At 36.4% G+C, this 72089-nt stretch overlaps 1 protein-coding gene, 1 long non-coding RNA gene and 1 pseudogene across 2 annotated transcripts; 2 read left to right on the top strand and 1 right to left on the bottom strand.

Moving 5' to 3' along the window:
• Nucleotides 1-15968: 15968 nt before the first annotated feature.
• LOC132601271 (uncharacterized) lies at nucleotides 15969-17347 on the bottom strand. Its single transcript, XM_060314371.1, has 4 exons — nucleotides 17273-17347; nucleotides 17053-17165; nucleotides 16619-16909; nucleotides 15969-16503 (listed from the first exon to the last, which is right to left on the bottom strand). The coding sequence occupies exons 1-4, from the start codon at nucleotides 17345-17347 to the stop codon at nucleotides 15969-15971; spliced, it is 1014 nt and encodes a 337-aa protein (XP_060170354.1).
• A 28417-nt stretch (nucleotides 17348-45764) lies between these two features.
• Nucleotides 45765-47908, top strand: LOC132602123 (uncharacterized). Its single transcript, XR_009567607.1, has 3 exons — nucleotides 45765-46082; nucleotides 46715-46763; nucleotides 47593-47908. It is a non-coding gene; the product is annotated as an uncharacterized LOC132602123 (long non-coding RNA).
• Nucleotides 47909-55606: 7698 nt separating this feature from the next.
• On the top strand, nucleotides 55607-61041 carry LOC132601270 (uncharacterized; annotated as a pseudogene).
• Nucleotides 61042-72089: the final 11048 nt, after the last annotated feature.

The following is a 72089-nucleotide window of genomic DNA, read 5'->3' as shown; positions in this document are numbered from 1 at the left end:
TGTTGCTTGAATATTTATTTTTAAGTTCAAAAGAATGATATAAACTTTGGGAATTGGGGTAAGGGTTGTTATTTCCTAAACATTCCATGTTTTGATTCTATCTATTTTGTCCTTTGTCTGTGTCTGTGAAGACTGTTGATGTAATGTGGCATGAACATGATTTTTACTGTGAACTTTGGTATTTTAGTGTAATTAAGAGATTGTTGTATCTGTTTGAGATCACCATATGAAAGTTAGCGTTGCTAGCTTATTTCATAGCTAACAGGTTCTATTATTAAGCCTGAATATTGGCATAAGTTTAATGTGAACTAAGAGTGCCTATTTTGACTATGTGATGAACTTGTGTAGTCTCTGTACTCATGTAGTGTCTTCCCTGAGAGAAGTTCAGTAGATAGTAGTTGTTATGTAATCCACAATGTCTTGTTCCACTTAGTTTCTAACTACAAAATGATTTACATGCACTTTGAATACTTTTTATGTTCCACACCTGAGCATGATTGTTAGTATTGGACCCTTAGGAGCAGTTCATGTATCTAAATGAGTATGTATGCTTGTGTAAGACATTGTGATGCCTGTCCAGAGTAAAATGGCTACTTAAATGTTCATTATAGCTCATACTTTGCAACTGTACATTTCACTTTGCCTCTTTGATAGCATGATTGTGAAATAAGGACCATGCCCCTTTGCTAAACATGTCTATGATCAGTTATGACCATGTATGTCCCAAATGATTCTTCAGTGAGTTTATCTAGCATGTTTGCCTGTTTATTTGATTTGAAAAAATGACAATCTTAGTTGGCCTCAACCTGAATCTTGCATAAGGCCATGTATAGATCCCAACTCAACTATACTATAGCACTTGCCCTTTTTTCATACTTGTCTGTACAATTGTATTGACACAGTCTTTTTGAGTAAAACATGTTGACCGCGGATTTTTCTTTGAAGTAATGGTCATATTGAAGTTGATTTACTGAGGGTATTGGTTGAATGATGTTTGTTTTCGAGCCTGAACCCTTGTATATCCTATCCCTTCAGTCCTTTTCGATTTTGTGTGTTGTCTATGAGAATTCAAATAGTACATGATATGAGTTAACTGCCTTTAAACAAATTCTAATACGTGTTTCCTACCTTGACATTTAACTATCTATCCCCAGAATTGAAGTCTGAATTGTTATTTGTTCTATTGCTATGATGTTGGGGCAAACTGTGCCAAGGATTAATTTAATCCTTGACATGTACAAGACTAGTTACTGCTTGTTTCTCCTTCTCTTCTCTGTCAATGTAAAAAAAAAAAAAAAAAGCCTGAACAGTTGTGTTTAAATGGAATCTGCGCATATTGGTTTGGTATTTTTGGCATAAATTAGTATACTGGCTCTTTTTTTTTTTTTTTTTTGAATAAGATGTTGCATCTTTCCTTTATCTTGCTTCAAAGTTGTGCTTCTACCCTTTGTTAATTTTGTCTTTTGAAATCACTATATATGAGATATATAGACATGTATATTGAATATATGCAGCCTTTATGCCTTGGCATATATCTGTTGGTATATCAGGTATACCCTTGGTGTATCTCACTATGACTTTGGAATAAAAGTGCTATATTGATTAAGATTGGGCTTAACTCTTGGATGTTTTCCTTAGCTACTACATTAAGCCCTTATATATATATATATATATATGTGGGGACTAAATTATATCTGATACATGTATGTATATGCCTATATATGTGATTATGTTTCTTTTTAAGTTCTTGTTAGTTTATTTACCAAGTCTAGGTGCTCTCTAACCGTCTTTCCCCTTTTCCCCTCTTTGTGTTGCATGGGAATCCATACGGGCTACTTGGCCATTTCTACATGAACCAATGTTGAGCCAAAGGCCCAACAACATACTTTCATTCCATCGAGTCCGGAAAATGATAAATTGATTGAAGCCCCAACCATGAGTGAAAATGGTAACTAGTGGGTTTCGGTAGGTCCACTAGCTTAACTCTTCTCCTTTTATATATATATATATATATATGCTTGTAATTTTTGAAACTCGAATGCTTGTAATTACACACACACAAACACACGATATACGGGATATATAAGGAAGAAAAACTGTTTTGGGCCTTTATTCCTTTGGATAAAAATGGGACTGTTTTGAGCTTTAATTTTTACCTAAAATCGAAAACTCTAAATTTCCTACAGTTGGACTGTTTTGGATAATGAATAAAAGACTGATTTTCCAGAAAAAATGCAAAGTGTTGCAAAAAACTGATTTCCAAAAACTTCAAAACTTAAGGTCTTTTAAAACTTTTTGGGCCCGAGCCCAAACCTTAAGGCATTGAAACAAGAGGAAATGCACTTAAACTTTATTTTGGGGTAAAGGTTTAAAAGTAGGATATGGTTGGCCTAAAATTGTACAAACCATAAACAAAAAATGCAAAACCTTTTCATACTTGTGTAAACCTATGGCATATTTATAAAAGAAATACACTTAAACTTTTTTCTATAGAATTATAAAGAATTAAAAGCATAAACATTTGATTAAGTTGGACTCTACTTTAAGAGGAATCCTAACCGTGTCTTGGTCCGCAAATGGAATGATTTCAATACTTTATACACATTTTAAGATCCCACTCCTTTTGTCTTCAAATAAATGAATTTTTGCCAAAAAATGAGTTATGATATGCCATGACAATTTATACAAGGAAATAAACCATTTTTAGCAAATAATTACAATAATCACACATTGAATCTCGTAGGTCAACCGTATTCTACGGACCCTTAATACTAGGGTGCTTAAAAGCTTCCCTAGGGGATCACTAACACCTTTACCTCAAACTCTGGTTTAAAAGGATTTTTCTCTTGTTTGATAAATCCTTTTCTACTTGGTTTTCCTAATTTCCTTTATAATTTAGGTGGCGACTCTAAAAATTACAAAAATCCAAATAGAGTCCACAACCTCGAGGTAGCTTTTATGTCTCGCGTAAAAGTGAACCGTAACAATTTCAACCCCAAATTTAAGATATGGATTCCTCGCATCGATTTATTGTTTATGTATAAATTTCATCGAATTTATCGGCGAAATCATGAGATTTAAGAGACTTGAATTGGGAAATTTTATCCTAATCTTAAAAATGAAAAATCATTGATTTGACCTAGAAATTGATATCAAAATAAGATCTTGATTATTGTACTGAATTCCTTAGCTTATGGGTAACACGTCCGTTTATTCAATTTTAAATGTCGGACCATTGACTCAAGGGTCGAGGTTAAGTTGACCAAGAGTTGACTTATACCCAAGAGCCTCCTAAAATTATAGGAATAGTTCTCGTAGACTAATTTTAACCCGTTATTGATGAATTTGAATTGATTGAAGCTATCAGAGCTCGTTTGGGTGGACTAGTACATTTTAAGTAAATTTTTTATTGTCGGATTTCAAGCAGAGACTTTAACTTTTAGTTTGTTTGGTTTTCCCAAAAAGTATGTTATATGTGATGTTTATGTACATTTAACACATAAAGTTCGTGTGAGTGAGAAAGATTAGGTCGGTTGGGTAAATTTGAAGTATCAAGTTAGACCATGAGGGTTGCATTTTTACAATGTTGTGATAGGTTATTATTCATTATCACTTGTTTGAGCATGCATTGATAATGCTGGGTTAGAGGCTAGTTAGTTGGTATTGAGGATGCCAGGTAAGACGAAATTTCGTTGCATTGCTAAAGATAGGTAAGACATGCACTTATGCTCTGAATATGGATAAGACATGCACCTACGCTCTAAATATAGGTAAGACATGAGGTTGATGCACCACCTGAGACGAGTCAAACAGGTAAACTATGTCTCGTAGCAGTTAGACCATGAGGATTGCATTATGCGTTTTTGCACTGTTTGATACTTTTTATTGATTTGAGCATGATATGGTAGTTAATTAATTAGTTATGTAAAACTCATTAATTATCACTTTATTGAGCACACATTGATTGCCGGATGAGAGGCCAGTTAGCTGGTGTTGATAATGTCGGGTAAGACGGGAGGTCGCTGCATTGCTAAAAAGAGGTAAGACATGCAACTACGCTCCGAACATGGGTAAGACATGAGGTTGGCCGAGGTGGGTTAGATAGGCAACCTATTCCATATAGCATTTTATTACAGTTAACATGTTGTGGTTGCAGTTGTTATTTGTATTAGTTGTTACAAATTAGTTGTTTTACTTGTATATCATTATTATACATGTTTTGTTTATGCATGTATGTATTACCAGCGATTTCTAAAGGTAGGTGTAAGCTAAGAGGTGAGTTGATGATCTTGTTGGGACTTTAGAATCACTCTTTATATGTGTGTGTGCAGGGGTAGCAGGTGGTGACCCGGTAGCCGATTAGTGATTCCAACATCCTTAATCCACTCAAGTTGAGGTGAGCAACCATCAAATCATGGCGCCTACTTTTTCTTTAGTGGACTGAGTATTTTGTTATCGAGCTGCGTCTCGTATTTTGTGTTTCGGGTATTAATAGATCCCATGACCTGGTGAGTTTGGATTGTACAGATTATTATTGACTTCTGCACTTCTCTCTCTCTCTCTCTCGCTCTTTATATATATATATATATATATTTCTTTATCACTTTCTTGTATTTCAGTTAAAATTTTATCAAAATTGTCTGATTTCTTTTGTCAAATACTTTCTACTCTGTATCCCCAATTATCTGTTCTAAGTTCACATTTTTTAAATCGTTCTGTAGTTTCTTCTAATGTTAAGTTTCCTAATTTGCATCCTTTACATTTGAAGTTCTTTATATATATATATATATATATATATATATATATATATATATATATATATATATATATATATATCTTAGAGGGTTTGCCTTAGTAGCTCATCAAGTGCCTTATTGCGACCTAAGTGCTAAATTTAGATCACAATTTAGCACTTGAAAGGGGCAGAGAAGACAAGTTATCCTCCTCAGTAAAATACTAAAGGAAATAATTGTTTTATCCTCTTTGTACCATTTGATAAGAATATTGGTTCGAAAAAGAAACATTGGTGGGAAATAAAATGTTTTTAGTTTTATTTTATTCTTAATATGTTTAAATTTTAAAATATAATGATTTTTATGAAGTGTGGAATGACTTATGGTTAAGTCAGCTTTTTACGTACATGTGTCCTAATTAACAAATTAATTAACGACATATACAATCAGAATTCCCTTATCTTCACAATACTCTAAAATATTCACTTTGTGTTCTTAGCTAGGCTTTGTAAATTCGGAAAGAATTTGGCCGCAAACAAAATAGTACATGGGAGTAAGCCATGCATAAATGTCGCTTATTATTTTCTTTTTCCTATGAAATAATTTGATAAATTCATTAAGTTCTTCCAAATAGTTGAGCAAAGTCATCCTTCTTCTTTTCAACCTAGACTCCCCTCCACTGTTGAAGTGTGTGACCGTCTCATCTAAAAGCTTAAGTTGTTACATAGAGCACACTTTTAATATTTAATTATATTCTCAACACCCACCCCCTCCCCCCACCCCCACTCCTCCCTCTCTCTCTCTCTCTCTCTCTCTCTCTCTCTCTCTCTCTCTCTATATATATATATATATATATATATATATATATATATATATAAAAGAAGGGCTTGCATGAAAGAGAAGAGCTTATCAAGTTAGCAAGGATAACCGGCCTGAAACCAAGAAAGAAAGGACATCATTAGCATATGACCCTTCCAAGTGGTGCAGGCAAGTCATCCTTGGCTACTAAATAAGACTCCTCTTATCATTCTACACCTCTCTTCTATCTTGTTCTTCTCTATTGATGATGTTACACCCCGAACTTTCAGAGTATGAGCATGTCACGTACATCACCGTAGTAATGGAGTATCGGAGAAGTCCCATGATGTTTTGGAAGGTACAAGTCATGGGAAGTATGTAACAATGAAGTAAAGGATGAATTACGATCTCGTAAGTCGTAATCGGGAAAGACTATTTTGAAACACAAGAACATGGCCATTATCAAGTATAATAAATGATAAATATCATGTATGGAGAGTTTCGGAAGATTTCGAGATCAAGCAAATTGAAGAAAATAAGTTTGACGAAAATTTGAGAAATGTTGGACAGAATTTTTGTAGTCAACTTTGGAGGGGCATATCTCCTAGTATATTAGGAGTTTTAAGGTGTTTCAATAGCCTAAAATGAAGTTCGCCGAGTCTAGTTTCTAACGCAACAAACCGCTCATTGATAGGACATCGGAGTAGAGAATTATGAATGTTACAAACTGAGCTGTCAACGCAGAAACAGTACCGCTACAGTACCGCTACAGTACTGCCGACCCAACTCACTATAAAAGGGCTAAAACCCCCCTTTTTCATCATCATAATTCTCCAAATTGTTCCAGAATTTTCAGCAAACAAGAGGGCCTTTTATGCCACATGAAAGTGAGGATTTTGAGCAAAATTTCAAGCTACGGAGTGCTAATCGAAGTCCGAACAACGTGTAGGCGCGATTATAATTTCAATTTGTGTGGAGTTAGCTTGGGAAAAAGCAGATATGGAAGATCTTGCTACCTTAGTAGAAATAAGGTATGAATCATTGAATCTCTCTTTTTATCAACTTTGATTAAGGAATATTTGCAAGAATAGAGGTTATAGTTTGTTGTGTTGATGTTGTTGATTTATGGATTGAGTTTAAAGAGAATTTTGGATGAAAATACATATAATTATCTTGTAGAATGTTGAGGATATTATTGTTGATGTTGTTGGTTGCTGAATTGGAATTTCGGGCTAGGCATATAAACAGGGGAGATGCTGCCCGAATTTCGACAGAATCTAAAAGGGATTTTAATTAAGGGCTTATGACGAGCGTATGATGATGATTCTAACAATAGCATGAATGGTTGTATATGTAGATTACGAGTCCACGAATAATCTTAAGTGAATTGCAAGACAAGAAGTAAGTTGGAAGTCGAGAAATTATCTTTCATGTATGTTAAGGCTAGTCCATTTCTTTCTAAAGGCATGATCTTTTCGTTATAAACCTTTGTGTCATACCCATAATATCATTGGTTTCACAAATGCTAGAAGTCCACGAATTTCGCGATCCTTATGATGTTATTGAGCTTCTAAAGGCATGATTCTTTTCCTACCAAACCATACATAAATTCCATAAAAAATTTCATTTCCAAGAATGTTAGAGATTCATGACTCTTAAAGTTTTTATGATGGTAAAGATGAATAATTTTTTTTATGATAACCATGATGATGATTATGAGGGATTTATTTATCCAAGCTCCAAGGCATACGGATTTCATGTTATTATGAGATAATTTTTATTCATAGAGATTTCCATGTACATGAGTTTTATATTATTATGATGACTATGATGAGAACGGTTTTATGTTCAAAGGTTCCAAGTTTATGATTTCAATGACGATATGAGAATATTGAGCCATCTTTTGACCTTTCTTAATTTCATTCATTGTTGTTGGTCTCACCTTATAATAATTGTTCCTTCAAGGTGAGACAAAGCAACAATGATTATTCCATAATATAATCGGAGGTTGCCGACCTTACGTCACTCCGATGTACTCATAGCTTTTATTTGGCTCTCATGCATGCTTTATATATATATATATATATATATATATATATATATATATATATATATATATATATATATATATATATGTATTTTCTCACACCGCGCCGCGCTATAGTCGGTCGGGCATGGCACGTAGATGTGCACACCACTGCAGTGGGCATGTTATGATATTGCCCCGGACGCGGGCTAATGACGATAACACCGAGCCTTAATGGCCGGGCATGATACTATATATATATGACACCGAGCCTTAATGGCCGGGCATGGTACTATGTATATGTACATAAATGTTTTTTTAAAGGCTAAGCATGCATGACATCCGCCTTATGAGGCATTCAGATGTACAGGTTATCTCTCTTATTCCATGTTCCCTTTTATATTTATATTATGGTGTTATTCATGCCTTACATACTCAGTACATTATTTGTACTGACGTCCCTTTTGGTGGACGCTGCGTTTCATGCCACGCAGGTGTATACAGATGAGTAGAGGATATTGCTAGAAGATGTTCCAGCTGGATTGGCGAGCTCCATTTCCTTCCGGAGTGTTGCCGAGTCCGAGTATCTATGTTATGGCATATTGATTTATGTTAGAGACTTTGCAGACAGAGTCACGTATATAGCATGTCAGTCTTGTAAGCGGCTCTGCAAGCCGATGTATCATTATGCATTATGTTACAAATTTCATATGATTACAGATCTTACTTGATTTGAGAAAGACGAAAATAATGTTTCTTTGAAAAGCTTTCATTATGCATTTCATTTCGTGATTTAAGAGTCCAGTGAAATTATGAATATAACGAGAACCAGCGGGTTCGCTCGGCTCTAAATAAAGTGTCGGGTGCCCATTATGCCCTATTAGGATTGGGGTGTGACAAATGATCACTTGGTAAATTAGCATGTATCTAGAAGAATGAGAAAGTCTTGCATGAAAGAGGAGAGCATGTCAAGATAGCCAAGGACACTGCCTGAAACCAAACATAAAGGCCACCATTATATTGATTTGTGTAAGTAAACACCTTTAAAATAATGAAGCAGGCAAGTCATCATTGGCTACTAAACAAAATATGACTCTACTCTTCGTGTGAGACGACTCTTTTTTTTTCATTGAGATGATTGCTATATGGCAAGAAAGCCATGTATTTATAGCCACAACAAATTAGTAGTCCATGAAGAACTATATAAGCATCTTTTTCATATATAGTTGCTTTATGTGTTATCCTTTTATTGCTTTGACTTGGATTTCTCTCAGCTACATTACCTTATTTCCTGGAAAGTCATAAATTCTCTTCATTGCATGGACAGTAGACTCACTTTATCTCCAATCATTTCTTTTAGGGGGAATGTATAAATTGCATCCAAATACCGTATAACTACTACACCCAATGGTCTAAACTATATGTATTTAAGTTCTATACATGGTTAGTATAAACAATTTTTATGCTATCAGATCATTCAAATGAATTTTACAAGTAAGTCTTCCTAAAATGTGAGATTTAAAATTTTGAATATAAAATATATTACCTACTACAACATATTAAAATGACCTAAATAAAAGTAGTCTACGCTCACAATATAATACTCCCTCTGTTTCAATTTATATGAACCTATTTCCTTATTAATCCGTGCAAAAAAGAATGACTTCTTTCTATATTTGAAAATAATTTACTTTTATGCAATGGTTTATAACCACACAAAATATATGTCACTCATTTAGAACCACAAGTGTAAAAGTCTTCTCTTCTTTCTTAAACTCCGTGTCTAGTCAAATGAGTTTACATAAATTGAAAAGGAGGGAGTATTACTTAAATTCAAAGTATAAATATCATAGACTTATAGTGAGGATTGAATAGCGCCAGCACCCTAAAGTTCAATTAAGGCCTCACCCGCTTATACATCGATTTTTTTGGGTTTCACACTCTATGTCCATAGCCGCCCTTCGACCAATTTAAAATCATGTCGCGTAAGGCCTGAACTAGATTTTTTTTTTAATTCTCAGAGCCTGAGCTCGAGACCTCTTATTAAAAACAGAGGATCCTATCCATCCCACTACGACCCTTGGGATGGATAGAATTATACGAACGTCAACTACAGTAAGTTGTTGGAAATAATTTCCATATAGAGAAGAAGAGAATAATAATAGAAAGTAAAGTAGCTTTGCTGTATCACTGTTTTAGGTCCTTGACTTTGTTCTTACAGAATCTAACAAATTCTCATAAAATCTTTGAAATTGAAAGTGCCCCAAAAGGAAAAGGAATTAAGAAAGTCCATGCCAGTAAAGAAACCAGAGGAACAATTATATTATAACCACTTATATTTTGGATAAGATCGAAAATGATCTTACAAGGATTTTGTGTATTTCATTTATTAATTTTCTGTATTTTGTTAAATGATATTCAGTAAAAAGGGTTATATGTTTTGATGTTTCCAAAATAGATTTTAGTATGTTAAAACGTGTTATCATCTCACCAAAAATCTTAAACGTTAGAGAAAGCACACTTTTATATACTCCTTCCGTCCCAAAAAGATTGTCCTCTTTTGACTTGACACAAAGTTTAAGAAATAAAGGAAGACTTTTGAAATGTGTGGTCCAAAATAAGCCTTAGATATTTGTGTGGCTGTAAATCATCTCATAAAGTTAAATTATTTTTAAATATAGAAAGAAGACAATCTTTTTGGGATAGACTAAAAAGGAAAGGAGGACAATCTTTTTGGGACAGAGGGAGTAGTTAATTATATTTTTAACGTGGACCTCACGTGTGAGCCTGATTCTTTTTTTATGGACCTTGCACATGTTTCATAAGAAGAAATTGCACGATTTCCCCTTCAAATGGGCTGATCTTTAATTTTTTTTTCCCCTTCAAATGGACTAGTCTTTAATTTTTTGCCCTTTAAAATCGAATTTATGTCTCGTAGGACTTACGTTCTTTAAAGGCGCGGGCATAACTTGTTGCTATTATGATATGTAGCTTATGTCCCTCTAGGTATAAGTTCAACTTTGAAGGATCAAAATTAAAGACCCAACACAAAATAGGGACAAAAGTGAAAATGACCCTTTTGATAATGAGTGACGATGAGAATGGATCTTGCACACATGGATTTTTTTTTTTTGATAATTGGTATTGATTAGATTCGAACCCAGGACTTCTGCCTGCATCGATTCCATGTTGCACTATGCGACCATCTCCTAAAACAACTTAAATTGTTAGACAAAGCAGACTTTAACTTGATTTATTTAATTATGTTTTCAATATAGCAAAGCAAAACAAAAATGCTCATTATAGAAGGTACATCTATGCAAAATATATATTAATCTGATTCAAGGAGGCCATTTAATCTCAATCAATATCCTGAAGCTGAATATGGCCCCTAAAATATTGCAAATTCATAGAGCATTTTGTTCTGCATATGTACAAGGACAGGTCAAAAGAATCAAGAGATCACACGTGAAATTAAGAGATAAAGCTGGAATATTATTTCATATTGCATGTGCATACCTCGCTCGTGGACTTGAAGTTATAGAGCATATTGATTCACGCTAAATTATGAGGTAAACGAATATTTCTTGTTGCATGTGAATGTTTCACTCGTGGACTTGAAGTTATATAAATAATTTCTTTTTAGTTTCTCATTCAGTGTTCAGTATCCGCTTTGAAACCTAACTAATTTAGATTTGCGCCAGCTGTCCTTATTTGGGGTAAAACGCTCTCTATCAACAACAATCCATTCCCAAGGCTTGTACTGAGACCTCTAATTAAGAATGCATGGAGTGGTATTTAGCATTTCATCATAATCTTATAGAGCATATTATTCATGAGTAAATAGTAGGACCATTATGATATACGAGCATTAGCTCGAGGAATATTTCGCACAACACAATGCTTATCTGCGCGCAGGACCACATAAATCTATATATAGTTTATATAAAAAAAAAAAAAAAAAAGTGATTGATAGACTTGGAGGGGTAATACGTTACATTCGGCTACTTCAAAATACACTAAATTATAGATTCTAAATTGAGTTCTCGAATTCGAATCATAAAAATGAAGAAATTCTTGGCAGAACACATTTCAGGTAAAACTTCCCTTCTTTGTTGAATGATACTACTTGAAACGATAGCCATGTATTATACTACTTGAAACTATAGCCATGTATTTATATAGCCACAACAAACTAGTACAGAAGAACTAAGTAACACTTGACTTATTCTTTATGTCATTTTCCTTTTACTTTTCTTGCTTTGGCTTTGGTCCTCAGGCAACATATATCATCTGACTTCCCAAATAGGCATATGTTCTCTTCATTTGCAATGATACTTGTACCTACCTTATCTCCAATCAATTGTTACATCCCAAATTCCCAATACCCTAGAACTTATACCTAGTGGTCTAAAATATATCGCACATTGACCAACTAGTAACAAAGGATGAAAAAAATATTAATTTCTTCTGAATTAGGTTCAAATTTATTGATCAATTGTACTCCCTCCGTCCCAATTTAAGTGTCTTATTTTGACTGGTAAAGGGCCAAATATGCCCCTGCAGGAGCGGATCCACTCTAAAGGGTGGGGGTGGCATGGCACCGCATAGATTAATAATTTTTTTATATACTTATGTTGTAATTTGCTTGAATTAGGTTAAATATTTGATTCTGCCACCCCCAGTCTTAAATTAGACAAAGTGCCACGACTGTTAGACACAAGTTTGAATCTATCTTGAACATTTTTCGACTCCCGTTTTTCTTTGTGCCTTTTTACTTCCTTTGTTCCAGTAATTCCCTTTTCGGCTCTCCCAATTTTCTATTTATCTTTTTATTATTTATATTGTCTTTCCTCTTTTCTATTATTTTATCTGTGTTCTCTAGCGAGAACACATAAATAGAAACTTCAAAATCCCTTAAATTAAGCATTTCTCTTAATCTCAAATCTATGAGTAGTTGAATTGAAATATTTGGGTCTCAATGAGAATTTTGGATTGAGATCAAAATTCATTTTTATTTTATATAATTTCTTTTGTTTATTACTCCCTCCGTCCATGTTTACTTGTCGATATTTGACTTGGGACACTCTTAATAAGCAACAAAAAAATGAGAAATGAATTGGAGTACTTAACAATAAGGGTAAAATAGGTATAAAATGGTAAATTATGTCTTGGTTTTTCAAACTATATAACTTACAAGTAAAAGTGGACATATATTTTTAGTATAATGGACAAATAAAAGCGGATGGAGGAAGTGTATTATAAAAATTTATGCTATTCTATAATTGTTAAATTCAATTTAAATTACTTTGCTAGTTAAATTATGATGGAAATTTCGTAAGCACTGCTTAGAAAAACATGAAATTTATGATTTATTTTTTAGAACTTGTAGTTTATCTAATTCTACATTTATTTATAGGGTGTATTTACCTATTGAAGAGTTTTTCTATTATTTTTTTATTTTGATTGGTGTAATTCCCTTGTTGAAGATGTTATTTTACTTATGCAAATTCATTTTTTAATATACATAAGAGATGCAAGTCCCTTGGTGAAAATGTTGATTTTACTTTCATTGTTAATGGGTGTTAATGAGTGTGATTCCTTGTTTAAGATACTAATCATGTTCGTTTCTTGATTTTTGAGATGTAATTTCATATTTGCAAATTAAAAAAGCCTATTAAGTTGACCCGAATAAACTAAAAAGAGATGGGCCCGACCCAAATACACGTTCCTAACAAGATGTACATTGAAGAAAATTGTGGCACCCGCTACCTTCAAATCCTAGATCCGCCTCTGTGCCCCTGTACTATTGGAAAAGGATCAAATATACCTTTCATTATACTTTGGGTCCAAATATGCCCCTACCGTTATACTATTGGTTCAAATATATCCTTCTTCCGCTAAAGTTGTCCAGGTTGGACACCCTATCTACGTGGCACTGACATTACTAACCTTTGATGAGGTGGATGCCACATGACATTGCCACCTCGTCACCCCTAACCTATTTTAGTCCTTCCCTCTTCGGCCACCAATAAAATTTCCTTTCCCTCCACCACCATTGTCACCATTACCGCCATATTATCCTTCACTGGTGATTAAAGCTGAGACAGAGCAATAATGGACTTAAAATGAAACTCAAATTTTGGGATTATAATATACCTATATTCTTCATCAATTGTTATTGCTTTGCTTTGCTAACTCATACCGTGATGCCTCATTTCGTAAATAGACCTACAAAAGTGAAGAAAAATTGCAATTAGTAGCTATCAACAATGCTAAACTCTCATAGAAACAAACAAAAACTCGGCAAAGACCGGAATACACCGAGAAGATGATCAAGCAATGGTCATGAGTTTGTGTGCGGCCATAAGGAAAGTAGAAAGAATATGGTGGTAATTGTGGCAATGGTGGTGGAGGGGAAGGAAAATTTAGTGGTGGAAGAGAGGAGTAAAATGGATTAGGGGTGATGAGGTGATAATGCCATGTGGCATACACCTCATCAAATGTCAAAGTCACGTAGGATTGGATGTCTATTTTGGACAACCTTGACAGAGGAGGGGTATATTTGAACCAGTAGACATCCAAGGTTGTCCCTTGATAGAGGAGGGCTAAGATGTTTGAATTGCCAACTTACTAAATATAAAAAGAGACACTTTTTTCGGGATAAATCAGAATGAAAAGTAAGTCACTTAAATTGGGACGAATGAATTGGTAACTAGTAGAGTTAAATTAGATTATAATTATCTAAAATCTATATTATTATGTAGATCAACCAATTAATTACGAAGTCACCTACATATGAAAAGAAAGTACTGTAAACTCCAAATTAGTAGTCTTTGCTAGTCCTACTAAGAATTGAGCCCTTCCAGAAAAATAGACTTTAAGTCTAACTCAACCTTGAAATCTAACCCATGAGGATCATCTAAAACTATATAAAGAAAACAAATACCCTCCATAGCTGATGTGATAGCTTCTAACACCTGCAAGCTCAAGATCTAGATATTTGGAGAGTGAACAACATAATATCAGGGCCCAATAATGAGTATATTGAAAGTTAGGATGGGTCTGACTTAAATAGAATATAAAAATAAACTTTGAAACTGATTCAACCCCAAAAACTAGTTCATGAGATAATAATTATCAAAAGAGAACAAATACCCCATCTATAGCTAATAACAAATACCCCATCCATATATACTATCATATATTTTCATGGGCTAATTTTTCCGACTCTACTTCTAATAAACTCATCATCTCTAAGCTTTTCATTTCATATATAGTGCAGAGGGAACTAGAGCTCCACACAAAAAATTCCGACACCAACACGAACAAAACTGAGAATTGTACAATATATACATGAACCTCTTACACACGTAGGAAAAGGCAAAAGGATCTCTTTAGAGACACACTAGCTGATGTGAAATTGTGAATATGAAGCACATAGGAAAAATGTCCTCTCAACATTTAGCAGGCGTTTGGCCATAGAAACCAAAAAAAAAATCACTTTTTTTGGGTTTTTTTTTTTTTTTGGTGAAGAAAAAAATTTGTATTAATCAGTCACCACGAACCAGTACATATGTTCCCTTTATCTATCCTTTCCCTATACATTATCTATACATCTTTTCAAAACAAAAACTGCAGTAAACTAAGTAAGCATCCTGTCAATCCACTCACGCTCCCTTATACTCAACTTCCTATCTAGAAATGCACTTCTTCTCAATTTGCACTCCTGCTGCAATTGTCTTATCAAGTGTTCGGGGGTTGGGAGCTTGAAGTCCCAGACTGCATTATTCCTTGCCTTCTGTATCCAGTATGTTTAGGCAGCAGTATGTTTCGGCAGTATGTTGAAGTCCTATACCAATCCATCTAATAATTTCCTGTAGGCACTATTTAGAGAAGGCACATTCAAAAAAGGCATGGTGTACAGTCTTCTCATAGTGCCCACACATCACACATCTGTCATCTAAGCTTATGCCAAGGTGGTAGAGTCTTGCCTTGGTTATAAGCCTCTGATACATGGTCAGCCAGCTAATAAAGCCGTGCTTTGGAAAATTCCCCCTACTCAATACCCATCTTCCCCATAGCCAAACCTCTCTTTCTCTCATTCTCCATTTATACCCGCTGTCAATCGTGTATGACCCATTAGCACTTTCCCACCCATTCTGAATGAACCCAGGGGCAAACAAGTCCCTAATTTTGCAGAATTTCTTCCAGTACCAACAACAGTCCATTGGGTGGTAATAGGACCCCCACTCAGTATTCTTCAGGTACACATGACTGATCCATTTTACCTAGAGATTATTAGCCTTCTGAGCAATGTTCCATACATATTTAGCAATTGCAGCCTCATTCCACTTTATGCATTCAGTGATCCCCAACCCTCCTTCATGTTTTGCTCTACAGACCAGGTTTCAAGCCACTAGGGGACTTTTATTTGTTGCTACCTTTCCATCCAATAGAAAATTTCTGCACAGTGCAGTGATAGCTTTAAGGGCCTGCTTAGGAAGTATGAAAATTGACGACCAGTAGCTGTGAACATGGAGCAGTACAAAATTCACTAGCAATACCCTTCCAGTATATGATAGATGTCTAGTACCCCAGGTTTTTATTCTTGTAGTCACTTTGTCCAATAGAACTTCACAATCCATTTTAGAAATCCTCTTGGATGAGATTGGCACACCAAGGTATCTAAATGGTAGGACCCCCTTTGCATACCCTGTCAACTCTATTAGATCATTAAGGCTATGTGAAGGCATATTGACACTAAAAAAGTTGGACTTAGTCGCATTTGTGTTCAATCCAGAGGAGTTAGAAAAGGTTTTCAGTCCCCTTAGTAGCAGTAACACTGATTGGAAATTCCCCTTGCTGAACAGTAATACATCATCAGCAAAGCAGAGGTGGTTTAGTTTTAGACTTTTGCACTTTGTGTGGATCCCAAATCCTTTCCTGTTGAGCCACCACATTCATAATCCTAGTGAAATACTCCATACAAATAACAAAGATCAAGGGGGATATTGGGTCCCCTTGTCTTATTCCTCTCTTACATTTAATACTACCATACATTCCACCATTTATAGCTATGGAGTACTGGACAGTACTTATGCAATTCATAATCCATTTGATACAGTGGTGAGGGAATTCCAATGTGTATAACATTTTTTCGACAAATGCCCATTCCAATGTATCGTATGCTTTCTTCAAGTCAATTTTTATTAAGCAGCTGCTAGTTGATTGCTTTCTGTTATATAGCCTGACCAAATCCTGACAGATTAGCACATTTTGGACTATGGTTCTACTAGCTACAAAGGCACTCTGGTTGGCAGAGATTATGCTGGGTAAGACTGTCTTCAATCTGTTTAAAAGCATTTTAGACACCACCTTGTAAATTGTATTGCAACAGGCTATGGGCCTGTAATCCCTCACTGTTTCTGCATGAGTAGATTTTGGTACTAAAGTAATCACAGTATTATCCAAGCCTTAAGGATCTTTCCTGACCTGAAGAATTCTTGTACATTAGCTATCAGATCTCCATTTATAGTGTCCCAGCAGTCCTTGAAGAACTGGCTGCCAAAGCTATCAGGGCCAGGGGCTTTGTCCCCTGCTATGTCCTATAGAGATTTTTTCACCTCCAAAGCAGTAAAGTCTTTTATTAGCATCTCCCTTTGCTCAGCTGAAAGTACTGGGCCTTTTTTTTTTTTACAGTAGTACTGCATACATTGGTTTTGTGACTACCAGCTTTACCCAACATATTAGTATAGAATTCCACAAAAACTTCAGTTATGCCATTCATGTCATTTATAGTATTTCCAGTATTGTCCCTTATGGTAAATATTTTGTTGGTGTTTCTTCTTGCCTTAAGCATGCTATGGAAGAACTTAGTGTTTAAGTCCCCATGTGCCAACTAGTGAACTTTACATTTTTTGCTGCAAATATTGTCTCCTTGCTTGGCTCCATTTCTGGTAGTCTTTAGCTAGTTGAGCTTCAACAGTAATCAAATTAAGGTTTTTTGGATCTTGTTGTAGTGCAGTTTGACAAGTTTCCAGTTCAGCCTTAGCTTTGTCTGCTTTTACCTCTACATCTGTAAAGTGATTCCTGTTTATGGCTCTGAGAGTGGACTTGAGTCTATTTAGCTTACCTACCAGTCTAAACATTTGAGTGCCTTCAATGTTCTTATCCCAACTTTCCTTTACCAGTACCTAGAAGTTTGGGGCTTGACTTCACATGTTGAAGTAACTGAATCTGTATTGATTACTCTGTTGGCCATTATCCCAGTTAATTATTGCTGGGCAGTAGTCCATAAGTCCTTCATTGCCAAAATGTACCTCAGAGCTTGGGAGTGTAGTTAGCCAAGCTCCATTAACTAGCACCTTATGGATTCTACTATACACCCTACTGCTATCACCATGTTTATTGTTCTAAGTATAGAATGCACCAGAGGATTTAAGTTCTTGCAAAGAGCACACTCCCACACAAAGCTTGAAATATCTGATCTCTTACATTGAAACTGGTCTGCCTACTCTTTCATCTCTGTTGAGGACACAATTAAAGTCCCCCATTACTGCACAAGCTCATTATTGGACTATACCATATATTTGTTCCAATTCTTGCCATAATTCCCTTCTTAATGCCTGGTCTTTATACCCATAGACAATTGTCACCTGAAACTGTTGTTTAGTACCTCTATGTTCTGCCTCACAATGTATAACTTGTGCTGATGTCCTTAGTATATTTACATTGAAAAATTGTGGGGTCCAGAGTAGCCAATTCCTGCCACCATGGTGGTGTGGAAGGTTTGTACTGAAAGACCAACCGGTACAAAGGTTAAGAGCAGCTATTGATGTTTTTGGTCTTTTAACCTTTGTCTCCAGAAGCCCAAACAGACCAACTTTGCAGTTGTGCATAAACAGGTTCATTTCTCTCTGTTTATCCTGTCTATTCAGGCCCCTAGTATTCCAGAAGCCAATTTTATCCATTGGAAAGGGGGGTATCTCCTCCCCTCCCAGTACCTGGACCCAATCCTTGCGTAGATGGTACATCCATCTTGACACTACCCACCTGGATTGTAACATTTTCCTTCTGTTGTTCCCCTGTTCTCTTATCAGGGCTATTATGAGCTTGTACTTAATTCTGCTTCCCCCCACCCTCCCCCCTTTACAGGATTAGCAGGCTCATTCGTTTGTGTGCTGGTGGCCACTTCTATGTGATTTACTAGAGGTTCAAAGGTATTCCCAGTGGGGATGGACACCCCTTTTGGCTGCACTTGTCTCTTAGGACCATTCTGCATTGCCTTTCCCCTGTCATTCTGCACTGTCTTCCCTCTCTCATTCTTCTGGACTACTTGTTGATCTTGCCACTGACTTTGCTCATTATCAGGGGTCACTAGAGCTACATGTGCCCACTTCTGTAATCTTCTACAATTCTGCTTATCATGCCCAAAGTTTCCACAATGGTGACAAAGGATTGGTTTCCACTCATACTCCACCCGTAGCTCAATGATCTGCCCCAGTTCATTCTCAAACATCACAAATTCCGAGTATGTTTGGTTCAAAGGCACTTCCACTATGACTCTTACATACATAAGCTTATCTTTCATTGTCGTGGCTATATCTGCTTTAATAGGTTTGCCCACTAATCCAGCAATTTTAGTCAAAGGCGTTTATCCCCAATATTTTAGGTCCAACCATACCAATCGAATCCAAATAGGGACCTGCTCAACCATGACTCTGCTTAGTTCCATTCCTGGCTTCCATGGTTTCACCACTACTAGTTTCTTGTCGATGATTGGCATTCCCTCTTCAACTGCTTTAGTACGACTATCAACACTATGAAACCTTACTATGAAAACCCCTTTACTAATTTGGGCAATTCTATCTATACCCAATAGGCCCCAAAGTATTTTGAAATAACCTTCAATTATAGTCAGTGGAAGGTTCGACCCAAGTACAAAGCACACCACCGCTGATTGCCAGTACTCAATTTCTTCCTTCACATCTTCTATTGTAAGTTTGACACATCGATCAGGTGATTTCGTTTCTTCTAAGTCAAACCTCTCATCTGGAGGTGTGTGCCCTACCACTTTACTCCATGATTTAGGGGTTAGGGTTTTAGTGGTACCTGAATCGCTGTTCGAGTTCTCCATCAAACCAATCTCATCTGCCCTCAATTATTTACCATCACTTTGTGGTGCGGTCGATTTGTTTCGGATGTTGATATCCGCCTTTCCTTTTGCCATAGGTGTGACCATTAATGGCCCTATCGGTGTTGTATTCTACAATTGCAGTGGTGTTACTCCTTGTAGCACATTCAGTTACTCCTTGTAGCACATTCAGACTTCGTTTTTCTTCACATCTCCTGATTGTGGTACTCCCTTCATTCCGATGGTCGCCGGTTGATTTTGTGTTTCTCCTTGCCCTCTCCCTCCAGTATGCTGCTTCTTCGCCATCCAGCCTTAGCTGAGAGAAGCTCTCATTCTAGAGAGAGAAAGTGTCTTGCCAGTTTTTTTTTTTTTTTGGAATTTTTGAAGTTGGAGTTGTGTTTCGCCATAATTTTTGCAAATAATATTTAGTTATTGAAATATATTTTTTCTAAAAAATATAAAATATGATTTATACCCCCAATTCCTAAAAACTAGCAAAACTATCCAAAGCAGTTACTCCCTCCATTCCATATTAAGTGACCTTTTAGGCCTTTTATTTTATTTCAAAATAAGTGACATTTTAGGATTTCAAGAATATTTTGGAAAAATTCTTCCAAAATTGTCCTTGTTTCAATAATCATTAATTACATTTTCTTTTTCTAGGCATTTAATTATATAAGCACAATATTTTATGTCAAATGAAATGGTGTTCACATTATCTGTAGTATCATGCTAGCATAACTCTTCTCCTGTATATCAAAACGAATAGTAGTCACTCCATGAAAATAAATTTTGAGGAGTCATTTGAAATAGTTCAATACTCCATGGATATGAAAGTTGAAGAATCACTTGAAATAGTTTGACACTCCATGGACATGAAAGTTGAAGAATCACTTGAAGTTCACAATTTACAATTGAAATTTTTACATCTTGTGATTTTTGTTCTAAAGTTTCATCTATTAACTGTATGTACTCCAAGAGATTCATTGAAGTCATTAAGCTTTGTTAGTTGAAGGTTTAAAGATACTCCCTCGTTAAGTGTTCATCCAACTAAAGTTTTAATTACCTACTACTCAGTTGCAATGTTAACTTAAAATATAATTAGGGGTAAGTTAGTAAAAACACTCCTAATTTTCTAGGAATTAACAATTTCTTAAGGGGTGTGCATGAGCCAAAAGAGTCACTTATTATGGAATGGAGGGAGAAATAAACATGACCAGTGCGTAAACACTGCCTATTAACGCCACCTTGCACTTTTACTCCATACAAAACCCAACAAAAACTAAACCAAGTAGATGTAAACACTACTAATACTAGAAAAAGATTCAAACAAGGATGGACCTAGAATAAAAAAGCATGTTTCCTTCCCCTATCGAAGCTGATTCTTCAGTACAAAACTAAAATGACCCAGTGCGTTTCTTTTCTCCTACGAGCTACTATATACTATTACACTTAGTCAATTCTAAATATCATGTCATGACCCAAATTACTGATCGTGCGGGCACCTACTTGATTACCTCCTAGTAGGCGAACCCTTACCAACCAACTCATTATTGAAACTCATTTTTCCATTCAATAGCCGATAAACGTAAACATTAAGTGAGAAAACACAAATGACACTCTTTATAAAATTAGAGTTTACACTTTCTCAGGACCTAGTCTTGACGTGTACAAGAACTTCTATAATACAGAGGAATAAACTTAAAATAATTAAAACGACACAAATTCTGCCTTGGAACGAGATGCTCAGAAGCTGTAGGAAGATCTCTGCCATTGCAACTAAGTGAAACCTTCAAGCAATAACCTGAAACACATATACACTCGAAAAAGTTGTAGCAAGAGTAGTATCAATACACCACACGTATCGGTAAGCATCATAGGCCGACTAAGATTAGTTCACGCAATATGATATAAAATTAATCAGAATAAATAGATAAGTACAGTCGCCACACCCTTTTAAATCCTACTCATACTTTATCAGTTATTTTCTGATTAATTTGACAAGTACTTTAATATTAATAGTTAAAAATATGAAAAATATTTTAAATGACTTACAATAGATATTTGCATTTATTTTGCCCAATGAAATGGAAAAATATTATCAAAATAATTTTGTAAAAATCATTTTGGCTCATAAAATACATATTTCACTCTGTTCGAGATTCAAAAATTCTGGGTAATTAAAAAAAAATTATGAAAAGTCAAAAATTAAGTGTCAACAAATACATAATCCTCGCTGCATGCGGAGATACAAGCCCTACTAAAAGGACTACAAATCCTTGCTGCATGCGGAGATAGAGGCCCTACTAAAAGGACTACAAATGGCCCAATCAAGAAATCTATTACCACTTCTCGTGGAATTAGATGGCAGAAGGAATAGCCATTCGAACTCACACAAATATTCTCCATGATTGCAGGTCCCTAATGACGACGCTGGGAATCCAAACGGCGACACAGATCTACAAGGAGGCAAACAAAGTGGCGCATAAGTTGGCGGAGTTAGGAGCAAAGACAGAAGACAGCCAGATGGGACCATCTAAATTTTGGGATGATCCCTTATCCTTTTATTGCTTTGACTTTTGGTTTCTCCCAGCTACATTATCTGATTCCCCCAAAAAGGAATAACTTCTCTTCCATTGCATGGACAGTTGCACTCACGACTTTATCTCCAATCATTTCATTCGGGCGGAATGTATTGCATCTCATGTAACATTATCAGGAGAAGCACTCCTTACCATAATTTTTTTCTTTTGCAGGCTCATGATAACGGAGGGATGAAGGTCCAAGGGCGAAAAATTACATTGTTTTATACATGATTAAAATTAGTTTTTGCGTATATATATATATATCTATATCTATAACTATATTATATTAAAAGCATGAACTTCCTAACTTAAAAGTTAAATTACTAACCTGTCCTTCCAAGTAAACCCTAAATATCCACTTATTCAAGCGTTAAAAAAAAAAACAAAGGAGCGAAGCTTTTCATAACGTTGCGTCTGTTCTGAAATATCATTGCTTCAGTAAAGGGTTGATACATTTAGTTTTTTTCTCTGGCTTCTACCACTCAATCGACAGGCAATTTTTTTTTTTATCACTTTTCCTTAGAGTTTTGGTGCTATAACTATTCTGTCCACCTTTTTCCTTGCCTAAATCCTTGGCGCGCACTATCTTCGGCAAATCAACTGTGTAAGTTCTCTCATTGTCTCCTTCGCTTTGTCTTCTAGAATTCCTATTCTTTCTTTCAAGATAAAAAAACAACAACCCCATTCTATAAATGTTATTTTTCAGGCTTCTAGATATTTTTTGTCTTTCTTTCTTTCTTTGTTTGAATGATTAACTCCACAATCTTTTCAGTGAACAGCGATTCCATAAAGTCAGGGATAAAGTCAGTCTAACGGTTTTCTGCTTCGATTTTAATTGTGTTTGCTCATCTATATATCGTTTTTTACAATTTCTTTGGATTGGTTATTATATATAAGGTTGGTCATCTATAGTTTTTGGCATAACTCCTTCGTGTTCTAATTGATCCTATGTGATGATGCGCATAAATTATGATGTTTTATTAATCTACTGTGTATGTGATCGTTACAAAGTTTATGTAAACTTAATTTGGCTAATCATATAATATAAACTAATGTGGGGAGTAAAAGATTGTAAAATTTAAAGCAACAAGTTGTATAATTGGCTCCTATATATTCCTATATTTTCCATCAACAACAATTATAGCCATCTGCCTTGACATTTTGCAGGAATAGCGGACCCCGATACTCACCTCAAAGTTTAGTTGTATTTTCTAATTTTTTTTACCTCACTTATTCGATCTTTCCATTATGGCTTGTTTACACCTCGATACTTTCTAGGTTTAGTATTTACCATGATTTAATGAAATGTCTTTGAGAAAGTGAAGAGGAGAATGGTGCCAATGTAAATACTGGATCATGAAGTTGTTATCTTACCTGACTTGTTATTTCCTTTTGGCTAAGCAAACCTGAAATCAATCCTGTTTATATTAAAATTATATGGTACTATTTTTCTGATTTATTTATGGTTCTAAACAATAGAACAAGAAGAGGAGAGGGAAAAACAGGCCACCAAAGTAACAACTATCAAGAGAGGGATAATAATTCATCTTTTGATCACCCATTTTTGGAAAATCATTTTTGAGGCCTTCTGCCTTATACACACAAAAGATTGAATTTACTGAATCAAAAGTCTTATATATTTTGTCACGATCACCTCATATTCACTACTTTGTTCCAATTAACTTCTTAAATTTTATTATATGCTGCACCAACGGAAGTTTTTCACAAGATGGGAAAATAGATTAAGAGACCTTTCTAAAACAAACTTCTTTCTGAGTTTTCTCGGCCAAAGATTCAAAAGAAAAAAGAACCATTGAAGTGTTGTCTCTTGTGCAGCTAATAAGAAATTATATGATCTACTATGGTGTGTCTTTATATTTATTTTGTAGAAACCAAAATAAGAGAATCACGAATCTCATTGCAATTATAACAGTAAAATCACACCAAAATAAAATGAAGGATGCCTAGGCTTATGTAATTATTAAACGATTTTTTCTTTTAAAGGTAAATATTGGATACTAAAGTCCAAATTTTCTTTTTCAATGTCTTGTACAATATTCTTCTCTTAAGGATAAAATGTTGATACATTTGAAAGAAATTCTAAGAATGATGAAATGTTTGTAATAATGAACACATTTGATAAAGCTAAAAAAAGATGCAGAATTTGCATAAGGAACATACTCTAGCTTTCGCACTTTCGGGATGAATATCAATCGACATTAACTAAGAGTGACTAGGTGACATGAAGTCTTTGATTTATAATATTGATATCATTTTACAACCACGTACTATATGACTCGGAAGTCAAAATACACGTGCAACGCACGTACCGAGAAACTAGTTATATTAAAAGCATGAACCTCTAAACTTAAAAGTTAAATTACTAAAATACCCTTCTTTAAAAACCATAATTTTGCTATTTATTTTTAAAAACAATAGTGTAGAAACTAGCCCAAAACCGCTCTTGGATACGAATGATGTGCCCATTCATTGAAAACAAAAACATGTCTCCTTCAATAAGAAAAAAAAAAAAAAAACGATTTCGCGGTGTTAAAAGGAAAATGGCGTTGACACTAATCCTTGGTTGTGAATTGTTCTTTGCCGCTTCAACACTCGCTGGTGTGACACTAATCGTTTTGACCAATAGTTGTTAGTCAATTTGCATGTCTGTGAATTTTCTTTTCGTGTACTCATTCCCACCCTGCATATATTTAGACAGTTTAATTTTCCACATATTTAATTGTTCTTCAACCCCTACTATCTAAAAGAGATGGTTTATTTAGAAGAAACTAATTTTGATGAATTTAGTTTAGACTCAGTCGACCGACCGCCAGAGCAACAAAAGAGCGAAAGGATTATTGTTACAAGAAAAATTTTAATCTAAATAATTATAGTCATCAAGGAATTTTGTACCACATGGATGCACATCCATTGAAAAAAAATACAATATGAGTTAATTCATTACATCAACACCTTGGCTATAATTTATAATGATTAAAAAATAAAATCCAGTATGCAATGTCCGAAGGAATTTCTTATATGGCCAAAGCCTTTCTCATGGATACCATTAGTAGAAATATATATTTGAAAGTTAGTAGTTGTTATTCCTTCACTAAAACGCAAATTACTCTGGTGTAGTGAAATGATATAAGTATATTATTTGATTGAATCATATTTATACTTGAACGTAAGTATGTCATTTTGAGATCAGATGAAACAAAATGTGAGACTTCTATTTAATCATTCTTGTGGCTTTCATTAAAGGTTGAAGACATAAGTACATAACTATTATGATGAGGTAAACAATAATTTTTTAGTTGTTCGATTCATGTTAACAACTGTGATAAATATTCCGATCTTAGATGTTCTTATGTCATCCTAACATATGCACATCACGTTGTGAATTGCACATTAATACGACATTGTGCCTTTATACTCGTCTGCATGCATATAATGACATATATTGAAGTTTGTTGATACATAAAATATGGGGTCAACTATATTCTCTGCAAATTATTTAGAAAGTCAAAGTTTTATGATGAAAAAGGAGTACTATTTAAGCTTATAGAGTGTTATTAGTCTTCTATTATAATTTATAACACACACAACTAAGAACTCAATAGACAAAACTATTAAGAAAATTTATTCGGTGGTAGGATATTTATTATTTAGTGTAAGAACATGGATGATGGATCGTTTTAACGTGAGATATTCGGCGTTGCTCTTTTAAAGAAACTTAACCTCTTAAGTCGACGTCATGTTAGGTTTTACTCGATAGTGGAATTATTGTTTGGCTGAAGTTTCTGTTTGTAAAGTTTTGTGCTTGTTTGGAACAAACTTTCAAATTTTGTTGTTCGGAAACGAACTTTCAATTGAAAATTGCTATTCTTTTTCATATCATACAGATTTAGTATTACATTCAATGTAAATTTATTTTATATACTACTCTAAGATGTTAGTTGGATTATGCGGTTGAAAAAGATTGATACATATTTGTGATTGTATCATTAATCTTATTGGGTTAGGATTGTACTATATAGAGAAGATTCATTTCAAAATGTGATTGTCAGCTTGAGCTCAATTCTGCTTCTACGTTTTTAAAGCTACTCTTATTTAAGTTAAGTGCAAATAAGTGAATAACTTGTTTGGAGTTGGAATTGTCTGGAGATGTTTTCATTCATGATCCAAATATACACAAATATGTACACCTCCATCCAAAAAATTTATAATGGTTTTGTATTGTTGAAAGCCAAGAGGCAGAAATTTTAGTGAGAATATTATCTTTTCTAAAAAATTTATAGGTCTTTATGAATTATTTTCGTCCATTTGAATGGTAGTAAATATTGAAACTACTTATTGGAGAAGAAGGGAGCATAAGAAGAGAGATAATAGTTATTACAAATGAAAGGTAAATATATATTACATAATTTTTCAAGAAAAGTATTCGATTGATTTACTACATAGATAAGTAAATGTTATTTATGAAATTTGTAATTTTAAAATGTAGGTATGATACACTAACTAGGGAACTCTATGAAATATCAACTATTCATGTTAATAATGCGCCAATCAACCTGACAATTCAAAGAGTAATAGATCAAGCTCCGAAATAAATAATTTATGTTTTAGTCCGCACATAGCAAAATTTTAACTTATGCTAATACAATTACATTACAAGTCATGGCTTCCGAAGCTTATGGGACTTTTAAAGTTTGTTGCTTTCAAATTCGGAGTTAGTGCATTTTTAATAATCTTCTTGGTAGCTTACTTGTTCCACGGGAAATGATCTTATTGTTTAGGATATTATATATTTATTAATTGTAAAATTTATATTGATATTATTTTCTTAAATCATATACTATACAACTTGATAAACACGTGCAACGCACGTGTCGAGAAACTAGTTATATATTAGACGTTGAACCCCCTTTTGGCTTCTTCGTGTGTTTACTTTTTCATTGAACCCCCTTACTCAAATCCTGAGTCCCCCGCTGTTCACAAGCATTCGAGATCTCTAGTTAAGGGTGATGAGTTCCTATATATCCATCCACTACGGACGTTTTGGATGGATACTGCAGTAAGTAGTTCGAAACAATTTCTAATATAATCAGTTTGATTTCCAAGTTGAGAAGAGGAGAATAGTAATAGCAAGTAAAGGAGCTTTTCTGCACCATTTTAGGTCCTTGACTTTGTTCTCACAGAGAGTCTGATAGATTCGCAAAAAAAAATTGAAATTGAAAGTGCCCCAAAAGGAAAAGAAATCAAGAAAGTCCATGCCACTAAAGAAATCAGAGGAATATAACCAGTTATATTTTGAAAAAGAAAATGATCCTATAAGGAATTTATGTATTTTATTAATTGATTTGATGTTAGCATGCTAAAATGTGTGACCATTTGAGGGAGTATTTAATTTTTATTTTTAACGTGCCCTTCACGTGCGAACCTGATTCTTTTTCATGCATGCGTCAAGCACATGAAAATTGTTTTTGATAATGGATGCTAATAATATTCAAACCCAGAACCTGCTTTGATACCATGTTAAACTATGCGACCATCTACTTACTCTAAAGACTTAAGATCTTAGAGACATAAATTTTTACTTAATTAATTATGTTTTCACTATAGAGAAATAAAATAATTCTCATTATGGAAGGTAATCTATACAGAATATATATTAATCTAATTCAAGGAGGCCATTTAATTTATTTCTAAAGCCACTTAATCTCAATAAATATCTTGAAGCTGAATATGGTCCCTAAAATGCAAATTCTGCATATGTAAAGGGACAGGTCAAAAGAATCAATAGATCACACGTTAAATTAGGAGATAAAGCTGGAATACTATTTCATATTACATGTGCTTGCCTTGCTTGTGAACTTGAAGTTATAGAGCATATTGATTCACACTAAATTATGAGGTAAAGGAATAATATTTCATGTTGCATGTGAATGTTTTACTCGTGGACTTAGAAGTTATAGAGAATTTCTTATTTGTTTCTCATTCGGTGTTCAGTATCCGTATTGAAACCTAACTAATTTAAATTTGTGTCAACAGTCCCTATTTGGGGATAAAACGCTCTGTATTAATGGCGACTCAATTTCCACAACTCATATTGAGACCTCTAATTAAGAATGAAGCGGAATTTACCATTTCATCATGACCACCTTATAGAGCATATTAGTCGTGAGTAAATAGTAGGACCATTATGATATAAAAACATCAACTCGAGGAATATTTCGCACAACTCAATGTTTATCTGGGCACGGGACCAAATAAATATACATGTAGTTTATTTAAAAAAAAAAAAAAATAACCGATCGATAGACTTGGAAGGGTAATACATTACATTCGGCTACTTCAAAATACACTAAATTGTAGCTTCTAAATTAGAGTTTTGGAATTCGAATAATAAAAATGAAGAAATTATCGGCAGAGCACATTTGAGGTAAATCTTCTCTTCTTTGTTGAAATGATACTACGTACTTGAAACGATAGCCATATATTTATATAGCCAAAACAAATTAGTAAAGAAGAAGTAACACTTGACTTTATTCTTTATGTCATTTTCCTTTTACTTTTCTTGCTTTGACTTCGGTACTCAGCAATATATATCATCTGACTTCCCAAATAGGAATATGTTCTTTTCATTTGCAATGATACTGGTACCTACTTTATCTACAATCAATTGTTACATCCCAAATTCCCAATACCCTAGAACTTATACTTAGTGGTCTAAATATATCTGCACATTGACTAACTAGTAACAAACGGATAAAAAAATATTTCTTCTGAATTAAGTACAAATTACTTGATAAATAGTATTAAGTAGTAGAGTTAAAATAGATTATAGATTTTCTATATTATTATGTAGATCAACCAATTAATTACGAAGTCACCTACATATGAAAAGAAAGTCAGTACATAGAAACTCCAAATTAGTAATCTTTGTTAGTCCTAGTGAGAATTGAGTTGCTCCAAAAAATGGAACTCAATCCTAACTCAACCTCGAAATCTAATTACTTATGATGATCATTTAAAACCCTATAAAAAAACAAATACCCCACCATAACTGATAATGATAGCTTCTAACACCCCGCACGCTCAAGATCTAGATATTTGGAGAGTGAACAATATAATATCTGAGCCCAATATTGAGTATATAGAGAGTTAGGATGAGTCTAACTCGAATACAATATAAAAAATGAGCTTTAAAACTGACTCAACCCCACAAATTAGTCAATGAGATGAGAATTATTGTAGGAGAACATATACCCCATCTATAGCTAATATAAAAAATACCCCATCCATACATAGCCTATGCGAAACTTTTGACTAAGGTGTCAAATGATCATTGGGTTGGATTGAATTTCGGGTGGGTTAAAATGGGTTGAGTTAATAAATGACCAGCACAAAAGCTATTTGGGCTGAAATAGCTTGGACTAAAAAGCGGGTCATAACTCAAACCGTCCAATTCATACTAATTTAATTTTGTTTTGTTTTTTGTTCTTTTATAATTTTAGTACCTAGTAAAAGTATCTTTTTTTCTTTGTTATGGCTATATATAGCATATCAAATAAAAACATATCTTTTTAACAATATTTTGATAATATTAATCATGGGTCAATTTGTGGCACATATCAACCCCAATGTTTGATGAGCTGAAATAGGCTGAACTAACAGATGGGCGGGTCAATGACCAGCGCAAACTTTATCATATATTTTCATGGGCTAATTTTTCCAACCCTACTTCTAACAAACTCATCATCTCTAAGTTTTTCATTTCATAGTGCAGAGGGAACCAGAGCTCCACACAAAAAATTCCGACACCAACACGAACAAAACAACAGAATTGTTCAATATATACATGAATCTCTTACATCCGCAGAGAAAAGCAAGAATATCTCTTTACAGACACAGTAAGTGTGGTCAATATTCTGTAGGTGTGAAATTGTGATAATGAAGCACATAGGAAAAAATGTCCTCTAAACAATTAGCCTTAACAAGAGGACATATGTCCTTTGGTTATAAAATTGAGCTAGATGGTAATAGTTGGTTTTCGAGGGGAAAGAGACATTTTTTTTTTTTGTTTAGTTTGAGCTTTCTTTTCTTTTTTATGTCATTTCTTTATTTTCTTATTTTGTCCTGATGGAAAATTTTATTAAGAGTGTTATTTTATAATGTTACAAAAAAAAAAATGTGAAACGCAGAGTAAAAGATAAGAACTGTTTATTCTCACGTTCACGTTAGCCTAGTGTAGAACTTCATCGAGTTCGCAACCTAAATGACCCAAAATGTGATGAAAGATATCAAAATATCCCAGAAAAAAAAGTTACTGAACTAACCTTTGCGCATTAATTTAGTGCGCAATAGGACCAAACTGCAATTTTGCAGTTTTGCCCTATTGCGCACTAATTTAGTGAGCAATATGGGTTTAATAAAATCCCACCCAGCTTCATTTTCCAAGCTACTCTTCTTCACCTCCTTCATTTTCTCTCTTTCAACATAGTTTAGCGCCCCCCCCCCCCCCCCCTCTCCTCCCCCACCACCACCAAAATCATGTCTCAAAGCTCTGAAACGTCAAACTTTGCTATAGAACCCGATGTTTGTGAATGTGGTCATTATTGTAAGCTAAAAACATCAAGGACCAAAGATAATCCGGAGCGTCGTTTTTGGCGATGTAAAGTGCCAGAAGTAAGTGTTTTTACATTTTTTTAGGGTTTAATTTTTTTTCACATTATCTACATATTATACTTTTAAAAATAGAATTTCTTGTAATGTTTATATGATATGGGCGGTTGCAAACATTTTCGTTGGGAAGATAGCGTTCCCGTGGATAAAACGGTGGCGGTGAAGATTAAAAAGCCTCCTATTGATAGAGATACCGCAACTTCACGTATCTCAAGAGATACCGTGAAGTTTGACTTGCAATTTAAGCTTTTGGAAGCTATAGAAAAGATTGACCTTTTGGAGGTCTTGCTAAAAGAATCCAAAGAAAAACAAAGTTTTCAAGGCTAACGTTAGAGAAACTAGGGCTAGGCATAAATACCGAAAATAGAAAACCGAACCGAAACTTCAACAAACTGAACCGAACCGAACTAGTTTGGTTCGGTGTTTGGTGTCCATCTTCAAAAAACCGAAACCGAAATAGTCGAACCGAAGTTTGATAAAACTGAACCGAAAAACCGAACGCGCATCGAAATTTAATACATTACCCAAAAAAATCAAAATAGTCCAGGCCCATTAAGTTTAAAGCAAAAAAAACCCAATTGTAATAAGTCCTCTTTTGCATTTGTATCCCTAATTTTCCACTTCAATTGAAAAAATCAAATATCCTTAACAAAGAAAGGTAACTAGGATGTCTCTTTAGGATTAATGTATGTCCTTTATGTGTTTTCTTAATTATTCTTACGGTATGTATATAACACCTAGTAATCCTATGTCATGATTATAGTTTTCTGTTCTTGTGTATCCTGTTTGTTTGATTTTAATTTCAATTTATTTGTTTTATGTTTTATTCCTTTTGAGAATATGAATTAGTGTCAATGGAATCACTTCTATTATTATATTAAAAAAACCGAATTGAAAAAACCGAAACCGAACCGAACTTTAAAAAACCGAAACCGAAAGAACCGAACCGAACTAGTTTGGTTCGGTGTTTGGTGTCCACCTTCAAAAAATCGAACCCGAAATAGCCAAACCGAAGTTTGATAAAACCGAACGCCCAACCCTAAGAGAAACTCAACACGAGAAAAATGCTTTGAAAGAAAAGCTGAAATTTTGGAATATTGTTTGTGCTATGTTGTTGTTGTTTATTATTTCTATGTATTTTGTTTATTAAGTTTAATATTTCTATGTGTTTTGTGTTTCTATATATTTTCTATTTATTTTGTTATTTCTGTGTACTTTGTTTTTACTAGTTGCACGTTTCCATTTATTATGTAATCCTCTCCCTTTATGTACTAATTTTTATTTTTATTTTTTTTAAAAAAATTGTGAATTGTTGATCTTTTTATATATTATTAACTCTAAGAAGATTATTTAAATTAATAATAGACTATAACAATCAAAGCAAATTAAAAACATACTAAAAATATTCAAATTGGTGACTTCATCATAAACTAAAAATACAAATTAACCGCACGAGTCCGAAACTTAAATTACCCAAAATCTAAGCGAGTGAACCAAAATAACCCCTAATCATCATCAGAATAGAAGCCATCAATATCGTCCTCAGAACAATATTTTGGATTTCTTGAGACATGTCTTTTTTTTTCTGTAGATGTTAATTCTCTACTTGTTGATGATGCTTGTTCTTCGGCCAACTTTAGCATGTAAGTCTCCAGCTTGCTAGCATTCTGTTGTTTTCTTTTCTAATCCTTTGTACGTCAAGCTCGCAAGTTTCTGGACCTACTCGAGGCATGGTTCTTGAGTACCTTGTTGGGATTTGAGCGTTGAGATTTTCTAAGTCACGAAAAAGACGTTCTAATTCGGCATGCCGATGTGCCCATTCTCGGCGTAACCCGCAAAAATATTCTCGTGGATCTGAATATTTCACGCTGCAAAAATCATCATTACGCTTTATAAGAAGGTGGGGTTTCAAATCATCTAGTTTGAAATTATTGTTATCAAGAAAACTTGGTTCACTGGAATAGCTGCTATGATTTGAACTATCATCACACTGCTATTCGAATCCTTTGAAAGGAATAAAGACCAATCTACATTTCTGCTACTATTCGACATTGAATATGTTGTAGTCTAATAACAAATGAAAGGCTACTTACATAGTTGGAGACTCCCAAGTACCCTCGGGGGTGGTCATTATGACCTTACCTACTTACTTTATTATAAAAAACTATTAATCATCATCGGACATCTCACAGTCCGAATCGCACTTGGATCTGAATCTAACGTAACCATGTTGACCATATTCTACCCTTAGGCAACGTATTTTCATCCGATTGTTCTCTTCGTGAAAATGGTTAAGATCAAAATTCAACTCTTGTGGAGTGTCACGAGGCATTGACATAGCATGTTTTTTTGGGGGTTTAAGCCCTAATGACCTCAAGTTTTGTTCAAGTGTTGCAGCCTCCCTGACACGCCAATCCCACTCCTCTCTCATTGTGTTATTGTATTGTCGATTGAATCTGTTGTCCGGGTTATTTGAGTATTTAAATCATCATCTAGTTCCCATGTCCTACTCATTGCTTCGAATATATCTTGAGGGGGTAAAATATGTAATAGAACCAATATCAGCAAATTGGATATAGAATGACATGATAACTCATTTTTTAATGTGAATGATAGTTGTTCGCCAATCATGTTATACAACTCCTTGATTTGACAACACCAACTTGTATTGCGCAGCATTTAAATGCACAATATATGAGCCATAGATGATACACTATGCTTGCCCGCTTTTTATGACACAATATGATTGATGTGACAACACAATGCTCCATTATTTAACCACTTTTTATGACACCAACTTGTATTGCGTAACATTTAAATGCGCAATATATGAGCCATAGATGGCACTCTATGCTTGTCCGCTTTTTGTGACACACTATGCTTGATGTGACAACACAATGCTCCATTATTTGACCACTTTTTATGACACACTATGATTGATGTGACAACACAATGCCGCATTATTTGTCCGCTTTTTATGACACACTATGCTTGATGTGATAACACAATGCTGCATTATTTCAAAAATCTTATCCCATTGCGCAACATTTTCATGCGCAAAAGAATTTTCATGTGCAATAGGGTTCCCACGTTTTTTGAATGTTCACTTTTGCACTCAGATTTTGCCTATTTAATATGAATGTTGGATGAGGTATGTTGACACCTGATTTTTGACCTCCTGTAATTTATTTGGACTACTCGGAGTCCTTGGATAATAAATAAAATAATCTGCACGCTCACAGAGGACCTGGATGATTTTTGCATAATTATTCAGGTCAATGCTTTACTTCTATAAATTAGTAAGGGAACCCTCAAGGCTCTATTAATTATCCAGGAATTTACTAGCATTTTATGAAAAGCAAAGCAATTTATTTTATTTATCCAAGGAGTTCAAGTAAATTAACAAAATTATTATTTTTACCCCTCAAGCTTTGAATTTTGCCCGTTTATCTGTTTATTATTATTATTATTATTATTATTATTATTATTATTATTATTATTATTATTATTATTATTATTATTATTATTATTATTATTTGACCAAAATTATCATGACAAAATACCTTTCCCATTTAATTGGCGAGTTCCAACATAAATGACCTCCCCGTAATTAACCAATCCATGGTTCAAGATAAGTCGAGGTCATTTTGCAATTCTAGCCTGCCAAATGACTTTAATTGAGATGCTCAACCAATGGGCAAATTAATTAAGGTTATTAATGCAAAATAGTTTTGACTGGTAAAATTAATACCAAATTGAGACTACATCTGCATTAATTAAATTATTTAGTAATAACTAGATAGTTTAATGAAGGAAATTTCTGTTTTTTGTTTTTGTTTTTGCGGAGGGTATAATTGCGACATCCTTTTTATTTTGTAACCAATTATGGTCATACTTGCAAAAGGACTCGATTTATTAGTTTCTAAATAATTTGCTTTGCATAACTTGATGTCTTTTAACTAATTAGTTTCCAATTTCTTATTTTTAAACATGTACCTATATGTGTGTGTGTGATTTAAAAAAAGTCCCTACCCCTTTAATAACTTATAGGTAAATGGGTAGGGACATTTTTTAAATCTCACACACAGACACACACACACACAGACACACAGATATATATATATATATATATATATATATATATATATATATATATATATATATATATATATATATATATATATATGTGTGTGTGTGTGGGGGGGGGGGGGGTACAGTTTATTTAAAGAATTGGGCCGAGCCCAGTCCAGTTGGACTCGACCCGACCCGCCTAGGCGTATATACTCCCAAGTCCATCCGCCTCTTTTCAGAGGGGGCTATTTTGCAACAAACTTTAGGGGGGCTAGGGTTGACCCTAGCCGCTGCCCCTGTTCCACCACCTACCCACCATTATTTCTTGGTCGTGTCCCATCGGTTGGAGGCGTGAAACGTGGAGGAGAGGATGAAGCATTTAAAGCTTCGTCCTTCTTTCACCAAAATATTGTCCAAACAAGCCCTTAATGTAAGTATTTACTCTGTCCAGTTGAAATGCATACTCCACTGTCAATCTTCTATTATTGGGGATGATCTTGACAGTCATTCATTTGTCCCACATCGATGTTTGTGATTTTTGTTTATTAGAAACCCCCATTTCACGAAAAAAAAAAAGTAGGAAAAAGAGAGGCAAAAAGTTGAGTTTTGGAACTAAGATCTAGTTTCAAAACCATAAATTGCCTAGTATAATTTTGGGGTTTTGAACTTGAGATTTGAAACCCTTTTCAGTTGCTAAAAAATTCATTTTTTCTTGTTTTTTTTAGGGCATTTATGTTCGAGTTTGAGGAGGATTTTGTTCTTCAAATCCGTTCTTGGCCTTGGCTGTGTCCAAAAAAGGTAACTCTTTATCTGGTTAGTGATTTTGTTAATTTCGCTTATTTTCTATATAATGGCTATTTAGCTAAATGTTAATTTGGTAATTTCTGTGGGTTTCTTGGTTATTTTTATGGAAGTTGTTTAATCATGCCTAGTGATTTCCTGTTAATTTATTGCTTATTTTGTGGTGGTAGTTTAGTGAAACATCAACTTACTAATATCTATAAGTTCTTACTTATTTTTGATAATTACTTAGAAAACAACCTTTGTTGACTCTTGCTGAAACCTATTGTCTATTCTTTGTGTGCTATGGTGAGTGACTTAATTGTGTGTTATCTTGTGTGCTGATTTGGTCCATGTATGTTGTTGTCCCATTCTAATAATTTTAGTAAGTCATCAGTAAACCTCGTAGTCTCATTCACTAACCTGTTGGTCTTCTAAATGGTTCTGGTGAGGTATTCTTGTGATAAGTGTCAATTGTGATTTCATTGTTTGCTGAGGTGATGGGGTATGAGTTCCAAAATAAAGGGTGATATAGTTTAATCTCATTGGTCCCTACTGATTCAAACTAGTTGTTGTGAACCACTTAGTCTAGATGTCACATAGAGTTCAAGTTTGCTAGTTACTTCCTACTTTGAATGTTTGTCATAAGAGTGCCTAGTCAAAACCTAATAGGTACTAAGCTGTCAACTTATTGTTAAGTAAAAACAAGTAGAGTTAGTTGTTCAGTTAAAAAAAATGGTGAGGGGGTTTAGTGTGTTGGCTCACTGATCACATAGGTATGCAAATTGGGTAAGGAGTGATTGTGGGAAGGTTTAAGTCTAGAAGGTTTTCTGTTGATTGGTTCACTCACTATAGTTTGTCCTACTAAATGGATTTGTAATGGGTCTAGTTTGCTAATTTATACTCATAGTTATCAAAAAGTGGCTTAATGGAGTCAATGTAAGTGTCAACATAAGTATGTCATTTTACTGCTTTCTACTAATGAGCCTTTGAGTGTTTGCTTGATTAATCAAGAACTAAGTAAATAAAAAAATGTGAAGTTCTGTGTCATTTCTTCTTTTGCCCAACAAAATCTGTGTTATGATGAAGCTGTTTTGGGTTAATATTGGCTAACTAAAAAATGGAAAAGGGTCAGCCTATATGATAATCTTTGTATCACCAGGTCCTTTGTGCTTCTTTTTTTTTCGCTTTTCTAGACAGTAGACTGTGGCTTGAAGCTTTTATAACACCAGTATTGTGCTTTGACTGCCCTGGTGTCATGATTGCAAGTGGTATTTTAAACTTTGAAGGCTGGCATTTATTTTACTCAAAACCACAACAAGTTCACATATTTCTCTGCTTAGGTCTAAGTGGAGTTTGTTTTTCCTTTTTCTACCTTACACCTATGTGTTTATTCACCAAGGAAATGCTTTGGTGAGTGTTCTATGGTTTCAGTTGATCTTCTTCATGTTCTATGTGATGTTATGACCTTTGTTGCCCATGGAGGTTCTGTCTTGCCTTCTATGTCTGTTCTTGGCATTACTATCTGAATTTCCACAAGTTGTGTACCTAAAGTCACTCATTTTTAGGAAGGGCATCAAGTTGGGGAGGGGCTTAGACGACTTAGCTTTAGGATGTTATCTATTTCTTCCTTCTTTATCAAGATTTTTCTTTTTCTCTTGTGATCCTTCTTGTCTGTCCTAAATCCATCCCTGGCTTGCTACAGACTTTTGTTTCTGCTTATTTTTGACTGGGTGGCAATTTTATTTGAATTCCATTTTTTTACTGTAAGTTGCTTCCTAAATTACAAATTCCAGCTAGAGTACAATGATGAAGTGTCTAGCCCAGTCTGTGACCCAATGTAGTTCTCACCTTGGACCATTCTTGGGACCTTGACTTAATATTACTCATGCATTTACCTAGATCACACTAAGACTAGATAGCACACACTTGCTTTGCTTTGTTTTGTTGTCTGAAATATTGTTTGGACCCCATTTATCTAAGACTCTGTGTGTTGCTTCTTTGCTGATACTCTGTCTTGTCCCCCTCCCATGGCATAGAGTTAGGACCAAACTGTTGTGAGTTATTTGAAGTCCCCAGCCTTGTGTTTTACTTACCCTATAACTATGTGACATTGCCATTGACACTTTCCTTATTTGCACCTGTGGAGTGAAACTTTTTTTTTTATGCTTTGACCTTGTCTTGGCTGCTGCATCTGTGTGTGTGATTCATGGCCTCCAGCCTCTTCCTGCAGGACCTACATCTATTTTCTGCCTATTAGCTTCCCTTATATGCTTGCCTTTGTCTTCTTTACCCCTAGGGCCATGAGCTGCACACCCATACCACTCTGTGTTACTGTTTTCTTGTGTTTTTTTTTTGGCAGGACACTCCTGCTCCTTTTGACTTGTTTTCTTGTGTGCTTTTCTTCTTTCTTGCTTCTCCTCCTAGTTGAAACACCCTGTATTCTTGCTTTTGTGTGATCATGTGACCTCCAAGGCATTTCATCTTGCTTAGCATTGTTTCCTACATTTGGTCATGCATCCTGTGACTAGAACCTAATCCCTGTATTGCCTGTATGAGTGTGTTGAGCTCTTAGGCAAGCTGTAGTGCTATTGATTGACTCCAAACCCATGATGATCTTGCTACTATGCCTCCTCATACTTGAAAATATTCACCTCTGCTCCTTTACTGTGTGAAAGCACACTCCACTTAGCTTTGCATTTATGTTTTGAGTTGGTTGTCAACCTGGTTTGCCCTTGCCCATCCCTGTGATGCCATAACATAGCCATCACCCTATAATACTCATTTGACTCTCTTCAGTTTGTTTGAGCCTATGATCATGTTTGATGTTCACACTCCTCTGAATAAGTTTAAGCATACCTCTTTTCACTTTAGTTTGCATACTTGACATGCCTGCCTAAGTCTAGTCATGTTGGGTTTAATTGGTTGAGGTTAGCTATCATCTACTGGACATGAGATGCTTATACAAGTATTTTTTAGGGTGGCTGTCATCTGGCTTAATTGTTTGAGCCTATACAAGTATTTTGGTTTGTTGTATTTGTCCTTGGCAACTGCTTGTTTCCTTCCCTTTTGCCTTTGTTTGCAACTGCTGGTGCTGCTTGCCTTTGTCCCTTCAAAAGAAGTTGTGTTTGATTGTTCAAGTGCCATTTTGTGACATCAAGGTTCTCTATAATGTTTGTTTCAGTGTATATACTTGTATATTGCTCCCTGGCTGCTTATTAAAATTGCACTAACTCTTCGCATGCTACTCGTATGTCCATAGCACTTCCGGTTATGTGCTCTCTCTGTCCTCTCTCAATAAGGCCCAAATAAATCTAAGGCCAAGTGTGACAATTCGGGGTTGTCTTAATCTCCCGATGCTAGCCATGCCTGGGGTCCTTCGAAATCCTTTGGAACTTGTGCGACACGGGAAATACGGGGTTAAGACCTAGTCCTCATGCCATTCCTAAGTCTTAGGATAACTTGAGCTTCATTGAAGTAGGCGAAGGGGTAAGCATGGATCAAGTGTGGATCAAGTGTGGATCACCTTATATATATGTGTGTATACTTTATCTTATATACATGTGTGTATATTTATAACTTTAGTCATTTACCTTAGTGATAAGTTCAACAATTATAAATAAACCAGTGTTTTCTTTTTCCCTCCCCCTCCTCCCCCTATCACGCGGCCGCTCGGGTCACAAATGCATAAAACCACCCCTTAGGCCCAAGGCCCAAGTGGGAATACGACTTCAAAATAGAGTCCGGGAAGACAAAGAAGATATCATCAGAACCCTTACATAGAACTCTGGATTATGAAGTTTTTTTCACAGTATTTGAATAAACCCTTCAAAATTGGTTTTCCTAATTTCCTAAAAATTAGGTGGCGACTCTTTTAAAACAAAGTCCGAAAGAGCACCAATGAGTTCGTAGTAGCCTTTTTACGCCCTAAACCCGCGTGAAAAAGCGAACCGTTACAAGGTAAAAACTCGTCCATTTCATAAGGTTTCTTTCTTTGCTATAGTTGATAAAAATCATTGTTTCTTTCTTTGCTACAGTTGATAAAAATCATTGTTTTAGACGATGCATATGTAGAAAACCTATTTGGTTCGCACGTAACGATAGATCGATCTTATTCAAAGAGAAAGATCCCAAACATCTGGAGCTTCTTTTTGTATATTATATGGATGATTCGATCTGCAAGGACCATGACTGGGAGTTGTTTGAACGTCTTTCTTTGAGGAAGAGTCGAAAATGAAAAAAGAAATCAAATTTGCTTATCTCACTTAACTTGATTGAATTCATTATGGATTCAATAAATCTAAGTAAATTATAGTTTTGTTTTCCACTTATTCTTTTGTTTATTCTCCCATCTATACTTTTTTGTATCTATTTTATTTGGATTATATTTATAGTGCCAATCCAACAAGAGTCCTTAAAGAGTGGCACTAGATTAACAAAAAGACTATGGGTGTTGTTAGGGGTGTCAAATTAGGCCCAAAAGGTGATGGCCCGCCCAACCCGCCCAAAATTTTATGGGTTGGGCTTAAGATAATTTCATATTGGGCTGATTTTAGCCCAACCCAACATAGCCCATTTTAAAGTGATCTCCAATTTAATCCAATACTAACCCAATTCTAGCCCATTTTTACGATTTACTTAAATTTGCGTTTATTGCTTGAGATTTACTTTATTTTTTTTATGTATACACTTTTCTTGTATCATGTATCTTATAAGTTTGTGGTATATTTAATATGAAGGGAAATATTTTTCATGAAAATATGTTTAATATGAAGGGAAATATTTTTCAAGAACAATGTTTTTGTCGAAAATATTTACCACGAAAAATGTTTTCCTCAAAAATATTTTTCACGAAAAATCCACGAAAATAATTTTCAAGAAAAATAATTTTCGGGAAAAATGTTTTTCTAAAAAATAGACCCTTCCAAATAAAAAAACTGGGTCAAGTTGGGCGGGTCATGACCCAACCCAAGTAACTTTTAGGCTAATGTTAGCCCAACCTATTTATTACCTCATCCCATTTTTATTTGGCCAATTTCAACCGAACACGCCCATTTGACACCCCTAGGTATTGTGGATAAGGTTCAAAATTCATGTCCATTTTACCTGTGATTGACACGACTTGACTCCTCTTGTTCCTGTTCTTAATTTATTTTGTTTTCCTCATCTTTGTGTTTCTTCTTTCTTTGTACAGCCCTATTTATTATTTTGTTTAAATTATGTATTTGCTTCCCTTTCCTTTTTCTTTTTGTGGATATTGAAATTTTTATTTGAATTTATTTTAATCATTTTCTCTTGTTATCCATCTAATGTTACTTTTTTCTTGTTTTCCAAAATCTTTTAGAGTGATCATATCAAGAGACATAATATTAATCTAGCTATATGTTGACTGAACGGGTATATTTACTAATTGAAAATTTTATTCTCATCTTATGCTGTTAATTACATAATTAATAGAATTTGAATCGAGAAAATTAGTCGAATATGCACAAACAATTTTGTAAACAAAAATAACTTAATTCAAAATGGATTGAACTTGACTAATTGTAGACCTTAATTCAATTTTCTTTACTAGTAGTAAGACACCCTGAGTCATCAAATCTTGGATCCGTCTCTGACTGTTCTTAAGGCAATCAGTGGAGTGACCAAAAACATTATAAATACCGTTGGAAAACTTTCCATGACTGATGAGGGATATATGGATTCTCTAACATTGGCATCTTTTCTACATCCCAGTTTTCTACCTTAAACTTCCAAGCCTATGTCCGAAAATGAACCCTGTAAACTACAAAGTCACACATACAACGTTCAAAGTATAAGTTCCCATATTTTCATATATATACTCTCATAGATTAATTCAAAAGATGCACATGGACATCAAATATTCCTTTATCTCTAGACTTGATTTCATATGTTTTAATTTATGTGGGTAATTTTACCGGCACAAAATTTGAGATTTGTTTTTTAAACTTAATGATCTTAAACATATCATACTCCCTCCGTTCCAAAAAGATTGTCTTAGTTACTATTTGGACAGTTAAAAAATTTTCTTTTTGACCATATTTTTTCAAATACTTTCTAAATATTTTGAATTGTTAACTATTGTGACTTAGTACTTTTTATGTAGTTTTTAAATATGTAAATTTTGTTTTAAAAAATAACGATTCTATGTCTTAATTCACACAAAACATTTATCACGCCCCGAACCATGGCCTGGGCGAAACACGGCACTCGGTGCCTTACTGCATGTGACCGAGCGAACCACATGGCTGCTGAATCATCATGAGGCATAACATGAGCGGAATTTAACGTGAATGCATGATGAACCTTTATAAAATGCAATAAGTCATAATACTTAATCAAAATACTTGTTTAAACATGAGTGCAGAAATAACATGAATGAGCCAAAATGGCTATACGACTCCGAAAGTGTGACATGACATAACTGACTTGTCTAGTCTATGAAACCTCTAACATAAGTCTGAACATGAAAATCATACACGCTGGGACAAGGCCCCCAGCATACCTTAGATGCATAGCTAATCATAAAATAAAGAGTTGACTAAACACTGAATGAGATGGGGCTCACCAATAAGCTGATACGAATGATGTCCTACTGAGCAGATGCGTCATCCTATAAATTAGTACATGCATCGTAAAATGCAGGGCCCCGGGTAATAAAAGGGGACGTCAACACATTGAATGTACCGGTATGTAAAGCAACTGAAAGAAATAACATGGGACATGGAATAACATGATAAGAACTGAAACTGAAAACCTGGACATGAACATGAGCATAAGCATGAGCATGGGTATATATATATATAACATAAGTAAAACATGATAAGTAGGGAGAGCATTTCATAAACCGACCATGTGATATCACCACGTGGGTACGTGGAGTCTGGTACCTCGCCGGACCAGCAGAGCCCCCATACCTTTCCAGGGTATAAGGTGGTAACGTGCCTGATAGAATCCATTCAGTGTAAAATTAAGGAATCGTCCTAACTGGGCGGAGCGATCCTTGTCCTACGGTGGCTATGTAGTTTCAGGCTATCTGAGCCTTCTCGGTAATTCGTGCAACTCCCAAAAACGTGAACATGATATAATTGGCTAAGAAGCCCATGATTTTCGTGAATTAACTTGTACTTGACTTGTAATCATTATTTCACGAAATAACTTATAAACATGATTTCATGAAATAGCTTGTATTTAGCATGCATGTATCTTGTATCATGGCATGAAAGTAATTATATAATATAGTTACATGAAAACTTGTAGACATGTAGGATATTCATGAAATAATCATTTTTAGCTAAAAACATGCATACAAGAACCCATGCAATACAAGATATGAGTTTTCATGGATTAGGGACTGATTCTCAATAATCATATGGAGTTATTAAGAACACAATGATAGAATAATAGCAATTCATACATAATATAATCATGGACACCTAGGGTTGTTATGAGCATGGTGTAGAAACCCTAGTTTTCGTAAAGAATCATACTTTATGGATTAAGAGGCGTGGGGAAGAACAATGACGTTCCCACACGTAGATAGCAACTCTACATACCTGGTAATGCTCCAAACTTGAATTACAGATTTTAACTTTGAAGAAGATTTCCAAAATCATGAATTCTTGAACCTTGAGATGGGTTTTCTTGAAAACCCTAGTTTAGGAACAATGATTTCTTGCTTAGATTATTAGAGTATATGTTAGAATTGAGTTGGAAGGGTTTGGATTGACTTACCTTGATGTTTTGGATTGTTGCTATGGCTTGGAATTGTGAATAATGAAATAAAAGAACTGAAGGATTGAATTTATACAAAAGTGAGGCGCAAATTATATGGACATATTATACGGTCCGTATAATATGACCATATTTTATCATGGCTGAAAACAGAACGTCGATTTGAAGTTTCATGAAGTACGGACGAGTTATACGGTCCGTATAAAATTATATGGGCCGTATAACAAGTTCGTATAACATGACCAGTGAACGGACTGCTCAGTAATCCTTCAGTAAAATGACCATAACTTTTTGTACAGATGTCCCCTTGACCCCCATAATATACCGTTGGAAAGGCATTTCAAAGGGCTACAACTTTCAAGTAGGAAATTTTCACAAATTCCTAAAGAACGTACCCGAAAACAGGCCATAAGTACAGACTATCCTAGACTTAGACGAATTTAGAAGGCCTTAAGAACTTGACTTTTTGGTTTGACTTTAAAACGACTGATTATCACCCGAGTTCATCCCAAATAGATTCGTATAGCTAAAATATCACCTTTATACTAGATTCATACATTCATACCTAATTCGGATTTACGGGATGTTACAATATCTCCCCCTTGGGATCATTCGTCCTCGAATGATGGGTCTTGGTTAAGAATGGGACTGGACATGGCTTGAATACATGAATGTGAAGAAACATGACATGAAACATAAAAGCTCAACATGATTACGTGGGAACATGGTCATGGATCATGAGAACTAAATATGTCATTACATAGAAACATACATGGGAGCATGAAACTGAGTCGTACCTACCTGAATGAGAATCGTGAAACAACTGTCCTTGATTTATGAATAGAGGTTAAGAATCACTGCTAACTACGGAATCTAGATAATTTTATTGCAGGACTTCCTTCATAATTCAGACCCTCACGACATTTCTCAAACGCCTGCCAGCTAACTAAAGTACCAACACACAACTCACAGGGTATCTTATTACGCATAATGTGACATAACGTGATTTCTAAATCTTAAATGTGGCTAACATGAATACTGAGCTGGCCTGACACACGGATATTAGCTGAATGATTACATGATTACTATACATGGAGTTTGGAAGAGAATCTGTAGGCACGAATGACATGAGTACTGGAAAATAGGCACAAACATTACATGATTATCTGGGCATGAAGAGCATGACATGGGACATAAATACATGAAAACTGTCTGGCATGAATACATGAGTGCTAAACTGTCATGAGATACGAATACGTGTAAACATGGATATCATAACATGAGATCTGAATATCAGAAACATAATTGTTACAACAGGGGATTTGTATGAGGAGCGGAGATGAGATCTGAACACTTAGAGGCTTGATCATAGATGTTCGTATATCACTATCACGATTGACATATAAGATATGAGTACGACCTAGGCTTTGAATGTGAGCGCAACTCGGTGCGAATGAGACAGATTTGAGTCATATAATAGGAATATTATCCTACCTACATATTCATAAAGGTCTAGCATAGGCATGACATGAATACGTCGAATCTGAGTAGAATACTCCTGAGATAAGCCCCATAGGGTGAAGGAAAGGAACTCTTGTTTGCTCTGAAACATAGATAGGAATACCTTGGCATACCTTTCTTATTATCGTGAGTGGATCATAAAGAATTGAGAGCGTGGAATCATTCGTTCGAATCATAGGAGGCACTTTGTCTTAGAACATAAATGTTACATCCCGTATTTTTGGACCAGAAAATCGAACCGTCCAACATGAGCGATTTTACCGGGGCCGTAGAATTTAATCATATCCAAGGATGAAAATCAAGAGCTCGGTGTATACAAGGAATGAAGTCCCAAAATTATTTAAGACGGAAAAGTGTGATGACGATGATTGAAAATAATATTTTTGTGCGTGGCAAATGAGGCTATGGACTACGTTATACTACATGATCATGATAATGAGTATATGAAGTGTGTTAAAAATAATTTTTTATTTAAATGAAATGTGATCAAGAAATTTATACGGGTAATTTGTTAAATTTTTGAAGTTAATGGGAGACAAAAAGGGGTTAGCTAATAATTAAGTGGGTAAGTAACAAGAGGCACCTTTCCACATGTCACCATCTTATAAAAGTAACAGGTGACTCATATGCATGCATACGGATCTGATAGCAAAAGTAAGACATTCTTACCATTCATAAAAGTTAAGATGGGTCCCACACTCCAATTAAAGAAAGGAAAGAGAGTTCCTTGAGTTTGACACCTTTCAACGAGCTGGCAGCAACATGATTCTATATTCTAGCTACACTTTCACACTTTGGAATTCATAATTTCGCCTAGACAATTTGTTGAAGACCAAAGAAACGCTCAGCAACATTTTGTGCTTTGGAGACAACTCTTTTTTCTAATCTTCTTCAAATGCAAGAACTCTCATCGAATCCTCGTCGTGGCTGTAGAACCTTGCGTTTTTTTTTAGCTTGGGGCAGAATTGGCTCGTCCCACCTTGTATAAGGTATGTAACTCTTTTTATCAAGGTAGAGAAGATCATAAGGATCGTAGTGGTACGTTTATTGTATAGGACTCACATAACGGTTATTGAAAGCCATGAGTCCAAATTGTTGAACGCATTGTGGGCTGTTTGTGTTAATTATTGGGCTGCCATATGGTGTTGTTATTGTTATGGAGATCTGGAGGTGTTCTTGAATTATCCGAATCATATCTACGTTGCTAGATGAAAGAATTACGAAAACTATATCGGAAATTGGATAAATTGTTGTTGTTATCATATAGGCTGTTTGGTGGTTGTTATTAATTGTTTTATGGGCTGGAATATTGTGGGATTGGTTGTAGTTGTTGTCACACTATGTATATACGAAAATAAAGAAGTGTATACAAGCATCGGTATAGGAATGTATTTGGGCTGTGTTGGAAGTGATTTAAGAATATATTTGATTCTATTTGATTATGTAATTGTTGATATTGATGTTGGTATTGGGATTGATATTTTGGCTAAATTGGAATCATGAGGATTATTAGGTTTTTAAGGAAAATGCTACCCAAATATCGTTAACTTTCTAAGTAGTTAAGGGTTGGCCTGAAAGAGTATCCTAATTTAATTATTGGCCTATTTGGTATTATTTGTAGATTTGTGAAGCCCGAGACCTAAGTTATGGTTAACTTGAAAAGCGACAAGGTATGTAAAGTTAACCCTTCTTTCTTTTGGCACGATCTTTATGAAACAAACAGACGACGTATGTGTATGATTTCAAAGAAGCTCCTATTCTTAGAGCCACTAGGATGGCTAATGTTCTTGACTTCCAGAAGCTATTTCATTATGTCTTGATACGTGTATATGATTCCAAAAGTTCTATTTTGATATAATCCATAGTGATATTCGAAAGGTACTTGATATGACTATTGCCTTGATTTTCAAATGATAGCTCGTTTTGATAACTCTATCGAGTCTCAGATGTGTTTTAACTTGCATATGGTTTCTCACTACTCTGCTCGGGCATGCCTCAATATATCTTTCACTGAGTCCCGGGCCAGGACACGTTTTCGTGCACAGTTTCACTGCATTGTTCACCGAGTCCCTCACTAGAGGGCCGGGACACGTTATATATATATATATATATATATATATATATATATATATATATATATGATATGATGATGTGATGATATGATGATATGGTGATGTGATTATGGCGCCAAGGATGACTTTATTCACCGAGTCCCTCACTAGAGGGCCGGGACACGTTATATATATATATATATATATATATATGATGATGATATAATTATGTCACCGAGTCCCATAATGGGCCGGGCATGATATATGATATTGACATGCATGATTTATGTTTCAAAAGGCAAGTGTTTTGGTATTCTGGATGTCATCCTTGTCTCCTGTACTCCCTATTTCAGTTATGATCCTTTTTACTGTATTTCATGCTTTATATACTCAGTACATATTCCGTACTGACCCCCTTTCTTCGGGGGGCTGCGTTTCATGCCCGCAGGTACAGATAGTCGGTTTGGTGACCCTTCAGCATAGGACTTCTACTCAGCTGTCTTGGAGAGCTCCGTTGTTCCGGAGTTAGACTTTTGGTACAGATCTTATGATATATATATATATATATATATGTATGTTCATACAGGGGTACGACGGGGCCCTGTCCCGTCATATTTCACTGTTAGTACTTTTAGAGGTCTGTAGACATATGTGTGGGTTGTGTATAACTTCTATTCAGCTGTGTCTATACGATGTGCTATGATATGATGTCCGTTTGTAGTGGCAGCCTTGTCGGCTTGCATATGACATGATATTGATGTGTAGTGGCAGCCTTGTCGGCTTGCGTATCATTTTATGATTTGATCAGTTGTGACTCCTCAGGAGACAGTTTATCTGAATATACATATATGACGACGTTATGAACCGTTGGATTTCTTATGCAAGTTTCCATATTGTTTATAGATTCAGTTTGATCATATTTAACAGGTTCATATACGGGTGTCCAGTTCGGGCATTAGTCATGGCCCACGGGGTTGGGTCGTGACAATAAACATGGCATGCGTACATCAAACGAAAGGACGTAACATGGAACATTCATGGTAACAGGATTAATATGGCATAAAACATGAATACGTGAGTAGCAGGACATGGGACATGGGTACATGAGAAACATGGCATTTACATGGGTACCTGCATACCATGGCGTATGGACTTGAGTTTATGAGCATTGAAGTATGACTAAGACATAAGTGTGACTTGCATGGAGCACAATTTGTAGGCTTCACTCTTGAGTCAGAGACATAGGCATGGATAAAACATTACCTTTAGGATTTAGATATACCGAAAGAATGGGACATGTTTCAACATAGCTTACTCTTATCACCGTGAGTAAACACCTTTTTTTTAAATAAGGTTCATGAAAGAATGAATTATAGGCATGAATACTTCGTTCTTCGAGAATCTAAGACATGGGTAGATAATCACCTTGAACATAACGAGGCATAGATACTTAGTGAAAGGAGAAATGGATCATGTCATCATGATCGTAAAACATTAGCTAAAGGGACCTAAGCATGTGTTACATAGAATCGTGGATAGGACATCCATCATGACTTACTCTCATTATCGCCTACCAACATCATTCTATACTATTTCTTTAGGTGGATGCTCGAATAAGTCTATCATGGACATGAGTACGTGAAAACATAGGTAGTATACCATTGGAGTCAAAATAAGTCATTCACCTAAGGCATTTTTCTCTTGTCCAAGGAATAAGTGTGCATTCCATAGGATTCTCAGTCTTTAAACTATTATGTTACCTTCCTTTCGATCCTTATCAATGTCAACATCATAATAAGAAATCACTTAGGAGCTAGAACATGATCATGGGTATAAAAGAAAGATAAATACGTGAGACATGAATGCGGTCTTTAACCTTGGACATGAGTACAAACTGATGTGAGAAACATGAAAGAACATTCCCTTGCATAGCTTACTATCGTATGGTGTCTTAATTCTTGTATCTTAAATATGGAGTGTAAAGCTTTAACAAGGGCATAAGATAGGTATGCTAGGCATGTGTAGAGTACGTTGGGCATTGGTACTACATAGTGCATGAATTATTCTGGAATTGGAACCATTATACCCTTAAAATCCACTATTCGATCTAGAACTTTATCTCATAACATAATTACCTAGTACTTGATCTCAACAACATGACAAAAATCACATTGTATGCACCTTATCTTGGCTACATGAAACTGTGATCCTCTGACATAATCTCCTTAACACCTATCAACTTACGAAACACATAATCTATATTGGCACCTTATCACACGATCTCCCCATTAGTTAAAAAGTTGACGTTTAAAGCCTGTGGATCCCTTGAGTTAGCAATAAGTGGTCATCTAGTGGTTTCGCTAATTTCCTCCAACATACTGATGACTCATTTCTTCGACTTACTTCAAGCAAGTCTTACTTACTGAGAAAACTGAATTACTTAAATGAACGGGTTTCTAATGTACATAACTGGCATACTAGCTTTGTCAGTCTTGAGGAAAACTCTTTCCTGATAACTCCTAAAGGCTCTTCTTCTATAGCTTGCTCTCTTACTGCTTAGATGTTTTCTTCTTTCACCAATTTCTATACCTCAAATTTAACTTAAACCCTTTGGGTTCTAACACGCCTTCGGTGTATTCAGACAGTTACCCACTTAGTAGTGCTAACTTGACTAAGTTACTCAAATCGTACTTTTACTAAGTCTGCTGAAATTTTCTAATTCACTGTATCTACTCAAACTTACTTACTATGCTTCTGTTAACCACTTGCTAGCATCATATTCTCTAATTCTTCTATGAGTACTAATGTGAAGCATAAGGTTATTTCTAACTTCTCCTCCTTATCTGACTCTATTCTAGGGTTGTATGCTATCTTTCTGAACTATAGACATGGATCATACTTAGGGAAATTGCATCGGTCTCAAACAAGGAATTGGAACAACTAACCCCAAACTCCCTATACACTTCCAAAATTATATCATACTGTATACATCAGGGATAAATACCTAATCACATAACCTAAGAGGGAATTGTCATATCTTTTATCTCATAGTAATATTTGCTTCTTGAAGTAACTTACTAACGGCATACTCTCTAGGTCTGATCTGAATAAGCTTAAATAATTTAAAACTAACGTTAAAAAAATTCAATATCTTCTGCTTGCGGTTTTCTTATCACATCAGTCCCTTCCTAGTCAGGTGCATAGATCATATGGCAAAATTATATATATCCTTGAAAAGTCGGGACTTTCTAGTATTACAGGTGGTTGGCTCTTAGGCTATTTCCTGCTCAAAACTACCGTGGACAATTTATGCCTGCTGCGGTTAACTTCATAACATGCTACCTCGTGGGGTCTTAAATATGAATCATCACCCTTATACTATAGCTCTATGGTCAAAGAGTCCAAATAAACGTAATCTATAGGGTATATATAACCTACGTGTGCTACCATACCGAAATTTGTCTTTCAAATAGTACTAACACCTGATAAACACACCATGCACTATTTAGCAAGTCTTGGGTCTCGAATTTCTTTCTTGCTGCTTACACATTTGATACGTTCAGAATTCGATGGAAAAAGAATGTTACTTACTGCTCTAAGTTTCATGGCACGAATTAGAATAATTCCTAATGACTCTATTTGAAAGCAACACATTCATAATGATTAGATTTACATCTTCCTCATCCATTGAGACGTGGCGTATTCAGTAGAACGGGAAACAACACACGAGTCCGAGTGATTTCTGAGAACATAGCTCTATTGCACGATATAGAGTTGAAAGAAGTGAGACAATCCTAAATTTCTTGGGGGTCAACTGTTTATATGTGTGGGCGCCACATACATATAAAAGTGACCCCACTGGACACGGTTTCATAGACTCCCTAAGACACTTGAACTTACGGCTCTGATACCAAGCTTTTCCACACCCCGAACCGTGGCCTGGGCGAAACATAACACTCGGTGCCTTACTGCATGTGACCGAGCGAACAACATGGCTTGCTGAATCATCATGAGGCATAACATGAGCGGAATTTAACGTGAATGCATGATGAGCCTTTATAAAATGCAATAAGTCATAATACTTAATCAAAATACTTGTTTAAACATGAGTATGGAAATAACATGAATGAGCCAAAATGGCTATATGACTCCGAAAGTGTGACATGACATAACTGACTTGTCTAGTCTATGAAACCTCTAACATAAGTCTGAACATGGAAAACATACTCACTTGGAAAGGACCCCTAGCATACCTTAGATGCATAGCTAATCATAAAATAACGAGTTGACTAAACTCCGAATGAGATGAGGCTCACCAATAAGCTGATACGAATGCTGTCCTACTGAGCAGATGTGTCATCCTGTAAATTAGTACCTGCATCATGAAATGCAGGCCCCCGGGCAATAAAAGGAGACGTCAGCACATTGAATGTACTGGTATGTAAAGCAACTGAAATAAATAACATGGGACATGGAATAACATGATAAGAACTGAAACTGAAAACTTGGACATGAACATGAGCATGAGCATAAGCATGGGTACATATATATATATAACATAAGTAAAACATGATAAGTAGGGAGAGTATTTCATAGACCGACCATGTGATATCACCACGTGGGTACGGGGAGTCTGGTACCTCGCCGGACCAGCAGAGCCCCCATACCTTGCCAGGGTATAAGGTGGTAACGTGCCTGATGGAATCCATTCAGTGTAAAATTAAGGAATCGTCCTAACTGGGCGAAACGATCCTTGTCCTACGGTGGCTATGTAGTTTCAGGCTATCTGAGCCTTCTCGGTAATTCGTGCAACTCCCCAAAACATGAACATGATATAATTGGCTAAGAAGCCCATGATTTTCGTGAATTAACTTGTACTTGACTTGCAATCATGATTTCACGAAATGACTTATAAACATGGTTTAATGAAATAGCTTGAATTTAGCATGTATGTATCTTGTATCATGGCATGAAAGTAATTATATAATATAGTTACATGAAAACTTGTAGACATGTAGGATATTCATGAAATAATCATTTTTAGCTAAAAACATGCATGCAAGAACCCATGGAATACAAGATATGGGTTTTCATGGATTACAGACTGATTCTCAATAATCATATGGAGTTATTAAGAACACAATGATAGAATAATAGCAATTCATACATAATATAATCATGGACATGGACCTAGGATTGTTATGAGCATGGTGTAGAAACCCTAGTTTTCGTAAAGAATCATACTTTATGGATTAAGAGTTCCCACACGTAGATAGCAACTCTACATACCTGGTAATGCTCCAAACTTGAATTAAAGATTTTAACTTTGAAGAAGATTTCCAAAATCTTGAATTCTTGAACCTTGAGATGGGTTTTCTTGAAAACCCTAGTTTAGGAACAATGATTTCTTGCCTAGATTATAAGAGTATATGTTAGAATTGAGTTGGAAGGGTTTGGATTGACTTACCTTGATGTTTTGGATTGTTGCTAGGGCTTGGAATTGTGAATAATGAAATAAAAGAACTGAAGGCTTGAATTTATACAAAAGTGAGGCGGAAATTATATGGACATATTATACGGTCTGTATAAAGTTATACGGTCCGTATAATATGACCATATTTTATCATGGCCGAAAATAGAACGTCGATTTGTAGTTTCATGAAGTACGGACGAGTTATATGATCCGTATAAAATTATATGGGTCGTATAACAAGTTCGTATAACAAGACCAGTGAACGGACTGCTCTGTAATCCTTCAGTAAAATGACCATAACTTTTTGTACAGATGTCCTCTTGATGCCCTTAATATACTGTTGGAAACCTATTTCAAATGGCTACAATTTCAAGAATGAAGTTTTCACAAATTCCTAATGCAAGTACATGAAACCAGGCCATTAGTACAAACTGTCCTAGACTTAGACGAATTTAGAAGGCCTTCAGAACTTGACTTTTTGGTTTGACTTCAAAATGACTGTTTATCACCCAAGTTCATCCCAAATAGATTCGTATAGCTAAAATATCACCTTTATACTAGATTCATACATTCATACCTAATTCGGATTTACGGGATGTTACAACATTAGTTAGTTTGACCCTATTATTCTGAACTAAGATATTTTTTTTGGGACGGAGGGAGTAACATATTTGTGGCTATAAATTTTTTGAAATACTGAATATATATATTCCTAAGCGGCCCTCAAATTTTCCTGACTTTTTCTTTTAGACGCTTGAACTAATTAAACATTTTTGTGCCTATTGAATATATAAACCTAAGCGCAAGTGTGTCTATCAAACACAACTTGGAGTCTATTGAAACGTAATGAGCATGTGGTCAAGTGCATTGATATTTGGCTACTGATACCAGCATTTTGAGTATCGTTATTGTAAACACCTATTTTTTTTACCATATTAGAGTCTTTTTTCACTATTTTAGCATTTTAACACTTTCTAGGATTAATCTTGAATTTTTTACCTTTATTTCTTTTTTTAGTAGGTTTTTATTAGAGAATTTGTAAAACCCAAAAGACCATTTTTAAAATATAAGTTTTGTTTTAATTTGCAACGTAAGAAAGAAAATTGCCCAAAAAATACATTTTATGTATTATTGTTAATTTCCAAGTTTAACATTGTAATAAAAAGGAGAGGGGTGGGGTGGGGGGGGGGGGGAAACAATAGTGTATTGTCATTTGGCAAAATCCACCCTATCCACACAAAAAGAATATTCTATTTGGGAAGGAAATATTTCATTTTTCCTTTCCAAGATAAGTTTTATCTCTACATGGGTATTTTGGGGAAAGTAGAAATAAAAATACACTCAAAACCCTAGACCTACACCCTACAAAAGACTAAATATTGAAACCTAATAACCTATACAATCATCCTAAAAACCTAGAGACCATACACGTAAGAGAAACACAAAATAATAATCAGCCTAACACCTACACACTAAGTCATCACTCCAATTCAGGAGAAAAGCATTCCTGATGAGTCGTGAAATTACGGCTCATTCGACGCCAATTACTTAGTATTTTGTAAATCCCCAAGTGCTTTTGATGTCGTTTCTCGTGTTTTTGTGTCAATTTGTAGAATAACATGTGCCGGAAGCAACTTGAAGCAATTTGAAGCAAAATGAAGCAAAAACCCAGCAGAACTGAACAATGGCACCACCTGCGAATCGCAGGTACCACATGCGAGTCGCAGGTGGTGCAGCACCTGTTGACAGAGAGGACCAAATAAGACACCCCATGTGACACCACATGCGACACCACCTGCGAATCGCAGGTGTAACATGCGAATCGTGTCTGGTGTCGCAGATGCTGCTCAACAAATAACTGAAGATGCGACACCTGCGATGGTCTGGTGAAACCTGCGACTCGCAGGTTGAACATCTGACACTATGTGCGAATCGCACCCTATGCACAGGGGCATTTTTGTCTGGAAATTGTTCCCGTTTTGGACATGCTATAAATAGATTGCTAGGGTTTTGGATTGGATTATTCTGCAGTTTTTAGCATAGACTCTTGTGGAGTTCATTTATTGTTGGTTGGTGAAGTATTTAAGAGATTTCGTTTGGCTTTGTCATCTTCTCTATCCAACACTTTTGTAAGATTTATGAATACATTTTACTTGATTGATTTACTTTTAATGAATATCATTAGCTAATCTTTCAGCTAAGGTTGTGGGATCCAATCTGTTAGTTATGTGATTGGGTTTCATATTCATACTACATTTATATGCTAATGGTGTTTTCTATTAACGCTTCAAGCATTAATGTCTTGTGATGGTGTACAACATTACTTGTGCCTTAATACCATTACTTTGCTTGGAAAAGAAAGTAGGGGTTAGGAAAAGAGTTAATAACAACAATGTGGGTCATTAAATCCATCTAATAGCTTGAGCTAGGAATAGGAAAGCTAGTTGAGGCTACATGGGTGTTCTCTTATAAAACATTCTAGGGCTTGGAAAAGCCTAGGATGAAATTTGCTGATTTGGTTGGAAAACTTTCGGCAAGAATCGCGTGACCCTTGGCTTAATGCACCTAGGCATGTAAATAAGTTGAATTGATACCCAATCGCATTACTTTCCATTGGAACCACAACCTTAGTCCCATTTACCAATTGGTTACACCTTATAAACATTCTCAGTTATTAATGAACAAACAACAATCAAACTTTTATTGTATTTCCTTTCCCCTTGAAATATAGACTAACAGTCGGGTGTTACACTTATCGAGTATATTTATTCATTGTATTCTCTGTGGGATTCGACCCCAACCTTGTTGGGTTCTATATTTGACAACGACCGCTTACTCCTGATGTCAAAGGTGTAATTTGGGCGCATCAAATTTTGGCGCCGTTGCCGGGGGATACGGTCTAGAAATTTACTAATTAGTGTAAAACTTTACTTTTAGTCTTTATTTCTTTTCTTATTTCTTTTTTGTTGTTGTTTGTTGTGTAGGCAATATGGATGAGGATGGTATCCCTGTCCAAAATCCACCAGTAGCGGTTGGTGAAGAAGCTGGGGGGGTCGGCTATGCAGCTGCAATTCAGCCCCCACCTTTGATTGGAAATTCAAGTGTCCATATAACTAACACAATGCTGCACCTGCTCAACACTAAGGGCCTGTTCGGCGGTCTATCCAAAGATGACCCGAATAGGCACCTTAGGAACTTTATTGGGGTCTATTCTACCAATGTGCATCCGGGCGTCTCAATTGAAGCAGTCTGGCTACGGCTCTTCCCGTACTCCCTAACGGGGGAAGCCACGGCTTGGTTAGATTATCTTCCTTCCGGGTCCATCACTACTTGGGAGGAACTGACCGAAGCATTCCTCAAGAAGTTCGTCCCTCCATCGCGGATGCTACAACTCCGTGACGAAATCAACAACTTTCGTCAACTTCCGGATGAGGCTCTCCATGAAACTTGGACTCGTTTTAAAAAAAAAGTCAAAAGTTGTCCCAAGCATGGGTTGCCCGATGGTGTGCTTCTACAAATATTTTATAGATCTCTAGATTCGGTCAACAAATCAGTGGCGAACAACATTGCAGAGGGGTCTCTTATGGATAACTCTTATGCCACCGTTTGTGAATTGTTGGATAAATTGACCGAGACTAATGAAGCATGACACACTAGGGATTCGGAAGTGGGTGGAGGAAGTTCCTCCAAACATGTGCTCACTCGTGAGATGATTAAGAAGGAGGAAGAGAGAGATGAGTCCATGGCCAAAGTTGTCACCCAAATGGACCTTCTGACAAAACATGTCATGGGTGGCGGAAGCAAAAAGGTGAACGCGGTAGAATCCTTTGAAGGGGTTCCTCCGGATGAGCAATGTTTCCAAATGTATGATGAGGAAGCGAGTTATGTCAACAATCTGAGGGAGGGTTCCCGTCCGAACTACCAAGGTCCAAATCAAGGATCTTTGCGGCAAGGTCAAGGGAATCAAGGTTGGAACAAAGAACAAGGTCACTCTAATTGGAGAGATAATCGTGACAACAATCAAGGGGGGGGGGGGGGGGTACAATAGCAATTACAACAATCATCGAAGCAAAAATCCGTATGTCCCTCCAAAGGGAAATCAACCAATCTCTGGTCAACCGCCCAATAGCGACTCCGCTAATTCAAAAATTGAAGATATGTTGTCAAAGGTACTGAGGAAAGTGGAGTCCACCGTCACCTTTTGCAAGGAGACTAGAGATGAGGTCAAATCCATGGGTCAAGTTATAAGTTCACACTCCACCTCCATTAAACAATTGGAGTCTCAACTTGGCCAAATCTCGGCAATCCTAAACCAAAGGCAGAAAGGCTCACTCCCTAGTGACACAGTTGCAAACCCAAGGAACGATGGTGAACATAAATGCAACGCAATTACTACTAGGAGTGGCAGAACAATTGGGGAAAATGCGTTGGTGAAAGAGAATGTGTTGGGTGATGAAGAGAAAATGGTTGAAGAACCCATGGTTATTGAAGAAGAAGCAAACCCAACGAATAAGCGGGCTGGTATTGAAGAGCCCATCGCTAACAAGGACCTTCCGGAAATCAATGATGCCTCGGAAAGCAAGGAAGCAGCGGAGGAGGTACCAAGGGCTTCACCGCCCGTTATGAGGCCTCCTCCTCCTTTTCCCCAACGATTGGCAAAGCAAGCGGAAGATGGAAAGTTCCTCAAGTTCATAGATCGATTAAAGGGGCTCTCAATAAATATTCCATTGGTTGAGGCACTTGAACAAATGCCCGGTTATGCGAAGTTCATAAAAGATCTCGTGACCAAAAGAAGGAGTCCTGGCATTGAAACATTGGGGGGCACTCATCATTGTAGTGCAATCGTCACCAAAGCTTTGGTGCACAAAAAATAAGATCCCGGAGCATTCACAATCCCATGCACCATTGGTAAATACAAGTTTGCTAAAACTTTATGTGATGTTGGAGCAAGCATCAATTTGATGCCGCTTTCTATATTCAACAAGTTGGGATTGGGCACCACCCGTCCTACCACGATGAGATTACTTATGGCGAATAGAACCGTAAAGAGGCCCATTGGTATTCTTTATGATGTGCTTGTAAGAGTGGATCAATTTATTTTTCCGGCCGATTTTGTGATCTTGGATTGTGAAGTTGACTTCGAAGTTCCCATAATCTTGGGAAGACCATTCCTAGCCACGAGGCGTGCCCTCGTGGATATGGAAAGAGGTGATCTGAAATTTAGAATGAACGATGAAGAGATCACTTTCCATATTTGCAAGTCGATGAAGCAACCGGCGGATATGAGTGTTGTGTCAGTTATCGACACAATTGATGAAGCAATGGAGACAACCATAGAACATGAGCATATAGATGATATGTTAGCGGCGGTGATAATGAACTATGAATGGGACGACGAAAAAGAATTTGAGGAGATGGTCAATGCATTGATTGGAATGGGGTCTTACCACCTCAATCCAAAGAGACTCGATCTTGACTTGGAAAACCGAGCAACTCCTCCTGCAAAACCTTCAATTATTGAGCCTCCTACTTTGGAACTCAAACCTCCTCCTTTACATTTGAGGTATGAGTTTCTTGGACTCAACAACACATTGCCCGTGATTATATCTGCCCGGTTGACGGATGCGCAAAGAGAAAGGTTGATGGTGATCTTGAGAAGATACAAAAAAGCTATCGGGTGGAGTATTGCAGATATTCAAGGGATTCCACCCGATATTTGTACGCATAAAATTCAGCTTGATGGAGCCAAGCGTTGAACATCAAAGGAGGTTAAATCCTCCCATACAAGAGGTCGTAAAGGTTGAGATAATCAAGTGGTTAGATGCCGGGGTTGTGTACCCCATTTCAGATAGCTCATGGGTGAGTCCGGTTCAATGCGTGCCAAAAAAAGGTGAGATCACCGTGGTTGCGAATGATAAAAATGAGTTGATTCCCACTCGCAAGGTTACCGGATGGCGTATTTGCATGGATTATCGGAAGCTGAATAAGTGGACCAAAAAGGACCACTTCCCAATGCCATTCATGGATCAAATGCTTGATAGGCTTGCGGGCAGAGATTATTATTGCTTCCTTGATGGGTATTCCGGGTACAATCAAATCACTATTGCTCCCGAGGACCAAGAGAAAACTACCTTCACTTGTCCTTATGGGACCTTTGCTTTCAAGAGAATGCCTTTTGGGTTATGTAATGCACCCGCAACATTTCAACGTTGCATGATGTCTATTTTCTCCGATATGGTTGAGGAGTCCATTGAAATCTTCATGGATGACTTTTCCGTGGTTGGGGATTCCTTTGATGAATGCTTGCAGAATCTTGCCCAAGTATTGAAACGATGTTAAGAGAAAAATTTGGTTCTAAATTGGGAGAAGTGCCTCTTCATGGTTAGAGAAGGCATCGTCTTGGGGCACAAGATTTCGGAAAAGGGGCTTAAAGTCAATCAAGTTAAAATTGAGGTTATTGTTAAGCTTCCCCCTCCAATTTCCGTTAAAGGTGTTCGTAGCTTCCTTGGGCATGCTGGGTTTTATAGAAGATTTGTCAAGGATTTCTCGAAAATAGCCAACCCTCTATGCAAGTTGTTGGATAAGGAGTCGAAGTTTGCATTTGATGATGCTTGTTTGAAGGCATTTGAGGCTTTGAAAGAGAGACTCACACCGGCTCCTATCATCATTGCCCCGGACTGGTCTCAACCCTTTGAGTTGATGTGTGATGCAAGTGGATTTTCCATGGGGGCTGTTCTTGGCCAGAAGCGTGATAAGATCTTTCACCCAATTTACTACGCGAGCAAGACTCTGAACAGTGCCCAAATGAATTACACTGTCACAGAACAAGAGTTGCTGGCTATTGTGTTTACCTTCGAGAAGTTCCGGGCTTATTTGTTGGGAACCCATGTGATTGTTCACACCGATCACGCAGCCTTACGTTACCTCATGACAAAGAAAGATGCAAAACCGAGGTTGATACGTTGGGTCCTTCTCTTACAAGAGTTTGACTTTGAAGTCAAAGATAGAAAGGGTTGTGAAAATCAAGTGGCAGACCACTTGTCTAGTCTTGAAGAAAGGGGGCGTCCATTAGATGGCCTAGAAATCAATGAGTCATTTCCGGATGAACAAGTAATGGCAGGGTCGCAAGACATGATCCCGTGGTATGCCGATTTTGCTAACTTCCATGCAAGTGACATTATGCCGGTAGATTTGAACTTCCACCAAAAGAAAAAGTTTTTGAGTGATGCCCGGAAATTTTATTGGGACGAGCTATATCTATTCAGGGTTTACGCCGACAACATCATAAGGAGGTGCATACCCGAAGTAGAAATGATGCCCATCATCGAAGCCTGTCACTCATCACCGGTTGGTGGACATCATAGTAGCTCAAGAACGGCAGCCAAGGTTTTTCAAAGTGGTTTTTATTGGCCGACAATTCACCAAGATGCTCATGACTTTGTAAAAGCTTGTAATCAATGTCAAAGGCATGGGGGCATATCAAGAAGGCATGAGCTGCCAATGACACCGATTCTCGAAGTTGAATTGTTCGATGTATGGGGCATTGATTTTATGGGTCCATTTGTAAGCTCCTACAGCAACAAGTACATTATTGTGGCAGTAAACTACGTGTCCAAATGGGTGGAAGCCGTAGCGCTCCCCAACAATGAAGGAAGAAGCGTCACTGCATTTTTAAAAAGAGTTATCTTCTCAAGGTTCAGAACTCTGAGGGCAATCATTAGTGACGGGGGCTCTCATTTCTGCAATCGATTATTCAAGACTCTTCTTGAGAAGTATGGGGTCAAGCATAAAGTTGCCACCCCGTATCATCCCCAAACAAGTGGCCAAGTTGAGGTTTCAGATAGACAGATCAAGAGCATACTTTCCAAAACAGTGAATGCTAACCAGACTGATTGGTCGAAGAAATTGGATCATGCTCTATGGGCATACCGAATAGCCTACAAGACCCCAATTGGCATTTCTCCATATCAATTGGTATTTGGAAAAGCTTGTCATCTTCCGATGGAACTCGAACATAAGGCGTTGTGGGCCTTGAAAAAGTTGAATCTAGAGTGGGGTGACGCCTCAAACTTGAGGTTGGAGCAGATTAATGAGCTCGATGAATTTTGACTGAAAGCATATGCGAGTTCTGCACTCTACAAGGCCCGCATGAAACACTTCCATGACAAGAAGATCTTGCAAAGAGAGTTCAACATCGGGGATCGCGTATTGTTGTTCAACTCCAGGCTCCGGTTGTTGCCCGAAAAGTTGAAATCCAAATGGTCTGGTCCGTTTGAAATCACACAAGTGTTCTCATCCGGAGCAATTGAACTTGTTTGCCCAAGTGGTAATAAAATCAAAGTGAATGGGCAAAGGGTGAAACATTACTGGGGATCTCAGAATGAAGCAAAGATTATTGAGGTCTTCCTCCTCAATGATCCATGAAAGGGCTGAACAGGTATCAACGTCGTGCTGCGACGTAAAATCAAGCGCTTTTTGGGAGGCAACCCAAGTTTTATTTTCATGTATTGTTATTTTTTACTTTTGTGATGTTTTTGATGTGTGTCCAAGTGTGTAGGAATAAAGTGTGTGTACAAAGAAGAAGAGTTTGAAAAATGCAAATTGGCATGACATGCGACATCATCCGCGATTCGCATGTCATGTCTGCGAATTCACCTGCGAATCGCAGGTGATGCCAAAATTCAATCCATAAGAGCCAAACTCTCTGTCAGTATCTGCGATGGAATGGCACAACATGTGACTCACATGTTACACATGCGACATCATCCGCGAGTCGCATGTTGTGCAGGTAAGTGAAAAGTCACGGGTCAACCCGACCCGACGCGATTTGTTTCTTTTAAATAAAAGAAGGTAACGGTTGTTCTTATCAGTTATGATCTTCACTCTTCCTCTCCCCCTTTTCCTTAATTCCTCATATATCATTCCATTTCATTTCAATCATCTTTAATCAACTCCTAAAAACCCTAACTGGTGATTACTTCCTTTTTCCTTAAAAATAAAGGATTTCAAAGTTTTCTACTTTCATCTACTCTCAAGGTATGTCGACTGTTCTCTTCTTTACATTAGTTGGTATCTACTAATTGCTAAATTACATGTCATTATCATGCCATACCACTTGTTGTAATTAGTTATTTGGGTAGATTTATCTTATGTGTTAAATGGGTTGTTGGAAATTGATGAACAATGGGGAATTCTTGAGTACCCATGCTTGTGTAGTCTTTCTAGGAAGTGATTGTTGGTGACGAATTAGATAGTGACTGGGGAATTCTTGAGTACCCATTTGTTGTAAGAACTTTTAGTTGAGGTACACTAACAACTTGTGTGATGTAATGCCTAAACGACCCAGTGAGTGTTTGGATGTTGTGGAAATATTATCAGTCGCCAAAAATGGGGAACTCTTGAGTACCCATGGCACAACCCGTGATGCCTTCTGAGTTACGAAGTGTCATTGTCTTTTGGGAGGGACAACCATCGAACATAGGTGCGGGTAATTGAATAGGTTTTCCCAGTGATCGATGGGGTGAAAACGCTATTAAAGGAAAAAAGTACATAAATATGTTCTGGTGTGTGTTCATCTGTGTCGTGTGTAAAACAAAAAAAATGAATGAAAATGAAATCAAGTGTCTCACCTGCGATCAGCATCCGCGATTCGCATGTTTGACATGCGAATCGCACATTCTGCAGCAGGTGTTGACAGTGAAGAACTAGTTTTCTGGCATCATCCGCGACACTACCCGCAAGTCGCAGGTCACACATGCGACTCGTATGTGATGTTTCGCAGGTGGTGCCACCCTTCAATACTTTGTTTTTTTTGTGTTTTTCTTATATATACCTCTTTATTGTTGCTAAACGAACACCATAAATAATGGGTATATTTTTGTATGTTGTGCAGGATGGTTCGATCAAATCAACCTCAAAGTGGAGGAAGACGAGCAACACGACAAACCTCCACCTCTAAGAGAAAAGAAAAGGCACCGGCTGATCCCGTCCCCTAGTCTGAAGAGGGGACACATGGGGCTTCCTCCCCTGATCCCGAGGATGCCGTCACCAGAGGTCAACGAAGGGAGGCAATGGAGCAACGGTTCACCGTGCCTGGATCCAGGGAGCTGTATAAGACTTGGAATACAATTAAACCTGATGGGAATCCAGTTCGGGGCCTCATTGTTGAAAAAAGGGTCACTCTACTGTTGACACCCAATTTTGTCCCTCCTTTATTTTAATTTACTCGGGCTTCTAAATTTACTGACGAGCTAGATACTTTATTTTCACTTTTTTTTTCTCTTTTATTATTATTGCTACTACTATTAATATCGCTACTGTTATTTTCAACACTACGAGCATTACTTTACCACAAATTTTAAATGATTCGTCATCATTTCATTTTTTTCAGGTTTGGACTCGTTAAATTAATTACAGAACAACACTTTATTAAATCCTTACTTTTTTACATATTAGTCTTCATATAGTATATATTGTGCTAGTTGTTAAATTAGAAGCCCAAAATTAATTACATAGAGGAGGAAGGACCAACAATTTTCGGCCAAATTAATGACCCGAAATATAAATACAATATTATTTCCCTACCCAAATAAACAACCCACGTTGTTTTCAGCCCACTATTCATTAAACATCACCAGCCCATTAACTATTCCTACCCGGTCCAGCCTAAAATCACCCGACCCGACCCAATTTTTTCGGTCCAAAACGAGGGAACCCTAGGTTCCCTTCCCATTTTCTCCCCTTCTTTTCCGCCTCCCTCATCTCTCTCTCTCTTTTCTTTCTTCACCTTTTCCGTCTCCTCCATCATCTCCTCGTCCCCACCTCGCCGACGACCCCACTCCAGCTCCTCCTTGCCCCACACCACGCTCCTCCCCACTCAACACCGACGACCCCACTCTCCACTCACCGCCGCTCCAAACCGCTCCTCTTTCTCTTCCCTAAAACCCTAGTCACAATCCTATAAATAATCTGAATTAGGAGGAGAAAAGGGGGACAAAAAATCAAGGGGAGAAGGGATCGGAAAAAAAAGAAGAAGGGATTTTAGGAAGGGAAACAAATCAACAAGAAAACAGATCGAAAAAAAAGAGGGTGTTTTTGGGGGAAATCGTTTTAAGAGGGATTGAGTTTTTGGGAGTGAAGATCCGAAAAATCCTATGGTTTCTTGACATCGATTAGAAATCCTAAACATTTCATTTTGTTTGCTCTGTTATTATTTCGAAGTAGAGTGTATAAAACTCAAGAATTGAACATTGATCGGACACGGATTGGTGATACATGAGTATTTTCTAAAAATCTTGAGTTTTCTTTCATTTTTCAAAAATCGGGTCTTGAACTTTTGTTTCAAATCAGAGAATACTCTCTGTTATGGAATTTGTGTTGAAAAATTAAGTTTCCACAATTCGACCAACTTTCGTCACTGTTCGGCAAAAGGACTGTAATTACGACAAAGGTACTTTAGTTTTGACTCGAGTTTCGAATCTGTCGATACAAGAGTAGATTCGAAGACCTCGACGCCCCATTTCACTGCACCACCAACAGGTAAAATTTGATACCATTTCGACTCATCGTTCTGTTAAATTGTGTTAGTATAAAAGAAATCATGCTTAATATCTTGCTGTTGCCATTTATGATTCGAAACTCATTTGCATTTCTTTTCGCGTAGTAGCTGTAGTTGACGAATGATAAATGGACATTAAGGTTCGCGTTTTTAGTTTTTTTTTTTTTACCATTTGTTAATATTTAGTTATATTTTATGAAGGCTTTATAAACCAGATTATGTCTAGCTCTGTTTTGTGGAGTTTCTGAATGGAAATTCTCCCCCAGTTTTCATTCCAAGTTGTATGAGTCTAGTCTGGTTAACCTTATTTTGAAATGATAATTAATTCTGTCTTCCGTTTGAGCTGTGGCAAAAATGCAATAAATAATAGTTGAAACATGATTACTATTTTGTTTTAGTTTGGTTAATTTAGAATCTGGTTTCTTATTAAGTTTGAACCATGTTGTCGGAGTATTACGAGGAAATTCTGTTTACGGGATTTGTATTATCGAATGCTGTAGAATCATATTTATTCGTTTAAATTTGAGGCCATCTTTTCATGTTGTATATCGTCTAAAGTATGAGTGTCTGACAAGTATTTGTGAGTGTTCATATGCTTCGTGTTGTCTAATACTCTATTCCCTCTATATCTTCTGCATTTCGACTCTTACTTTCCTCTGTGTGCTTTTGTGCCCTGTTCTGTTTTCATCTCCATGTTTGTTAAATATGCCGGTGTACAAATATGAATATCTTTGTTGAGTGCTGCTGTTTGTGTGTATCTTGGTATGTTCTCCTGATTGCGGTAGTCCGGTACGTTAGTGTAATCAAAGACTTAGCTGGTAATAGTAATGTTTAAGCATGTCAGTTTTAATTGGATTTGTTCAGGTCCGTAGTTGTGTGATATGCTATCTTGGGAAATTTGTGTCTATAGCAGTAAAGTCAGCTTGTCTAGCATGCTCGTGTTAGTTTTAATGTACATCGTTAAGTAGTCGATTAGGCCTGCTTCAAACTGAACATGTATTTGCCTGACTCCTACTATTTCCAGCTTTAAAACTTATGCGAGCAATGGCCTGCCCTCTTCACTTGAAAATTAATTCGAAACATAGGTGAGGATGTTTTATTAATTACATGTTGGCTTAATGATTTAAGGAATTACTATTCTGACCAAGGCTTATTAAAACACAGCTCAAGAAAAAATAGTAAGGATTTCTAGTTCACTCCTCTTTCAATGTTTACAGAGAATGGTTATTGTCCTTGGTCTACATGAATAACTGGTCGTTTTTGAAGTGTACTCTCAAATGATCCCACTTATATTTTATTTTAGTTGTCTTATCAATGTGTTTAACTTACCAAAAGGATTATCAATTGCCATCTCTTGCAATCTGTTTTATCTAGAAACAATAATATGGTCAAGCTTCACTCTGAAACGATTGCAGTTTGGCTCAATTAATCATCATGTCTTGTTGACTGCTGATCCTTTACGACGTTGTTTCAAATCCATTTTAAGCTCAGATCTCTCTGTTAACTGAGAAAATGCTTGACGTTTCCTTTTTCTTTTTTTTTCCCCTCTCTGAGAACTGGCTGAAATTTTAAAACATCAAATGTTACCTATTTTCCTTTCTCTGCGATTGTAAAATTCACTGGACATTTGTTTGAATTTCAAAATCCTTAAGGATACCAACTCCTATATTAAAACATGAATTTATTATTAGGGTATTCCATTTCTATTTTAAGTTGGAAACAGATTGTTGAAGTACCAAGTGTCTTCTTTCTTGTTTAGGAGAGTTCTTCAGACTCGTTATAGTGTAGGCTGATTCTGCTTGGCTTTGTACGCAACTGCATATATGATTTCTGGACTTTAAATACATCAACATGATTTTTCCTTTGTTTGTTTCTGTTTGATATGGTCTGCTGTTTGTTTACAGGAATTGAATGCATTCTTTGGAAAACATTAGTTATTAACTTCTCACATTTTTCCAGTATCGTAAGAGTAGTCATATCTATGCTTTCCCCGTTGATCTTTATGGATGTGTAAAGGCAATTCGTGAATACGCATCACCAAGTTTTAACAGAAAATGTTGTTTTAAAATTCGTTATTATACAGTGTAAAACATACACATAATCTACTGATTTTTTTTTCTGAATTTATATCTTACATGCTTAATCTTATCCATTGATTAGATACTAATTTCTTTTCTTTTGTTCTTATGCATGAACATCGCATACGAGTCCGAGGGGACTCATCTCCTTCCGCATTTGGCGTTGAGCTCAAAAGCCCAACGTAACTCCTCCTGTGTCAGCCCAATCCGCAGCCAAACAAGAACATAAAATCTGGGTTGAAGCCCAACAGTAGCGGACAACAACCTTCCCAAAATGGGCTGGGCCCATTTATATTATATCTACTCCTCCATTTTTTATTGTTGTGTGCATTTAATGTGTATTGTATGACTGGCATTTGTGCTTGTTAATTAAGATAAACCTTAGTGGCATTAAGGGTTTTAGTTTAGTAACGGGTAGTTAATTCCGCAAATTACATTCACTTCTATTTTTAAAACTATTTATAGTATCTATAACATTTATTCGAGTAATTGATTTTCAAATAGCATGCCTACATATCTTTGGGTTAAAGGAATCATTTTACATTCTCACTAGCTTAGGAATTTCAAAACGTCACTAACACACCATATGAATTCGATTATATTTTATAAACATTTTTCAAGATTTACCCAATTATACATATTTTTAGCCGAAATTGGTTAAATAAAGAGTGATGGAAATAGAAAGAAATTCATGGCCCTTTTCATCATATTTAAGAACATAAGTCCAGGCATTTCTTTACCATCATATTCATATAATATCATTTTTACTTAAAGATCACATTCGTCGCATTATCTTTTAAAAGACTATTATTCATAGGCAAATCATCCTATTTTCTACAAATCTTATTTTTGAATAACATTACTATATTTTTCATTTAAGGCCTTGGCAATATCTTTAAGTCTCATTTAACATTTAGAATTTTCTTTTAGCAAATTATTATGTTTTCTACAAGTATTATTTTAAACAACACTATTATGCTTTCGTTTAAAACATTAACAACATTTATAAGTCGTATTTCAAAATAGCATTAAAAGTACTCTTTTATACAAATTATTATTTTCTACAAGTTTCTATTTTAAATAGCATTTTTTACATGTCTATCTATAACTTTAGCCATACTTACAAAGCTACTTTCTTTTCTAAAATACTATATTTACACTTAGCCTAATTAATTATAAGTCCGGTCGGTTAACCATTGTTAATGGGTCTTAAAGGGTGCCTAATACCTTCCCTTTAGACTAATTGAACCCTTACCTAGAATCTTAAGTTTCGCATACCTTAAACAGAGTTAACTTTAAATATAACTTTAATAAACTTTAGGTGTCCTAATTCACCATAAATAATTAGGTGGCGACTCCTCAACAACAAACAAAAAATAGGAATCACCAATATGTCGTACTTCTAATTTAACCCGGTTAAAAAGGGGTGTGATATCTACAGGGGCTGCAAGATCAATGTCCGGGCATCATTCGCAAGCTTGAGGCCTTGAGATGGACCTATTTCATGCAGCCTGCTGAATACTGTCCGGCCCTGGTAATGGAATTCTATGCAGCTTATGCGGCTACATTGAATACAAAGAGGACGCGCCGCACACCAAATAAAAACATGGAGCACCTCTGTTGGGTTCCGGTTCGGGGGAAGGAGATTGATTGTGCTGCCGATACCATAACATCGATCTTATATGAGCAACACAGCGAAATAGACCCTATTGAAGGTTGGCCTCCGGTTAGTTCTGAATATGAATTGAAGATGGAAAACCCGGAGGAGCAACGAGAGTGGGTAGCTTCAGTGATTGCCTCAGGGACTCCACCATAGCTGGATCCATCTGTCCCGATTGAGAAGAACACTTTCAACCGCGAAGCCATGTTTTGGTTATCCTTAGTATCATCGCGGGTGAGTCCTTCCAAGCATAGCACTGACATACCTATTGCAAAGTGTATTCTCATTGCTTCACTCATGTTCGGGTACCTTGTCGATGTGGGGGTAATTATTCGAGACGAGATCAAGAATAGGTCCACTCAAAAGAACACATCGCTCCCTTTTCCTTGTTTGATCACTACATTATGCCGCCGGAAAGAGGTTCGTGATATTCCTCGGGTGGACAGGAATTTACCGGCTGATCAAATGATTGATTACACCAAATTAGAACCGGGGACTAGGAAGCGAAAACGGGTGAGAACAGAGCCAAGAGCTTCGGGAACAACACTTGATGCTCATATTCTTGAGCCCGAAGACTTGGCCACCGGTGATGAGGAGACAGCTCCCACCACTGCCCCTCAAGTACCAAGGTCTGACCCTCCAAGTTCTTCCACTATAGTTCCCACTGATACGGTTCCGCCATCCACCACAGCAGCCCGTGGAGTGTCTACCGAAGGTATGCGAGTACTCCGGGCAGCAGATGCTAAAGTTAATTGGTTGGTTGAGAGGCTTCCCAATTTTGTGAAAGAGGCAATTGAGGCAGCCATGGCACCCTACACTCAGGCGATCACAGATATTAAGGCGGAGCAGGAACAAATTAAGGAGCATGTTCGCCACATTGATCGTCGGTTGGAGCAGATTAAGGGGGGCAGTGTAGGCGGCCGTCCGGCCATTCGGGCGGACCTAGATAAGGTCAAGGAGGACATTCGAGTATTACAGTTCCCCGACATTGAGCTCAGTGCACCCATTCTACCTTCCGGTGCCTCATTATTCTCCACTGGGCCCACAGCGCCTGTCATGCCTTCGGGAAAAGGGGTGGTGTAGCCAACTGGGGAGGAAGAAGACACTGAGGAAGAAGAGGAAGAAGAGGAGGAAGAAAGTGATGAAGAGTTTGATGAAGAGCTGGAGGTTGACCCAGCTGTTGAGGAGGCACGTACTTCTGCCCGGGCTACTGGTGTCGCTGAGGATGAGATTGACACATATGTGGCGATGCAGCAGTCCCTAGAGGCAAGCAGGAAATCCAGGGGGGCATCTCGACCCCCGAGGGCGGGTGAGGCCAGTTCATCCACCGCTCCTCCAGCTGACACACCATTACCCCCGTCTGTGGGGCCTGAGATACTGACACCCGGGCTGGAGGGTGACACTGCCCCGCTTCCATTGATCGTACCTCCGTTGGAGGTCCTCCCTGCTGATCAGTCTCCATCGGACGCCTGATGCGTCCATCGTGAGTTACTCATCCATTGTACTACATTTTGATGCATTGGGGATACTGCATATTCCTTTTGTTGGGGGTAGGACAGGTCACGCTGCATATGTTTGTTTTTATTGTTGTAAGATAGGTCATATGTTTGTTTTTATTGTTTTAGGATAGCTCATGTTTAAGTTTGTGCACTTGTAGTTTGTCATTTCCAAGTATAATAGTGATGGTTGATCAGTTTTTAAATTTATAAATTTTTCTTATTTTGTTTTTCCATCGTATTTTGACCACACCCCTCCCAAAAATTCTTGCATACGTACTCAGAGGGGAGGAGCAACACTAACATGACTCATTTGGTGACACACAAATGTTTTGCAAGTCTAGAATGATGGGTTGAGAAGTAGTTAGAAGATAGCAAAGTAATCCATGTGCCATGTGTGTGAAAGGTTATTGTTCTAGTCTTGTGCATAATTGTGATCTAGAACTTGCCCGGAAAGTGTCTCATGGCGAAATACTAAACTACACTTGTTTGAAAAAGGATATTAGGCTCTCTTTGGACCGCCACTAAACCTAAATATTCCTACCTATTGCATTGATATCCTAGTTAACCCATTTTTGAGTCGTAACTTTGTTTTTCTTTTCTTTCATTACACCCTTGTGACAGGCTTCATTCCTTTGGCCCTTGTTTACCCACCTTTTTGCATCCTATCTCCCTAAGCAAATGGAATACACTACAATTGGCTAAGCGCTTAAGTTTTGGGGTGGTAGTTAAAAAAAAATGTATATGTAGATATTTGTGTAGAGAAAGGTGTGAATAATGGTTGTGATGTAAGAAATAAATGGAATAGAGAAAGGTGTGAATAATGGTTGTGATGTAAGAAATAAATGGAAAACTAGAGAAGAAATAATGATATTGGCAATAGGACGCACGAATTGGCGGATAATGCTTAAATGCTTCAGAAGGAACGGATTAGGTGAAGGAAGCGTATTCGGAAATGCTTAGGGAGACGTCAAGTCACTCTTACCCAAATTTCACCCTACCTTAACCCCGAACCTTAACTATGACCCGCAAGTCCTAATTGATTTTGAACAAAGTGTGTTTATATTAGTGGAGAAATACTTAAAAGGCAAGCTTATGGCACCACATTTTTTGTACTTGTACATTTTCTTTTCTGAGTGTGAGTGGTTCTCTCCTTACTCGTCTTTTGTCCCAGTTGATATTCATGAATATGTGTGTGTGGGACTTTCTTTGGTCTTATTGTGAGGGCATGTGGATTACTAGGCTCAATGAAAGAATTACTTCTTGACGCCTCATTTGAAGCCGTTTCTTTTAAAGATAGAATAACATTGTGTCATCAAGTGCATCAGTTGGTTAATGCTCGCCTATTGAGGAAAGGCACCATGTCTCTCAACAAGAGGGAGGGGAACTCGTATTTTGAACAATTATGTTTTGGCTGATTGCGATCATCATTGTAGTACCTAGCAATTGGCATATATGGTAGTTCTGTTTTAAATGCTTGAGGACAAGAAAAAGTATAAGTTTGGGGGTGTTGATGAGTCGTGAAATTACGGCTCATTCGACGCCAATTACTTAGTCTTTTGTAAATCCCCAAGTGCTTTTGATGTCATTTCTCGTGTTTTTGTGTCAATTTGTAGAATAACATGTGCCGGAAGCAACTTGAAGCAATTTGAAGCAAAACGAAGCAAAATGAAGCAAAAACCCAATAGAACTGAACAATGGCACCACCTGCGAATCGCAGGTACCACATGCGAGTCGCAGGTGGTGCAGCACCTGTTGACAGAGAGGACCAAATAAGACACCACATGTGACACCACATGCGACACCACCTGCGATGGTCTGGTGAAACCTGCGACTCGCGGGTTGAACATGCGACACTATGTGCGAATCGCACCCTATGCACAGGGGCATTTTTGTCTGGAAATTGTTCCCGTTTTGGACATGCTATAAATAGATTGCTAGGGTTTTGGATTGGATTATTCTGCAGGTTTTAGCATAGACTCTTGTGGAGTTCATTTATTGTTGGTTGGTGAAGTATTTAAGAGATTTCGTTTGGCTTTGTCATCTTCTCTATCCAACACTTTTGTAAGATTTATGAATACATTTTACTTGATTGATTTACTTTTAATGAATATCATTAGCTAATCTTTTAGCTAAGGTTGTGGGATCCAATGTGTTAGTTATGTGATTGGGTTTCATATTCATACTACATTTATATGCTAATGGTGTTTTCTATTAACTCTTCAAGCATTAATGTCTTGTGATGGTGTACAACATTACTTGTGCCTTAATACCATTACTTTGCTTGGAAAATAAAGTAGAGGTTAGGAAAAGAGTTAATAGCAACCATGTGGGTCATTAAATCCATCTAATAGCTTGAGCTAGGAATAGGAAAGCTAGTTGAGGCTACATGGGTGTTCTCTTATAAAACATTCTAGGGCTTGGAAAAGCCTAGGCTGAAATTTGTTGATTTGGTTGGAAAACTTTTGGCAAGAATCGCGTGACCCTTGGCTTAATGCACCTAGGCATGTAAATAAGTTGAATTGATACCCAATCGCATTACTTTCCATTGGAACCACAACCTTAGTCCCATTTACCAATTGGTTACACCTTATAAACATTCTCAGTTATTAATGAACAAACAACAATCAAACTTTTATTATATTTCCTTTCCCCTTGAAATATAGACTAACAGTCGGGTG

The sequence above is a fragment of the Lycium barbarum genome, chromosome 7 (genome assembly GCF_019175385.1).
Source record: "Lycium barbarum isolate Lr01 chromosome 7, ASM1917538v2, whole genome shotgun sequence".
Taxonomy (NCBI): Eukaryota; Viridiplantae; Streptophyta; class Magnoliopsida; order Solanales; family Solanaceae; genus Lycium; species Lycium barbarum.
The sequence above is the reverse complement of the archived record's forward strand: the minus strand, read 5'-3'. Positions and strand labels throughout refer to the sequence as shown.

Excerpts from the sequence above, each read along its gene's own strand:
- LOC132601271 (XM_060314371.1), bottom strand. The coding sequence starts at position 17,347 with ATGAATGGCATAACTGAAGTTTTTGTGGAATTCTATACTAATATGTTG. Across the intron at positions 17,166-17,272 it reads CTGGTAGTCACAAAACCAAT|GACATAGCAGGGGACAAAGC; the intron begins GTATGCAGTACT and ends AAATCTCTATAG. Across the intron at positions 16,504-16,618 it reads ATAGCTATAAATGGTGGAAT|GAAAGGATTTGGGATCCACA; the intron begins GTATGGTAGTAT and ends GTGGCTCAACAG.